Here is a 50,820-nt window from a genome sequence, read left to right on the forward strand (position 1 = left end):
ACAAACTAGCTATTAAACCAACGCGGATACGAAATACACACAAACTTATTTGTACTGTAGTAGATAAAAAAAAATACAATTGTTATAAATTTTTAACCTTAATATTTCCAAGTGTTATAAAACGCTTCAATGAGCTTTGGAGGTCACGATAAAATCATTTTTACATTACGATACGATACATTTAAATTATCTTTATCATCATTAGGCAATCGTCATTAACTGCTTTGAATAAGGTAAGGGATAGATTATGATAGACCAGTACAGAAAAGGTCGCAAGGTCACATGCGAAAGATGCGACGGTACCACTGGTTTTTAAATGGTTATTCCGGTGTACTAGTCGTCCTGGTCCAGTCCCAATTACCCCTCCACTCTAAATAGGGGATACGCATAATGCGTTTTACAGTGACAAAATAAGGATAGAACAGAATAGAACAGGATAAAGTGGAATATGACAATCCTTATTTGGAATAAATTTATAGATATATTCGATACAAGATTATATAGATGATAAAAAAGCGTAGAGTTAATGCTTGTTGATTTCCAGACAGTATATAATTGTATGTAACTAACATGACTTTATTTTTAGATGTTGAAAAAGGTGTAACTACTGAGTTTAATAAATCTACGGTAGCACCTTTTCGGAATGGAGATTCTTCCAACTTAACTTAATATAGTTTGTTAAATGACGATTCAAAAGTGCTTGTAAAAGCCTACTTGAATAAAGTATATTTTGATTTTGATAGGCCTCTTCAAGGAGGATCAAAGGCTCTTCGCCTTCCACGTTGCGTCGGCTCCCACCTTCTTCAGATCAACTGTCGTCTATGCGACCACTATGAGCTACGTTTATCATTCCATGATCTCAACAACAAGGACTCGTCTGCTCCAACTAAATGTGAAAAATCTATTGGCGTTGGGGGTAAAACCGGTTTAAATACCGTGACGTCAAATTGCATCACACTCAATACCGTTATTATCCCTCTCCGACGCCGCTGCTCTACTCCCCTGCGTGTGAGTGGGATAACAATATATGTCCAGTTCAGGTTCGGTTCAGCTAGTGTTACATAAAATCGTGTCAAAAAGATTGTCGACAGCAATCGTATCCCAATGTAAAAACGTCCTTAAATTCTCTGATCTCAATACTTATATAATATAGGATGCGTGTGGAACCTTGAACTTTTAAAGAAAGGTAAGTATTTGCTCTGACGTCCCTTTCAAATTTTTCGTCCATTTTTAGTCCAAATTTAGTTCGCTTCGGTCAAAACGTGACGCAGATTCATATCAAATGACGAGCTACTGGAAGATATCGTTCACTTTGATGTTTAAAAACACAATACAAACTCGTGTCCATTACCATCTTTACCACAGGGCACATGGGGCACGTGCCCAGTGCCCCCATCCTGAGAGGGCCCCAAAGAACCAACAATTTACCAAATTAAACCAAAAAATATCTAGCAAAAGGACCCCAAATTCATGGGTGCCCAAGGGCTTCCGTATAGCTCGAGACGGCTCTGCTCCTGTCTAAGTATGTGATCTTTACTTGGTAGTGGTAAGTCCGTCTGGCTACCGTCAAACAGCAATTAGAATTATAATTTGTATTAATGCGGCAATTTGAAGTGTGATTGGGTCAGTGTTAGAGCCAAGGAATATGACGTGGCACGTTGGTTTTGATGTAAGAGAGGGTTCCTCAAATTTTTTTAGAAGGATGGAGGTTTGACAATGTATAACTAAATAATGAGATGATCGCCTCCAGGCTGTTTATAACGAAAATATATTTATTGTTACTGTACGTGAAATCAATAGTTGTTAATAGGAAATAAAAAAAAATTGTAGATTTAAATGGTAGATTTTTGACTATCAATAAGCAAGTGTAACACTTCTATATTTAATAAAGATTTTTGACTTTGACTTGCCTTTGACTTACCAGAGAGACGACATCTCATTCCGGCATATCTCTCTTCCCGTAAGGAGAAAACGTTATGTCAAAACGATCACGTCACCCCTCCTACACGTCTAGAGGGTAAGAATACATCTAAACTTTACTCAAAGAAGCCAAATTTTAAAGGTTTCTCAAACGTGATATTTCTCCTTTAAATTTATTTATTGGTAAATGTAAAATATCATAACTAAACCACAGATTTGGGTTTATAATTCATCTCGTGCTCGGCGGTGAAGAAAAACATCGGGAGGAAACCTGCATGTGTCTAATTTCAACGAAATTCTGCCACATGTGTGTCCACCAACCCGCATTGGAGCAGCGTGGTGGAATATGCTCCAAGACCTTCTCCTCAAAGGGAGAGGATGCCTTAGCCCAGCAGTGGGAAATTTACTGACTGTTAATGGAATAAAAAACCACTGATCGTAACGAAAGATTGAATACCATCGTTTGAGCGACTTGGAAAATACGGTTTCAAAAGTATATAAGACTCAAGAACAGAGAGTTGTATTATATACCTTCCTGGTAAAAAAAATCGCCATTCATAATATTTATTATATTCCAACTAAATATTTACAAAGATTATTCATTTCCAAAAGGTTTTTTTTGGCTTTTCGTATTATGTGTTTGTTAGTTAATTTCCGCAATAATTAATTTGTCTTCAATCTTTGGTCGTAAAATCGACAACGCCGACTGACAGCGATGAAGTCATCATAATTGATTGACTCAAAGATATCAATAGATTATTTATAAAGATAAGAAAAGCCCGCGTGTGGGGGGGGGGACAAATTAGTTAACCTGTGGTACTCTTCTGTAAATTCATAACGATCAGCTGAGTAGTTAAGACGCGTAAGCGTAACACGTTAACAAACAATCACTCTCGGATTTATAATATTCTATTTATTATGGTAGCTGCTCATTTCGACTTCGTGCGAGCAAAATAAGGATTCAAATGTTCGTATTTCCAACTTACAAAGACTTTCATTCGAAGCTATCCCCCCTATTTAATACAAAGTTGAATTTTCCAAAAATCCTAGCAAATATGACACTTGGTGGTAGGGTAGTACAAGCCCGTCTGGGTAGGTACAACCCACTCATTAGATATTCTACCGCCAAACAGTATTGTTGTGTTCCGGTTTGAAGGGTGAGTGTGCCAGTGTAACTACAGGCATAAGGGACGTAACATCTTAGTTCCCAAGGTTGCATTGGTGATGTAAGGAATGGTTAATGTTTCTTACAACGCCATTGTCTATGGGCGGTGGTGACAACTTATCATCAGGTGGCAAATTTGCGCGTCCGCCTACCGATATCATAATATATATTTATATATTTATATATTCGTGTTCTTTGCCATTTTTTTTTCATGTCAATTCAAGTACAACACGACACAGGTTACTTGTCAAGGTCATGTAGGATGAAAACTTGCTATTTTTATTGTTAAAGTCACACGAGCATAAGATCCGCCTGAGATACCAATGATAATCCAACGGCGGGAAGATAATAGAAAAAAATAATTTAAGAAAAAAAGAAAGATTTTTAAATTTATCGAAGTACTAAATGTTATTTATAAGTAGAATGTTCCTTACCATCAGTTGACCCATTTGCTAATCTCATGTACGCCAGGTACGAGTGCCTGGAACCATCATGGTTGAATATCAAAAGGGCGCAAAATGTACGTACAACCCGGAGCGCCTATGGTTAACGCCGGTCCTGCTAATCTGCCAACTTATCTTAAATTTAAAACAAAGGCACGAAAATACACTACATAGTCTGGAGAACATCACATACACTACTCTGATCCCAGTCTAAGAAGCTAAAGCACTTGTGTTATAGAAAATCAGACGTAACGACAGTACCACAACAATCCAGACCCAAGACAACAAACAAAACTAATGAACTTTTTCTACATCGATTCGGCCAATCGAACCCGGGACCTCGGAGTGGCGTACCCATGAAAACCGGTGTACACACTACTCGACCACGGCAGTCGCCAAAATCATAATACGTTTGAAAAAAGAACTTTATTTCTGAAAACTTCGAACAGCCAAGTCATGTTGCCAGTTGTAAAATAACGGTTACGCTCGTAATTATGAATATGCCAAATCATTGTAGGATCTAATCATTTGTAAATAATATCCGGCTTCAAAATTTATTTATCGTCTGTCATAATAACTGTATTGAATGTAGCTGTTTTTATATGATCACGGTGATACAAGGCTCTCAGTAAAGCGCAATTTTTTTTTTACTATATTTTTTTTTTACATTTTACAGCCTATAAATTTCCCACTGCTGGGCTAAGGACTCTTCTCCCTTTGAGGAGAAGGTTTGGAGCATATTCCACCACGCTGCTCCAATGCGGGTTGGTGGAACTACCCGCATTGGAGCAGCATTTCCTTGAAATTAGACACATGCATGCAGACGATGTTTTCCTTCACCGCCGAGCACGAGATGAATTATAAACACAAAATAAGCACATGAAAATTCAGTGGTGTTTGCCTGGGTTTAACCCGAAATCATCGGTTAAGATGCACGCGTTCTGACCACTGGGCCATCTCGGCTACTATAAATTATTTAATTAAATTTCAAAATGTCAAACTAACATATTATTAGCTTGAACCGGTAAGTCTAACAGGATGAAATGTTGCATATAAACTCCTTATGGATGTATATAAGCATTAAAAGAGATTTTTTCAAAATTCATTTTCTTAAGGGGGTTAAGTGGAGGATGAAAAATTGTATGGAAGCTCGTCATTACTGATGTTAAATTTTTGGTAAACAGTATTTAGGTTTATATTGATGAGTTAAAGAAATATGCCAAAGATATTTTGAAAATTCATCACCTAAGGGTATGAAACTTGGATGAAATTTTTGAAAGATAAAAATAAGAAAATCGATATTTATGTTATTAAAGCGTTTTTGAAAATTAATCTCTCGAGAGGATGAAATTTGGGATGAAACTTCGTATCAAATTTCATCTTTTTTAACGTTCGAAATATACGATTTGATATTATTTTAGGCTTCTGATTATAAATTAAGGTGAACATTGCAGTGTTTTCATCAGAACATCTGGTACACGACTAGTAGTAAATTAATTCAGTAATTACAATATCTGAAGTCGCTTGAGGAGATTATTCATGTCATGACATCAGTGTACGACATTAAATGTGAAGCGTACAAACATCGTGTAGGTACGCCTTTATTACGTAACAATAATAACATACTTTGTTTATTAGAACAAATATCATAATTTATAATAATGACGATATATTTGCGTACCTCGATGAAACCTTCGCATTCGTTACAGACGCACGAGAAATATTTAATCCCATAAAAGATGGACTTATTTAGTAGATGTTTTTTCCATTCCGTCAAACATTGAATGCAAATTATACGACAATGTTTTCGGAGTAATCGCGAATTAATCGTTGTTGAAATCAGCCGTTTTTTAGTTATGAAATGATAGACAAATGCTGATGAATGAAATGATGGTAGGTGGTCCATTCTTTTTGCGGTTGTGTTCCTCGTTACAATTTTGTTTTTATTCGGAGCAGGGTCGGATTTAAAGGTCTGGACGCCTCGGGGCCACAAAGGAATTGAGGGCCTAGACCGACAGAGGGTGGCGACACTTATAATTTTTTTTTATGGCTATGGTTGGCGGACGAGCATATGGGCCACCTGATGGTAAGTGGTCACCACCGCCCTTATACATAGGCGCTGTAAGAAATATTAACCATTCCTTACATCACCTATGTGCCACCAACCTTGGAAACTATGATGTTATGTCGCCTGTGCCTGTGATTAAACTGGCTAACTCACCCTTCTAACCGGAACACAACAATACAGAGTACTGTTATTTGGCGGTAGAATATCTGATGAGTGAGTGGTACCTACCCAGACAGGCTTGCACAAAGCCTTACCAAGTAAATTATATTATGAATTAATTAGAAGATCTTAATTTCAATCAGTAAGCTATAATTGTATTTACTTGTATTGGTTTACTCCAGCCCTGATTCTGAGTTAAAGAATGAGAGAGCACTTGAGTTTACCCCCTACACCTATGCTCCTTACATTTGGTCTATATAATATTCGACGCGCAGTAAGTCTATCTTGAAAATGTTCCCCACGGCTGGAATCGATCAGGAATTAATAATTGTCTTCATATGTCAGACATACATTGTATGTTGGAAGGAATAATATTACCTAAACTCATTTGAAAAGTATTTAACAATAGACAAGAGTTAAATGGCAAATAATTCAACATTCGCCATTTAAATATCAATCATTTGGTTGATTCACAAATGACGCCATGTGACATAGTATTGTAAAATAAAGGCTACCTACACACAGTTTCTTAGTTATTTTAATTAATTAGTTAATATATACATATGTATAGGTATAAGCGAAATACCACTCACTGATAAATCACGAAGAAAAATCTCACGAAGAAACTTTAATATCCACAAGCTTGAAATTTGGCAGGTAAGTTCCTGATATGGTGTAGACATTCACTGAGAACGGATTTTATGAAACTTCGCCCCTAAAGGGGTGAAACGGGGCATGGAAGTTTGTACGAAAGTCCCATGTTTTTAAAGTAAGAGACTTGAAATTTAAAATTTTAAAATGTATGCTCAATGGATGGTGTGGTGGTCTAATAAAGTATCTTTAGAAATCCACCCCCTTTTGGGGTTAAAATGAGGATACTAGTAAATACATTATAGCCGATCCCTCGCAATTTTTGTTTTACAAGTCGGAAAGGAATAACTCTTATAACGGAATATCTCTAGAAGATATCACCAATTGTTCGCTGCGCTATAGCCTGGCTTCAACAACAAGATTAGTTATTTTATTATTATTGATTAGTTATTGGTAGTTATTTTACCCTCGAGGGGTAAATTGATAAAGTAGCGTATATCCTTCCCCACGACTCAAACTGTATTCACAGTAAAATTAATCTATATCGGTTCAGCATTTAAAGCGTAAAGAGGTAATAGACGTAGTTAATTTACTTTTATAAAATTAGTATAAAATATTAACCAACCTTCCTATCATCAATTTGCCACCCAAGTTATTATGTCCCTGAATGTAATAACACTGGTTTACTCAAGAAAAGAAGACAGAAAAGTGTTAGTTACAGTAGGTTACTTGACAATGCGCAAAATAAAGTGACAATTATTTTAATCAGTATATATTATGAGTTTAAAAATGGTTATTTATTTACAAAAGTTGAAAATAATATAATTAATTTATTCAAAAATCCTTAAATAAAAATGCATTTTTTTAAACATTTGTCACGTAACACAAAACACTCCTGATTGGTCGGGCTTATGATGACGTCACTTTCTTGTTAATCTCGTTTGCCTACTGTATGTGGATTACATGTGCCACAGATTACAATACAGGCAAGCGACGTCACCGACCCCGTTGCAGCGCCATATTGTCAAAGTAGCGTTTTCGAGCGCTATTTAAATATGGAATTTTTAATTTGATATTTTTCAACAAATATGTAAGTACTTACTAGAATTAAAAAATACAACTTTTACTGGGTTCCTTAACCTCTACTAAATAATATAAAATGGATTTCAAAAACCAGTCAAATAGCCTATTGTATGCAAGAAATCACGAGTGGTTAGGACGTGAAAGCGTTACAAACAAACAAACTGACATTCGCGTTTATAACATTAGTTAGGATGTCTTGATTGGCAATTTCTATATTCCAAGAAACCTATAAAAATCTAATTTCATAAAATAGACCCATTAATTCAGACATTGGTAATATTACAAAACGCGAATCATCGGCTCTCACCGATCATCAATATTCATAAATACTTTGTACATAAATAGGTCATTCACGTTTATAATCACGGCAATAAATTAAACGAAATTGCATCAATTTTGCATAAATATTTAGGCAACAATAACTCAAACATTATGCCATTTGTCTGTCCATAACAAATGATGATATTCATATCTTGACGCGCTTTGGAGGTAAGCAAACTCGTGTGCAGTGACTGCAAAAGGCGTTATGACCATTTTCGACCGCTTTTTGCTCGTTTATCTAATAAATACTTCGTTGCCTACCTCCTCGGTCCAGAGGATATATAAGGTCAAACATTCCACTATCCTGGATACATACACTAGGTTGGACCGATCAAAAGTTATTGGGCTATGTCAAAAAATTCTCAGTATCAGCTCGGAAATTATGTAAAGCCATTGATCCTGCTCCTGAACTCTTTCCTGTTCTGTTGACCTGCCATTCCTTCGGATTATGTGAGGGAGAAATAGAGAGTACATCTGAGTTCACGCACATATGTCCTACGTAGTTGACTCGTCTCTTTTGAGATCGGTCGCTAGGGAGATATATTTATTTAAGGATTTTTTTTTATGTTAGGTATGGTTAATATATTTTACAGCGCCTATGTCTATGGGCGGTGGAGACCACGTAGCATCAGGTGGCCCATATGCTTGTCCGCAAAGAAATGCTATAATAATAAAAAAAAACCTTAATTAATAATAATTATAAATTCGGTCAAGCCGTTCACGTCTGCCAGGCGTCACAGTTACATTTTTATTTATACTGTTTTGCTTACTATGAGATAATTAAAAAATATATATCCTCATTCGGCCAATCCTAGTCCACGTCTCAACATAGGCTGAACTCTGTTTTGGGTTCCACTCTAGGTTCCGTCTACTCCATCAACTTTCGATCCACCTGTGACCAGTCCACTGATACTTCAGTCTGCTAATTTTTCAAGGTACGTAAGTAACTCTGGTTCTTCTTATGATAATCCCATTCTTGTATTTAATATATTTATTCTACTGCCAAACAGATACATTTGGTATCGTTGTTTCGTAGCAATACTTAGTAACTGCTTTGAAGGGAGAGTGAGCCAGTAAGAACTACAGACACAAAAGGTATATTTTCATTGCCAAGGTTGGTTGCGCATTGGTGACATTTGAATTGGCCTTGGAATATAATGGTACAAGCTACGTGTCAAAATTCGGCGGCTTTAATACGCGTCCAAAAGACACAGCCGTCTTTTTATAAATATGGATATGAAATTTTATGTTCTATTTTCAATTGTTTTAAGGCTTAGTTAATTGACTTTTTAATTTAATTATTAATTAATTATAAAGGACATTTAATATCAAACATATTAAGCGATTAAAGAAACTGTATCGATCAACCTTTGCGAATTAATTTTTAAAAAAAAAAAAAACCGCGAGTTACGAAATAAATACAAATCTTTATTTAATTCAGTTTAAAATGTGTCGATATATTATTTATTATAAACAGACGATCTGTTTCATATGATCTGTAATTTATCGTTTTTTTATGATTTATCTAATATTGTTACTAGAAAACTTCCTTTTTTGGTTAAATATTTATTTGCCTAATAATTTAACGTCATTTTTTGTCTATTTTGTTTTTGAATATAATATTTTCAGGTCAAATGATGCAATCCAAACATGTCTACGTAGTATAGAATAAAGACGCTTCCCGCCGTCTGTACGCTTAGATCTTCTAAACTACAACACGGATTTTAATGAGATTTTATGGCAATGATCAGAGTAATTTAAGAGAAAAATGTGCATGTTTACTACACGCATATTAAAGTAGAGAAAAGCGGATAATTTCAACTTTCCTAGCGCGAAAAAATCAATAATTTTCTCCTTACGTTCGTCCTTCAATCTATAAGTTTTATATAAATGCTTATTGTACACGTATGAAGTCGTAGCCAGTAATACTATCATTCTGGAAGTGATTAGTGATGTATTCAAGGTGTAAAAGTGTATTTCACATCTTAATTACTGAAGCTATTTTCCTGACATTTTTCATTCACGTTGTGAAGTTTACAGGAGATGACATAGCATTTAATTTACACGTGCTCGAAGCTGGAAAAAGGAGCATATGTCTGGCTTGGAGCTCAAACTATAAACGTACCAAATTTAATCGAAATCGGTCCAGCAATTTAAGGGTGAAGAGGTAATTTTAATAGGATTATTTATGAAAGATAATCAAGAGCGTCGACTCGCGTAAGAATTCGTTGGTAGTTTTCACCGGATGTGAATATTTAACATTAAATTTAGGTTCAATTACTTCTTCGCTGGTTCAGTTCTGGTTTTAAACAACGATACAATCATTACGTTACAGTTTTAAGCCCGGATTGGATGAAATACAAAAAGGTAACTGAGTTTTACTGTCAAGAAAACCTTGCAATAAAAGCTCAGTGACTTTTGTTCGACCGATCACCATACAAGATGGCAATTAAAATTAATAATTTAAGTATCCAAATAGTATCGCACCACAGAAGAACTAATAAACGAGCCAACTTCTTTATCCCTGTGTGCGTGCTGTGTGCGACAGCTACACTTGACATATTATACTCAAAACGTCATATTACTTTACTAGTGTGCGAGTATTGGATATTATTTTTTTCGACGTATGTAACATATCCTGCCTGGAAGTCAATAAGTATTGACTCCACGCATTTTTATCAATTATATAATCTTGTGTCGAATAATATGCCTTCTTCACCAATGTATTTTTTACAAATGATTTGAATTTATGAAACGGCAAAGTTAAAAATGTCTACATCTCGTTGACACGAGCGTCACTTTATTAGAATATTTAACGTGGAGGGGCGCAATGTCTTGAATTAATAGTTCTTTACGCTGTTTTGATGCGTGATTGTTTTTTTGTCATCTAGTTAATTGGACTGACAAGTGAGCACCTGATGGTGAATCACGACTGCCGATATATATTAGTAATGTAGAAAATATTAATTATTCACTCATATCACCAATACGCCGGCAATTTTGGGATGTCATGTCCTTGTAGTTCAACTGTACATCTTTTGCTTATATTTTTTGGTATAGTTATCTATAGGGTCGCCTTCGTACAGGTGAAATAAGAATATTATTATTATTGTTAAAAAAATCCTTGAAACCTTTCGCAGCACCACCTGTTGAGACCAATCGAAATCCACCCAGTCACACACTCTAACCGTGACCTTGGAGAAGTTCGTCCGCCACCTCGAGCGCATAATGTGTGCGGGCGTCTCCACGACACAGCACCGCTGTGTACTGGACCGCCTGAGAGGCGTCCTCTCCCTGGGGTACTCTTAATGTTGCCTGACATCTGCCCCTTTGTAGGCAGTAGACGACAACAACCACCGGACTTAACTTTACCACCTGGACTAGACAATCACCCGAATACGACGACACCACTGGGCCAGTTAGACCCTGACCTCACAGGTCAAAGCAATTTATACGGCAGACGATGCTACTGTTGAGGATCTCCTCGGGTAAGGATGGCAATAATACCCGTATCCAACGTAGATATATATATTTTCTGTACGTGTGTATATACAGAGTTATTGGTAATTCGAGGTATTCCCGTTAGGAAGTGATAGGGGTAACTATTTGCAATAATTTTAACCCCCATGCAAAAGTGAGCCATTTTTGAATTATCACGTTTTTTTAGATTGTTTCAAAATAAGTCAAAAATGCAACTTCAAAAATTTGTTTAAAAATAAGTATCCACAAAAATCTATTTTTTTCTTCTGATTTATAAAAAAGAATAAACACTGGTTATTTGTCAATATAAGAGCAATAATTATCGGTCCAAATTTAAAAATGCGAGACGGTAAAAGATATTATTTCAATATTTTTTTTGTTTTTTTTCCTCAAAAATGACTTAGGCCACCAAAAAAAATCGTTATGAAACTTGTCCTGCAGATTATTTTAAAAACATAACCGTTTTATCAGCTCTCCAAAAATCAATAACAACTAGGAACTTTTTTCAAAACAACCGAAATAAAATGACCACAAAATACGCTGGCAGAAATTCGTATTCGAACATGCTATTTCACGATCGTGCCCCGCGATTAAATCCGAGTTTGTTATGGAATAGCTCTATTTAACTGAACCGATGATCATCGGTAATCATTGTATTTAATGGATGAAATATATAATAATTATTACATACAACGCATAATGTGTCTCGCCGCAAACTAGTCATCATCGGAAGGTATTTAATTTGGAGTTGGCCTGACACTGGGCCAACTCTGCTTGAAAAACAACTGGCCCATAACGATCTTTTTTATTCAGGCGTCCCTTTGATGTCATGACTGTGATAAAGATCTTTTAGATGTTGAATACTCAGAATGTTACTGAAATATTAGACTTTATAGCTATACATTTAAGCTTATATACTATTCAAACCACGAGAGGGCAAAAGCCAAATAACACAACATTTGACAGCGAATTGTCGCGATAGAATTGGTCCAGAGCAGAAGTATTGATTTGAACGTCGACGAAACTGTTATCGGAACTTTGAAAGTAAAATTAAACTGGATATAACTAGTTAGGTGTAGTAATGTTGTATTATAAATAAAGATATATTAATCATAAACTCTTATTAGTGCACAATATAGATGACCTATTACTGATTGGCATGTAATACGCAAATCTATACGTATTGTCGTGGTCGTGGAAGGTCTTGTATATAATAAATGCATGTATCGATTTTCTTTGTCAAATCATGAACGATCTACGCAAAGTGTAGCAATATTTAAATATAAAAAAATATAAAATGCTAATAGGACTAATTCATAAATATTTATAGTATAAATTAGGTATACCTGGATTTTAATCGTTTTGCCTGTGACTTTGCTTGTGGTCTTTGGTTATAATTTTTTATTTTGGAATGATTTTAGCTACACGATTTGACCAGTTCTTGAACGTATCTGCTTAGATCCCATTATTTTATATGCGTTTTAGTCCGTAGACTGACATATGGATATTACCACCAAACACATACACAGACAAATAATTATTATAATAATTAAAATTTAAACGGCATTAATTATTATAGGGTGAGTCAATGTCTTACCGCATGAATTTAAACGTCCGCCTAATAATAAAATTAAAAAAAAAGTTTTTTTTTTCTTTTGCCGAATTTAATATTAATACAACGTATAAATTTGTTTCTTTACCTGACTTCATAAGATTAAATTGAGTTAGTATATTAAGTAAAGATCGACGAGACATATATAATATTAAAATATATATATAACTGAAAAAATATAATTAATTTAAAAAAATAACTGACAATTCTCTGTTAATTTTAATTACATATATATAATTTTGTAACATTCAATGAATAAATTAATCATTCAATAATACAAGTATGGCAACACTAAATTATTTTTAATTTATTGTGTTGAAAGTTTTATGTCGAACTTTGAATATTTAAATTAATAATAGGATTTCTTAATACGTATCGTATTAAATGTATCAATTGATTAAAAATTTTAAAAGCATAAGTGCATTTAACATACGTAAATTCTAGAGTACATCTTTAAGTTAAGATTTATAGAATTTGTTTCACCTTTTGTTCCACCTATTGCGGGTTTATACACATGACTGTGGCATAATTTAATCCGACATTTTAGATATGAATTTTCTTATTTTACCTTCACCATAAAACAAGACACGCGTTTTAAAAACAAAATAAATATAAAATAAAAATTCGAACCAGTGTCCTTTTCTATTTTAGTTTTAAATATGTTTATTAGTTTAAAAGGTACATTAACAATGAACGTATTTCACACTCCATAAAAAAAACTTTAGACTTCGCACTATTCACTAATATGTATATGAATTAAAAATGTACACAACATTACAAATTTTGTCAAATATACTAATTTTATAATTATATACTTAATATAGGGAAAAAGAAAAAAATGCTCTTATTAATGAAGGCTTAAGTTTGTGGTAAGTTTTTTCTTTATAAACAAAACATTTCGTGAAACACGTCTATTTCATATGCGGTTTATAAAATATTGATTTACGAGACAATTCTGTTGCCAAATTTTAAAATTAAAAAAAAAATGTCAGTTGTGCAGTATGTCATTATTTTGCTTAAAAATTCATTTAATTTATTTGCTTTAAATATGCTGACACACAGATTATAATAACAATACTTTTTTTTTTAAATTTCCCAATGAATTATATTTCTTAACACACCAAGGTCACAAATATTCATCATGACCAATATCGTTTGTTAAAAATTAAATAATTTATTCGACTCATTAGCGTTTGATTTGTTAATTTTTACAAGTCCATGTAAGGTTGCTTTGAAAAGAGTGACAAATATTTATAATGTTTGTTGATAAATGTCAGATTTTTTGCGAAAAAAAAAATGTCTGGCTCAAATTACATTTTGACGGCCCACGCAGCGCTGGATTTACACTAGGGGCACGCGGGCCTCGTGTGGGAATTTTTCAGGGGCGAAAAATTAGGACGATGAGAAAGAAAATAATAATTTGCGTCGTCGAAAATGCTTTTCTAAACTTAAAAATATAATTAATTTTAAAAATGTATTAAATATTCTGCTATGTAATGTACTCATATATTTTTTTAATTCATGTCGAAATTTTGCATAAATTTTCGATAACGACGCCACAATTTTAGTGCCCAGGGGGGACGTTACGTTGAATGTGGTACTGGGCCCACGGTTCATTTACCTGAACATGATATATTTTTTTGTATTAACATTCATATACAAAAATAAATCCATCAAAACATCCGTAATAAAGATTCTTCTGCAACCGAAAATTGCAACGAAAAATCCCATTAAAATATTATTCACTATACATATATGTAATAAATATTACAGGGTTATACGGCATATACATACATGGGTACATAGCCTTAGCCTTCTGGGCCAAAAAAATATTTGACTATACGCCCGAACTCCTGACGTTCAGTATTTTTTTTGTGCTGACTAGGCAAAGATAATTCCGCAAATTTCACGTGCGAATCAAATATGATAGAAGTAATCAAAGACTACAATTTGACATATTCCTAACATCATTTATATAGTACGGATCTAATTACGAATCACGTATCTAATTAGTTATAACAAAGAGGGTACCGCTGGTCTTTTAGTGGGTATTTCGGTGTACTGGGACGCACTTGGCGTCCTGGGCACCGGCGAGTCTCACATAAGCCCCCCTACTCATCCACGTGGGGAAACGCGGAACGTGATCCAGTGAGATAAAAAAAAAAGGTAAAACGTCAAACAATAATACGTAGTATTGTTGTGTTCCGGTTTGAAGGTCAAATAAGCCAGTGTAACAGAAGGGACATAACATCCTAGCTCCGAAGCTGTAGGTGTTATTGCAATGTCCTTACAATGGTTAAAATTTCTTAACACCGATGTCTATGGGTACACCATAAAATGATCCTTTTGCTCGTCCAGAACAAGAGGCCTCTTGTACACATTTCTTGAATTTGATTCATTGGTCGATTCAAATAAAAAACAATTAAAAACATCAATAAACTTTATTTGTACATAATTTCTTATAATAAAAATAATACGGCCTTTCAACATTTAATGTCTGAACAAACATTAAAAAAAAACTATTAAATCGTCTTTGAAATAAACATAATATAATATATTTTTATTCTAACCTTACATATAACATTAAGATCTATATTTAAAACTTGTAATTCATTGCGTTTGTTGCTGACTGTACTATCAGTTGAGTCTTATACCAGCGCTGACAATAGTTCGTGTGGCTGTTCCAATTTTTAAGATAAGTAAGCCAGTGTAATTGTAGCTGACGTCAATGGCAAGATAAGTCAATTGACCTTGAATTGACGCGACATCATTGGTCGAGATCTAAATAATCTATGTATGTATGTATTTGAAACAAAGATGGCGCTTTGAATGAAGATGTTATCGGAACTTTGGAAGTAAAATTATAGTTAGTGGAATAGTGTTGTATTATAAATAAATATATATTAATCAAGAACTGGAATACGTATTTTTTTATTATAAATACCATATACATACCGTCATTGGAATATAAATTATAAATAAACGGCAAATATAGTTTATTTGAAGTCGTTTGACCAAAAAACAATATTTATTTAGAACTTAACTGTGGACATTGTAATAAATTTTGTTGGTTAGAATGGGCAGATACGTTAAAAATGTTTACAATCCTTTTAGTTCTTTGCTATCGCTATGAGAATCACTATCATTTCGACAAGATTGATTTTATTAAAGAACAATATCATGTAATCCACTTTTATAATAAGTTTATGTACTTAAACCTTCTTCGAAACTGGCCGTATCTTCTGGTATTTTGTTTACATTAGCAGCCTGTAAATTTACCACTGCTGGGCTAAGGCCTCCTCTCCCTTTAAGGAGAAGGTTTGGAACATATTCCACCACGCTGCTCCAATGCGGGTTGGTGGAATACACATGTGGCAGAATTTCGTTGAAATGAGACACATGTAGGTTTCCTCACGTTGTTTTCTTCACCGCCGAGCACGAGATGAATTATAAACACAAATTAAGCACATGAAAATTCAGCGGTGCTTGCCTGGGTTTGAACCCGAAATCATCGGTTAAGATGCATGCGTTCTAACCACTGGCCCTTTTTGGCTCTTCTGGTATAACTTTTATGTATAATGGTTTAGTAGACTCAGTTAAGACAAAGAATTACAAAAGCGTCACCGAAACTATCATTTTAAATATTGATTTAAATGCGAACGAACTTATCGATTCGTCGATCGACGTCGATTAAATTTTACTAATGATATACGCGTATTATATATCTCAGAAAAGTAGTGTATTTAAAAGTAAATTTCCCACAGCCGGGCAAAGACGTCCACACATTTCGAGAAAATTTTGAGCATAATCCATTAACTGATTGTCTGGACAATCTTGTCTCACGATGTTTTCCTTCAAGCTTAAGATGACAAAACAAAAATTAAATACAAATATATTTAACTGCTCGTCTGGATTTGAACCCGCATCTGGCTCTCAGCTAGTTTGTACATTATATGTAATAAATTATGTCATAGCAACATTATCCTCGGTCAGCTTCGCGTCGTACACCTCTTTGACCAGCTCAGCCAGCTCTCCCGCTCCGTAGCCGAGCAGCTGCCGTAGATCGCACACGAACTTGTAGACGAACCTGGAATTTCAAACTGATCTATATCATTAGGCTATTTGACAGTGCGGAAAATAAAGTGTCAATTATTGTAATCGGCATATATTATGAGTTTAAAAATGATTATTTATCAACGAAAGTTGAAAATAATAATTAATTTATTCAAAAATCCATAAATAAAAATGCATTTTTTTAAACATCTCACGTGACACAAAACGCTCCCGATTGGTCGGGCTTATGACGACGTCACTTACTTATTAACCTCGTTTGCCTACTGTATGTGGATTATATGTGCCACAGATTAAAATACAGGCAAGTGACGTCACCGACCCCCTTGCAGCGCCATATTGTTATAGTAGCGTTTCCGCGCGCTATTTAGATATTTATTTTTTATTTTGATACTTTTCAGCAAATATGTACTAGAATTAAAAAAAAAAAAAAACAACTTTTACTGGGTTCCTTAACCTCTACTAAATAATATAAAATGCATTTTAAAAACCAGTCAAATAGCCTATTGTAGCATATTTAGGAATAATGCATAAATTGAAACGTTAATAATTATCCATGGTATGATTTTGACGTGTGACGTACTTCCATTCTCGTGTGGCCGCAGCAACGTGTGTATGAGTGCGCCGCGCTTAAAAGTTAGCCAGTGTAACGAACTATTATCGTTCTCCTATCATACAAATAACATCACCCATTCGTTGGCTTGTGTACTTTAAGTGTATCAAGACCAAGGAAGCGCTCCCAAGAAGAAAGTGTCTTCAAAACTATGAGTCCGCATTTCGGAGATAAAATTTCTCGTTTTCCTCATCTTAATACAGTCCACTCATCTTTCGCACATACACTAGAGATATAAAGAGGTAACATTTGTTTGTTTGTATGTAGGGGGGTAAACTCCGGTACTAATGATATAATTCCAAAAAAAAAAACTAGTAGAGTTACATTATCCCTGAGTAATTTATATGTTACATTTATAAAGTACTCAGGAAGCTGGAGTGGATTGATAGTCTTTATATATATTAATCTTCTGTACGTTCATTGAACTCCAAAACGGCTGAATCGATTTTGATGTATTTTTTTGTGTGTGCGTTTTTTTTGCGTGTTTGAATCCCTGGATACTTTAAATTGAACTAGATGGCGCTGCGATCCGGATGCAGGTTATGAAAGAGGTCTGGAAGGGCTGCTGGTTGTGTGAACTCATATTTATAAACAGTATACCTCTTCCCAGCGACCTTGGCGATCATGTCCCCGTCGTAGTAGTACCGGAGCGCCCGCGACAGCTTCTCATAGTTCATCGCCGGCTTGTGCTTCCTCTTGCCCCAGAGACGCGCCACCCGCTCCGGTTCCAGCAACTTGAATTCACCTTCCGTACCTGAGATTTATTATAATTTGTGTTAGAATTGGTAAAACTAAAGAGCTCACTAGTTGGCGCCACTGTCTATGCCGCGATATTTTATAAATATAAATAAATATATATATTGGACAACATCACATAAATAACTCTGATCCCAATGTCAGTAGCTAACGCACTTGTGTTATGGAAAATCAGAAGTAACGACGGTACCGCATACACCCAGACCCAAGACAACATAGAATCCGGGAATCGAACCCGGGACCTCAGAGTGGCGTACCCATGAAAACCGGTGTACACACTAATCGACTACGGAGGTGTACGGATAGATAGGTGTACGGATAGATATTGTCATTCTGTTCGGTCGTATTATATTCACTCTCTCCTCTGTCAACTGTTGTACTGTGCTAGCTGACATATTACTCAATACAAGATAAAAAAGCGTGGACTTGGTATTTATTGATTTCTAGGCAGGATTTATAACAAAAATATTTTACTTCACTGGTATACTCTATAATTAAAATGGTGGAAAAGAGTGACTAATAAGTTTCTTGCCGGTTCAACTCTGTTTCAAGTCAACACTGTAACATAACGATTCAAAAGTGCTTTTATGAGCCTACTTGAATAGATAATATTAGGATTTTCATTTGATTTGTTGTTCAGCCAATTCAAAAATGTCGCCCCAGTGGCTCAAGCTTTTAATCCAGCTTATGTATATACAGCAACCCACATAGGAGCAGCGTGGTGTCATGGTATCCTACAAAACATCTCCCCAGAAAAGCTGTCTTTAGACAAGCAGAGAGACATATACAGGCTGATCCTTTTTCTTAACATTAGGGCTCACCGTGCCATCTTATGACGTCGAAGTATTCAGCGCTGGTCAGCAACTCCAGCAGGAACTGCCACAGTTGTATCTGACCATTGTTGCCGTTCCTGGACGTGACGTACGGGCATACGTCTTCGTCTGACGGTCGAATTATTAACTGTTGATAAAAAATTATAACTTTATATTACCAATTTGGTACTGTTGTAAAAACAAATATAATTTCATTATATGTTTTGTTGTCTGTACTTGTAAACGAATAATATTGTGCTTCAATACTGTATATTAAATAAAGAATTAATCGTTTTATTCCTAGCACCATAAATAATTTAAATCACAGGAGATAAAGAAACAATTTTTAATTGTTGGTAGTGCTTTGAGCAAGGCTTTCTGGGTACCATCCACGCATCAGATATTCTACCAAACACCAATACCTAGTACTGTGTTCCGGCTTGAAAGGTGAGTGAGCCAGTGTAATTACAAGGCACACAGGACGTAACATTTTAGTTCCCAAGTTTGGTAGCGAATTGGCGATGTAAGGAATACAGCTTTAATGTCTATGGACGGTGGTGACCACTTACCATTAGTTTCGCCATTTGCTTGTCCACCTACTATTATAAAAAAAAAACAAGTTTGACCTTGAATTGACGCGATATCGGGCGACATCTTCAGTAGTTTATTAATTTATTTGATTCGACACACCAACAATTAATCCTCAAACCCACCACAGATCATAAATACACGTCACTACACTATATATACACAATATATAATATTTTAAAGACTACAAATGACAAAAGCAATAGAAAAAAACCACTACAAAATAATAATCAAAATTATAAAATATTCACTAAGGAATATTTTTTTAAATTGCATTTAAATTATGGATCTAAAATCCAAGTGAAAAAGTACTATTTTGTCTATGACTATGAATTAATTATACGTAGATAATATGAGATTACCTGTTTCGGCTTTTTCTTGATAGCAGACTGTGGTACTTCTAGTACGTCCTTGACCGACGTCTGTTCGTCGTTCTGAACAACAGCTGTAAATAAATTATTATTATATACATGTAATTAAACCGTCGGAAAGGATTAACGACCGAGTTTCTCTCCGGTTCTTCTCTGTAGAATATATATTCTGCATATTGCATAAAAATATTTGTGTTGTGATAAAATGGCGATTCAAATGTGCTTGAAAGAAGTATCTTGGAATGGAATATGTATTGATTTAATTCAAATACAATGAGAGTCGAGATGGCCCGAGAGTCGAGATGGCCCAGTGGTTCGAAGGCGTGCATCTTAACCGATGATTTCGGGTTCAAACCCAGGCAAGCACTACTGAATTTCCATGTGCTTAATTTGTGTTTATAATTCTCGTGCTCGGCGGTGAAGGAAAACATCGTGAGGAAACCTGCATGTGTCTAATTTCAACGAAATTCTGCCACATGTGTATTCCGCCAACCCGCATTGGAATATGCTCCAAACCTTCTCCTCAAAGGAGAGGAGCAGCAGTGGGACATTTACGGGCTGCTAATGCTAAAAAAAAATAATGCTACATACATTACAAAAGCAGTATAGAGATGTAGAATTTTTCGTACTTTAATGAGAGTAGGCGTTTTGCATCAACCACACGCATGCAGCAGACGAAAATATCCGCTACTTAAATATACAAGGTGCCTGTGACGTCAACGTATTAAATGATACCCTAAATAATATAAGCCTTTTAAGACCAAAGACCGAAACATTAATTCCCAAAATTAAGAACCCAAAGTAATGGCAGGAGTTAAAGGCGGGGGGGGGGCATTGATCGTTTAAGGGGGACGTCGCGCGTTGGTGTTGTCGTGTGTCCTTCTTGGAGTTCAAGTTTGCTCCATACCAAATTTCGTGAAACTTGGTTCATTGGTTTGGCAGTGAAAGAGCGACAGACGGACAGACAGACAGAGTTACTTTCACATTTATAATATTAGTATAGATTATTAATCGTCGTTTCATTTAATGTGATGACGTCATATTTTGTATTACGAATTGAGTACCTTCTTCTACTTTGGAGTCGGTTAAAAATTAAGATGACGTTTCTGTCACGCGGATATGTAGTTTCATTTTAATATTAAATACATAGTATATTCCATCACATTCCAATGACACGAACTTACCTATAAATTTACATTTCCTTAGCAACTCGAAGTGTGTCCAGAATAAGTCCCCAGGGTCGGAAGGTACTTTTTCTCTGCAAACAAAATTACGTATAAAGGGTATGAGCCAAAATAAATTTAAAAACAATTAATCATCTGTATAAAAAGTATGAGCCACAATGTATTTTTTTTAAATCATATCTTTATTCAATATGTGAGCCAAAATAAAATTTATTTAAATACACTAAATTCAACGTATGAGCCAAGATGTAAGTATTTAACAATACATATTTCTCAACATTTATCTCATATCTATATGTTAAATTCAACATTTGTTTATTTAGTAATAATTTATTTCAAATAATTATTATTTTATTATTTTTACTTGGTGGTTGCTTTGTGCAAGCCCATCTGGGTAGGTAACACCCACTCCACACTGTGTTCCGGTTTGAAGCGTGCGTGAGCCAGTCTAACTACAGACACGAGGGACGTAACATCTTAGTTCCCAAGATTGGTGGCGCATTGGTGATGTAAGTGATGGTTAATATTTCTTACAACGCCATTGTCTATCGGCGGTGGTGACCACTTACCATCAGATGGCCCATTTGCACGTCCGCCTACCGATATCATAAAAAAAAAGTTATTTTGAATCTCTCAAGTTGACAATTCTGCTATTATTTACTATATAATGTAATTAAACTAAAACTCAATGTTACTATGTCATACCAAAATAATCAATGTTATTTTGGATATATTTACATAATATAGTTGTGAGATAAATAATCTTTAATATATTTTATACATTAAAATATAAGGTAATTAAATCTATATTGATATTATAAAGAGGTAAAATGTGTTTGTTTGTTTGTAGGGTATATTCTCTTATTATTGTATATTATGAAAACCATATATACTCTATTCCAACTATAACAGGAAAAAAGTCGAATAAACAACATTTGACAGCAAATTGACGCGATATCATTGGATTAGTCTATGATTTTCACTATGGATTTGCCTAAAAAGGACGTTTTGAACGTCGACGAAACTGTTATCGGTTAATTTTGGAAGTAAAATTAAAGCGGATGTAAGTAGTTAAGTGTAACAGTGTTGTATTATAAATAAAGATATATTAAGCATAAACTCTTACTAGTGGACAATATAGCTGAGTTATTAGCGAATCGCCTGAAATACGTAAATCTAAGGTTTGTTTATCTTTTTTCCTACTTCCATTGGAATAGAATATACATAGTTGAACCCTGAAAAAATTACAATTGTGCAAAGGCAGTCGAGTATAAAGACACTTACTTGAAATGCAAGTTCGAAAGACTGCAAAGTTCAGGGCCGGGAATCGCCCAATCAGACAAGCGTACTCCTCGAAGATTGAACTGACGAACCGCCCACTGGATCCATAGCTTCACATGTTGCACAGACCTGAGTGTAGGTAAGTATTCAAGTAGGCTTTTTACAAGAAATTCTGACTCATTTTACAAAATTGTATTAAATGTTGATTCGACTGAATAGAACCGGCAAGAAACTCAGTAATTACTCTTTTCAAATCTAGACACGCGGTAGCGTGTCAGCCAAGTTCTAGTAACAGAACTGGCGTGCAGCACCGTGTTTAATATTACACGAACCATTTGGAGCCACTTTTGACCTCCTCATAACTCAAAAACTATTTGACATAAATGTGTCAAATTTGGCTCATATATTGAGACTCGCGAGATACATATGTGTTCCAAATTTCATAAACGCATCTCAAATGGTTATATAGATATTAACGTCTAAAAATCGTCATTTTTATCACTGACTGACCTATAGATCAAAACTATAACCTACTTCCAGGTGACCTAGAAAGTTGAAATTTGGCATGCAGGTAGATAATTAGGCCAATATAAAGGAAAAAATCTGAAACTGGTAATTTTTTATCATTTTATTATAATTTTTCATTTTATTGGGTCTATAGGAACACTTATATACTTAGTTCCTGTAATAACTGTAATGTAATAATAAAAAAAATGATGTAAGAACCAGCAATCAAAACTTATAACAGCCGGTCTTAATGTAGATTTTAAGGTCTTCACGTGAATATATAACAAGTTGAATACCACCCTTAAGTTTTTTAAATCCAAATATTTCCGTTTTATTGCTTATTAGTATAGCCGACTTTGGTATTTATTACGTTATTAACTAGCATTTAGCGCACATCAATGGTGCAAAATCTATATATATGCTTTAAAAAAAAAAATAATAGGCATTTCGGTACACGCGACGTGACGCCGAAGCAGCGGGATAGAAGCGTTGCGATTAAACCTTAACGCGGACGTGTCTGAGCGAGTGGCAACCGCGCTCATAAGAATTATTTCAATGCCTTCCGATGGAAGCTGCCTAGTCTATTCGACTGCATATTTTTTGTTTGAGTTTACTAGTATACAACAATAAAATAGGTTTCGTGAGACTGTAGTAGAGTATGTATATCGTAACAGGAATGATTTAAGTTTGTACTCTAGCGCTACAAACGGGGTTCCTTATTGCTTGGAAGAACAGTATCGAGCGAGCATGCTGATGTCAGCAAAGGACTGGTGAATGGGTCCAATGGAAAAATAGAGAAAGTACATTGAGGACGTCGACAACAGCAATAGCGCACGTAAAATAACAATTCAATTTAAACATAATTTAATTTGCGAACTAGAAGCCAAACCAAGTTACAGATATTAAGTAATGTACATATATGTTCAAAGGAAACAATTCTCTATTTGCTTAGCATATTCTACTACTATACACAAATCACAAGGTAGATGGAGTACATCTTATCAATTTAGGTCCAAGTCAAATCAAGACACAAGAGAGCTCTATTGTAGAGTACAACCATCTGCGCACATTATACTACCCCTACTTGGGCAAATTAAGTATAAACAGAAAACGCGTAAAAAAGATCCGGACACTGAATGGGCAATTCACTCGAACATTTCAGAGGTACCTACAAGAAAAATAAGAACGTATCAAAAAAAAGACAATTATACCCCGTAAACATAAGAAAATAGAATAGCTTAACAAAAACCATTTGGTATTAAATTTGTTATTAATAAGTACCTACTAATAATTTATATACAAAAAGTAGTGATATCCCATCAAAAACATAAATGTAAAAATGAGAGCCAAGTTAAATATTATGATATATACCTTGGTTGTTGTCTTCAACGACAAAAGAAGTGAGATCTAAATTTGTGCCAAGTTAAATAGTCCTTTCTGAAATGTATTTATAACTACATAAAATATAATTTCTTCTTATAACTTGGGGTAATATATTGTTGCCTAAGGTCTGACTTGGCTAGTTCTTATATACAAATTATATTATAGCCTTCGGAAGTTTTAAGCCTCTTACAAATAAATTATAAACACAAATTAAGCACGCAAATATTCAATGGTACTTGTCTAGATATGAACTCGCAATATCTGGTTAAGATTCATGTTTTCTAGTGACTGGACCATCGCAGCTCTTAATGTACGTTAATACTAACTAAGCAATTTTGAGTTATAATTTGTTATTCTAAACACAAACTACAATTTGTGTTTATAAACATATAAGAACTAGCCAAGTCAGACCTTAGGCAACAATATATTACCCCAAGTTATAAGAAGAAATTATATTTTATGTAGTTATAAATACATTTCAGAAAGGACTATTTAACTTGGCACAAATTTAGATCTCACTTCTTTTGTCGTTGAAGACAACAACCAAGGTATATATCATAATATTTAACTTGGCTCTCATTTTTACATTTATGTTTTTGATGGGATATTAAGATTACATGTTATGTTAGTTAAACAGAATTACACACATATCCCAACGTAAAGATCATTACTGGGATTTTTTCGACTGGAAATACCGATAACTTTTACCGATAACGCAGTTAGTTAACCATCTTTGAGAATAACCGTCGTGTCCGAAATCGGTCAAGAGGACATTATTGTATCGTCTTGCAATACCGGATTATGTCACAATTATTGGAAATAGCAAAAACGCAGTATTCAAAATCGAAAACATTTATTCTGGCTCACCACTCAGCCGGATCATCCGGTATTCTGGCTCGGCTGTGATCGGTGCGAAAGTTAGCGTCCACCACCCATTTCACAGCAGCTGCGTGGGGCTGCTCCACTTCCGCCTGAGGCTCCGGAGCTTGAGGGACCAGCTCTTCCATATCTGTAACGACTCTTCACTTCATCATCCGGATACGTTCGACCACCATATGGATCATTGAGTGTCATGGCAGAGAAGACGGTAATTCTAATCTGCTCTGGTCTACTCAACTCTTTCTTGATTTATATTTTCTTTATGTATCTGGTATGTCTACTTAGCCAAGATGACCTAGTGGTTAGACGAGTGCATTTTAACCGATGATTGCTGTAAGGCATCACTGAATTTTCATATCCTTAATTTGTGTTTATAATTCATCTCGTACTCGGTGAAGGTAAACATCGTGAGGCAACCTGCATGTATCTAATTTCAATGAAATTCTGCCAGACATGTATCCAGCAATTCCCATTGGAGCAGCGTGGTGGAAGCTCAGACCCTTCTTCAAAGGGAGAGGACGTCTTTGCCCAGCAGTGTGACATTAACAGGCAGATACTATAAGTCAACTTACACTCTTCGTCTTGCGGGAGCTGCAAAAGTTCCTCATCAGGTTTAAGCACATCCATTATATTGATTTTCTTCTGGAAGGATCGTATTTGTATATTAACTTGGACGACACCAGAACCACGTATACATTGCTCGACTAGAGTTTTATGGTTCTCTAACTGAAAAAAAAAAAACAATATATATTTTTAAAAAATATGTTTGTGCTGTCTGACTATCGAGTCTATAAAGCTGAAATTTGGCAGATAAGTTTATTTTATAAAATAAGTATCCTCTAAGAATTTATTGGTATTTGTATGAATTAAAGCCGCACGAAGTCGGGACGGCTGAGGACGACGGAGGAGGAGGAAAGTAAAAGACTTGCTCGGTGCGAACAAATTAAACGATCACTAGACTGAAGAAAATTTAACTTTGACCTTGAATCGCCATTGTCCTTCGAGATCTGGAACGATCTATGATATTCATGAAAAATTGGAATTTCAAATGTCGGCGAAGTAAAATTAATGTGTTAATAAGTAGTTTATTAGAATATTTATGGAATTAAGCATGAAATATTGATGGGTGTGAGAGAACAGACTAACGATAGATGGATTATCTGATACGATCCAAAATAATTCAGGCAAAGAACCAACCACCTGACGTGTACCAGACTTGGGAATGAGTACACTGTCAAATTCCCAACTCCGGGCTGCTAAGAATTTCGAAGCAAAAATTCCAGATTTCGGATTATAAGCTGGTCTAGTACTAATGAGTCAATATTAAGGCAATTTATTCATACCATTTTAGCATCTTGCAGCCAGAATGTGTAGTCGGATAGATCAGTGTTGAGACGTCTCTCCAGCATCGATTTCAAGCGGGACAGCCTCGTCCTTATGTCCATTAGTTGAACTACCTCTATCAGCTCCTCTAAAATATTAAACAACGTAAATTTTAACATCTTTGTTAAAGTGGCTTTAGTTATTGATATTCAAAGTTAAAATCAGTGACTGAGCCAGTGTAATTACAGGCACAAGGGACATAACATCTTAGTTCCCAAGATTGGTGGCGCATTGGCGATGTAAGGAATGGTTAATGTTTCTTACAGCACCTAAGTCTATGGGCGGTGGTGGCTTAACATCATGGCTTATTTAATGATCGCCCAACTAAATCATTAAAAAAAAACTAAATCAATATACATAAAACTTATATTAGAAGATGCAGCACATCCCAGAAAAGGTTTTGGTATATAATATTATCAAAAAAACAACTCTATGTTTCACCTGCTTTAAATAATTCCGTTTGAATATAATTAAAACAGCATACCACTCGAATCCGTGCTCTGCATTGTGTCTTCGTCATCATGTGTGTCTGTGAAAACAGTCAATGGACCTTCAAGAATTTCCGTGCCGGTTTGCATGAGGCCTGTTCCAAATATCAATATAATTTTATTAATTTAGGAAACAAACAATTATAACAACACTTTAAAGGTAAAAAAAATATATGAAAAAATCAATTATGACAACTTACACTAACTATGACAACTTAAAATAAAAATAAAAATAACATATAGCTATTTAAACATATATATTAAACATGTACTAACTTAACTTATGTACGAACTTAATTTCAACTTTATAATTCTATGCGATCAGTGTATTAAATTCACAGAGTATAATATAATTATTGATTATGTAGTCCTGACCGATTTTGTCCACGGACAAGCTCAAGGAATTCCTGCCGACTAACCAGGACATATTAAAGTGCACTCTCATCAAATGGCTTTTAGCACTCTCCGATGTGTGGGAGTGTACACATTTTCAACTTCCAGACTTTGGCAATGACTTAGAAGTTTTTGATAAACAGAGCAATCACTTTTATCAGTCGGACCTGATTTGAAGCCAGTACCTCACAATATTTGGCTTTTTATCTAGCCCCTCGACGAATGAGTCTTATAGTTTCATTCATATTAAAGGAAACAGAGATGAGGTTTTTGTTTTATTCCCAATATATTATCCATGAACTCACTATTAGTATAATGACCTTTTGAAAATAAACATCTTTAAGTTTTTATAAATAAAAATAATATTGTTACAAGTCTGAGGATAAATCTAATTTTTAATGATTATTTTATTCTGATTGTTGGGGTGCTGGAAGGAATATTTTTTGAGGAATTAGCATGCACACAAAGCATATAATTTATTTCCTTGGTATATTTTTTTGTACTTTACAAATTTCCCAAGTTTAGGACTATTTTTACCGGTCTTAACTCAAACAATTATCGAAGGCAGAATGGCTAGTATTTTTAGTTATAGTACACCTCACATATACAATGAAAACAAAATAAATAATTCTACAAGACATTAGAAATCCATTTCAGATATATTTTTTTATGTTCGCACACTCTGCTGCCACAAACAAAATTTAAAAAAAATTGTTCCCTATATTTGCCCTATGTTCTTACTTATCCTACTGATATAATACACCAGTGCATATAACAATGTGTTCAATAATACTATATTATTTTCTTGAATGTGTAATATATGTATTCGATAATTAAGAATAAAATCAAAAAAAAAAAATTCAATGCACAAGATTGTTACAATCTCATCTAAGTAATTAAAAAGTAAGATAATTATTTAGAAGACAATATATACATTAAAACAAAACTTACAAATCCATACTTGTTGAATTTGACATATGCTGTGATATAATAGATAAAGATAGTAATATTTATAATTCAAAGTTAAGTTTGCATAATATTAATATTAAATATCGAAATATTCAAGAATATATAACTATATTGTTGCATTACGAATATCAGGTTCATAGCACTTACCTAGATCGGATTCTGTGACGTATTGCGGTATCACTGATAGAGGATCAGACGTCTCAACACATTCCGTATCCTCTGTGAAGCCATTTTCACTATTTTCCATCTTAATAGCTCGCACATTTAACAAATCATTAATATCTGTAACTTCCATTTTAGACAACAAACAAAATTAGCTTCGCCTACTGATTCGCTTTTAATACATATACTAATAGCGTTACAATCGTTATGAATTATGATAACAAGATAAAAAAAAAACAATTATGCAGCCGGATAACTTGTTTATAAAGTTAACATAAATATTATTTGAAAATTTTTAGGAAAAGGAAATTGATTAGAGCCACTTCCGCGTGCGCCAAAACGAGTTATCATAGACAATTGACGTTGACATTTCCTTTATTTAGTGTTGCTGCTTTCGAAAACAGTTTTTTTTTTTTATAAATGATACAATATAGTAAGCAATATTGTCATATACAGCTACCACATATCATAATAATAATATTAAAATAATTTTTCAATTTATTATCCGTTCCAAATAACAACTTCAGGAAACATTTGTTTTGGCTGTGATTATGTGTAATGTTAGAAAAACAATAGGATTATTTAAAAAATAAGCAAAATAATAGCTCAAATGCATAATTTGTTATAAATATATTTTATGTAATAAACACATTTTACTGTTTCATCTCATTTATTTAGCAAAAAAAATAATCTTGTAATTTTAACGAAGATTCAAAATCGCTTGTTAATGCCTACTTGAGTAGAATTAAATTTAATTTTGATTTTTGAGCTTACTATTACTAAAAAAGATAATCCTTGTATACATTAAGCGAATGTTTTGAATTTAAAAACAATGTAAAATTATATTGCGTTTTTAAAAATAGTTTTGCACCTTTTATAGCTATTGTTATTAAACTTTTTTAGGGCTAAAACAAGGGTGGTAGTTTGTAAGTACAACGATAATTGAAAGCAACTGATTACTATTATTAGAAGGGACGTTTTATTATAACAAAAAAAAATATTTTAGCGTGGACCGTGCGGACCTAGTCGTACATAATCATATTATGAATAAAGATTGGTTTGTTTGTAATAGATAATCCATCAATAACATTTAATTTTATTTCAGTTACAATAATATTCTTACAGTTAAAAACTGAAATAAATGCGGATAAATCCGCGGGCACAGCTAGGTCATTCCATTCGCTTTGCTTCACTGGTCGGAACTTAATTCCGAGCGCTCCATCAGCTTTTATAATATGCTTAGGTGGTACATATTATGTCAATAAAATAAAGTTTATTGTATATCTTTAAGTCTTTCCATTTATTTTTGCTTTAGAACACCTATGATACGTGTATAGACTGTTTGATTTAGTGTCGGTAGTTCATTTGATATTGAAGTTCCCACATCTAAGTCTGCGTACAGCATTTGATTTTGTACTGGCTAGAAAGAAAATTTGTTGTAAGTAATAGGAATAAAAATTAAAAAAAGCAACAATAAAAACATAATTATGTTTTCCTGACCGATTCCGGTATTCTACTATGTTTGAAAAAGTACTTCAAAATGTTGACTTTCCTACTAAAAAGCCACAAAAAATCAATTCGGCAAAATAAACACGCTTTCGTATCATTCACCATTCTCCTGCCCTTATCCCAATTTTACTTGGGGTCGGCGCAGCATGTCTTCTTCTTCCATACTTCTCTGTCGGACGTCATCTCACAAGTAACATTCTTTCTAACCATATCGTCTTTCACACAATCCATCTATCGTTTCTTGGGTCGTCCCCTACCTCTATATCCATCCACATCCATTCTCGAAACCTTTGTCACAATATGGTACAATTTCGTGCCATAAAATTAAATTAAATTTGAAATCATTTTTTTCCCGCGAAAACGGTATCAGTCATTTTGATGACGTCAGATTGTTAGAAGCATCAGTTGTCTACGTACGACCGGTACTTATTCAACGTTAACAGCTATAAATAATTGGTGTTTTTTAGGAAAATAATGAATTACAATCGCTATCGCTGGAGTGCAATGTACTAATAGCATTAAAAACTCCAGAAAAGTAATAACGATTTTAAATTAACATGGTTATTTTTATTACTAACAGTATTTAAAACGGGATATTTACTATGTTTTTATTTTTATTTGGAGGAGCTCGATATTTCGACATTATCTACGAATGTCTTGTTCACGAGACTAACGTTTGCGGCTAGATGATGATGTACTGTTAGTAATAAAAATAACCATGTTAATTTAAAATCTTATATAGAATACCGGTACGGGCCGGAGTGCGTAAAATTAGTAAAACATCTAGAACGCGCGCGGAAAAAGTGTGAGTGTTTGGAGGAAGCATTAAAGTTCCTCATAAAGTGTCGGGACGCAAATTTGATTCCAGTGTATGTACGCATAAAACCACGACCGGACATTCATGGTTCCGCGAGCATTCTGAGAAATGCAATTTTAAAGTTGTTGCGTAAAACTATACGAAACACCCGATTTGAAATCGATAAACGTCGGAGTGAGTTGTATCGTATACATCTTGAGTGCAGTGCGTCATTGGCAACGGAAGATTTTGATTTTTGTGACCGTATAACTTACCAACAGGCTAAACGTTTCCGTGAGTCGAGTGCGTTCAAGAAAGAGAGAAAATTCGAGCGACTAGTAAGACGGCAAAAACCAACTGGCTTTAACTCTAAAAACTCGAATGATACTCGTACAGTGATCAATTTGTCGAAGAAAGAGTTGACGCAAGGCGCTCGGGAGGTACTCGAAAAAGGTTTGAACTTTGCCCCTACTCCAAAATGCATTCCTTATGAAGACGTAATTCGTAGTGTTGAGGAAGTGATTCGGCGTAATATACCTACTTTTGAGGCATATTAAGACAGATGCCGCCCTTATATTACGTCAATCAAAACCCCCAAAACCTAATATTACGTCGGATCAATTGTCCGCTTTACGAGAACTACAGAAGGATGAAGACCTAATATTCCTTAGAGCGGATAAAGGGAATGCTACTGTGGTCGTCACTAAAACGCTGTAGTAACATCATTGACCAATCGCGCCTACGACCTTTGTGATGAAGACCACATACAACCTGAACTAGCACACGTTAAAAAGGTCCTACAGCAAAATGGATATAAAGTGGGAAACACAGCTACACGGGATCATAAGTTACTGCGGCAGTACAGGGTTGAAAGACTACCAGCATTTATGCCATATGTTAAAGGAGTGACAGATAAGATAGCTAGAGTCCTGAGCAAATATGCGGTGAAGACTATCTTCACTCCTTTTAAGAAGATAGGGCAAATGTTGCGTTCACCTAAAGATAGCTTTCCCTTGGAAAACCCCGGAGTTTACAAAATCGTTTATAGTTGTGGTAAATCCTATGTTGGACAGACGAAGCGTACGGTATCTTGTCGTATCAACGAACATATCAAGGCGCTATAAAACAATGATATCTTCTGGAAGCCGGGCCGAACCATTGGATCGAGTTTTATAATGCTCAAATACTCGCGACAGAACGCCATTACATACCCCGACTGGTACGAGAAGCCATTGAAATTACTAAATATAGTAATTTCAATAGGGAAAATGGGTTTCAACTGTCGAAAGTATGGAATCCAGTGATAAAGTTATGCAAACCCTTGAATAATAATATAAAAAATTCGCGAATCGGTACGGTGAGTTTCGTTTGCAAAACATTGGATCGAGTTTCGAGTGCAAATAAAACAAATAGTAAGGGTTAAAGTGACAGTGGTAGTGGTAACCAGTGTTTACGCAGCAAACGTACGAGAAAGGAGGTAGTCCTGATAAGTTGTTTGTTAAAGTGCCGAAACTCCGAGTACAGCCATCTCTATTGCTCTTAGAGTGAAGCTTTTTTTATGTGGACCATTGAAAGCAACCCATTCTACGTTTCGTTCAGTCATCAACTTACAGTACACACAGGTCGAACCTTTGGTCCAATTTACAAATACTTACATGTACATACGTATATACGTATTCTTCTTTTGAGATATTTCGTGAGCTTTTCCAACGTTTGATACCCAAATGCATTAAAAAACCACAAACAATTATTGCAATAAGTCCTGCAGACAAATATATAGCAATTTTACGAGATTTACTATCTGAAAATTTAAATTATTAATACATTGCAATATTATCTAATCACAGACATTATGATGATACCATAGACAATAACAGCTTTTAACTAAACATGGGAATTTTAACATTTACTTATTGATTTTTTAATAATAATAACAAAACTCTTTTGACAGGACTTATAATTTGCTACCCTTTATTACTATATGTATAAAAAAATATATATATCTTTGTATTTATTTTGACAGTTTTCAAATCTCAGCCGTAATTTACGTCCGTATTACGAAGTAGATTTTTGACAAATAATAAGCGTGAATATTTATTACTTTTATAAGTAATAATATTGGATCTGAATAGGGAGTATTATTTTTAGTCTGGTCAAATTATTTCAGTTTTTTCAATATAATTAACACTATTATAAGGGAAAAAGTAGGCAACTAAATAATAAATCTTGTTTTATCAGTAGTATTCTTAGTTTATCAGTGGTTATAAACAGGGCCGAGTAACCATTACAATAAAATTGCGTTATGGGTAGCATAAAAGTATTTTTGGAAGTTACAAAAGGGTCGGGACCAAGACGTGCATTGCCTAAGGTTGTCTAGGTGCAAGCAGTGTTCTGATGACCTCTTTCCAAAATTGACTTAATCATCGGCGAGGCACTGCCTGGATTAAGATGGACCCGAGACCCAATATGGTTAACCTAGCTCTGACTATAAACACTTCTCAACCTTACCGGTATTATCAGGATCTTGACATTTATTACTTATACAACGATCACTAGCACACGTTTTATTTGAACTGCATTCTGATTGATCAGATAATTGGTAACAATTTGGAGGCTTTCCAGTAAAGTTCGAATGACAGAAACATGAGACATCACTGCCAATATTTTTACACTCTGCATTTGGACCACATGAGGAGTTTATACATGGTTTCTTCATATTCGTCTTACGTTCATCTGAAAAATGTATTAAAGGTATAAAAAACAAGGCAACATTTCAAGTCCATGCTGTTGACTATTGAGGAGTTTATCTTGAGCCAATCCTGATAACCTAAATACCAGAAATATCAACTATACCTTAAATGTATAACGAACCTTAGGTACTATGATGTTATGTCCCTAGTGCCTGTAGTTGTGCTCTCGCCCTTAAAACCGGAACACAAGATTGCTTTTAAGTGATACGATATGTGATGAATTAGGGTAAGGGTGAGTAACCTATTTAGACGAACAAAACCCTACCACCAAGAAATTCTTATTATTACAATGATATGTAATTTTCATTAAACATCTGAGCAATTAATTCCACTATTATGTATGTATGTTATTTACTTAAATAATTTAAACATACCTCCATCTTCGTCATCTTGAATACTATGGACCTCAATAATTATTTCGCAAGACGACAGGCAGACGTGTCTAGCTGAATTAGAAACAAAGATATATACTAAACTATTTCTGGGTCAAATAAATAAAATCATCGTTTAGATTTATATAAATACTCTTTTGTCGCAAACTTAAAGAGAAATATAATCTTAGATAATCTCTATTAATAAACGATGTTTTTGTGTAAAAACTACTACGAAAATATATAGCACGTTTCGGAAAATATTTTAGTATATTATAGAAATAATAAAAAAAAACAGGTTTCAAGCCCGGGCAAGTATTTTTGAAATTGTATGTACTTATCTCGTGCTCGGCGGTTTACGACAACATCATTAGGAAACCTGCATGTGTCGAATTCAATGCTATTGTAGCCCACATTGGAGCAGCTTGGTGGATTTAGCTCCAATTTCTCAATGGGCTTGAGCCCAAAAGTAGGACATTAACTGCCTGTTACTTTACTATGTTTGCTTGAAATGGAGGGTATTTAATTTTTTATTATGAAAGTGCTTACTCTGGAGTGTAGTGGTAACTAAAAGTACCTCATAACAGTTTGAGTGTACCAACCAAAAACATTTTACTAAGCCGATTAACCATATATTAGCGCGTTCCTTCAATCTCACTCTCTAGCTCCAACAGTACCATCTATAGAAATTTAAATAAGGAAATTAAATAATTACTTACTATTATTTGGACCACGCGCAAGCTTCAATCCGAAAACAGGTTTTGTTACATTTCTGTTGTCTTCAAAGAATATTATGACGTAAAGAACAACTCCATCATACTCGGCCAGCAGGTTAAGAGTGAGGTGGAAGTTTGTGAGAAAATTTTCATCTAAGATAACAATATATATTTAATTATTTATTACACAATATTAATAAAGTTATTTGTATGTTTTTGGGTTGTCAGATTTAATATTTATAGTCTGTAAACGACTAAGGGCACGAAACACCAAGTCTCAAGATGGCGTCTAACTGATACAAAGGCGTCAAGCGAATTGTAATAGAGGAATGCATATGATTGTTGTCACTGGTAATTAATAAAAGAGTATTATATTGACATAATACAATATAATGTCGATATTTAAAATTGTAGATCTTGTCATGCTAACTTAAAAAGCATTGTCATCGGAATTTTACCAACATTTGATTTTGATAGGATAATAGAAAGAGCGTTATCCGACCGGTCCTCCTATACGGAGACGAGTGCTGGTCAGCACTATCTCGGTACATTTAGGAGCTTCACGTCAAGGAGATGAAAATGCTAAGATGGATGTACGAAACTCGCTCATCCTAGGTAGTGTCAGGATCCGTAACGTAGCGAAAAAGGGAGTCGTCTGAGATGATATGTCCATGTCAAGCGTCGACTTAAGAACTATGTCAGAAGAAAGTGCCTTAATGGCACTCAAAGAAGTGATGGCTGGATGTCGTGAAACAGGACACGAGAGCCAATGGACTTCCACAAGATGACGTTAAAGACCGTACAGAGCTTAATTGGAAGGCAAACCCTGGTAAAAGGTAGAAATAGGAAGTTATTATATTACAGCGGCAAGATTTGACCTGAACGAACTGATATATATTTTTTCTGTATGATGGCGGATGGGCATTTGAGCCAGCTTTTGGTAAATAAAATGTTGCAAGTTAATTAAAAATACTTACTTGAGTAAAATAGGGTGGCATTTTTGTAACTGGTTGTATTTCTCAGAGTGATTAATACAGTCATGGTGTCGCTTTCATTATATTCAATTATCTGGTTTCCAAATACTTTATGATAATTACTTCTTACACGACCTAAAAATAAGTCTTAGTCTATAGTCTTCTTAGGTCAGATTTAAGGGAAGGCAACCGGGGCTAATTCCCTGCCCAAAGACTTCCACAAGAGATTCAAATAAATCCGGCTAATTGACAATTTTAATATAATATGCTTAGTTATCAAGATATAGTCCAAATTATAATAATATTACCAACTGTTTAAAAACCTTACTGACAGAAATGGAAGTGATCGAATTAATTTGTAAAATAAGAATTAGGGGCCTCCACTCCTTTTAGTGCGTCAAGACCTTCAAATCCGGTCATACATAGACTATTCCAATTGAAGGTATAAAGATAAAAAAACCCTTATTATATATTCGCAGTACTAAATCAGTTATTGCTTAATTGAAATCATTGAAACTTTGTTTGGTTAAACATCCGGTAAACAAAGTTGAGCCGAGATGGCCCAGTGGTTAGAACACGTGCATCTTAACATATGATTTCGGGTTCAAACCCAGGCAGGCACCACTGAAATTTCATGTGCTTAATTTGTGTTTATAATTCATCTCGTGCTCGGCGGTGAAGGAAAACCTCGTGAGGAAACCTGCATGTGTCTAATTTCAACGAAATTCTGCCACATGTGTATTCCGCCAACCCGCATTGGAGCAGCGTGGTGGAATATGCTCCAAACCTTCTCCTCAAAGGGAGAGGAGGCCTTTATCCCAGCAGTGGGACATTTACGGGCTGCTAATGTAAAAAAAAAATGTAAAACAAAGTTTAACATTTTAATATTTTTCTGTCATCAAAAATTTGTCATTCGAAATTATAAGCATTTTCAGTCATTTTTGTGTTTTTAAAAGTATATATAAACTTACCATTATAGAATAGAATTACAGAGTATACCAAACAAATAATCCAAAAATCACCGATAAATTGCATTTTTTCTTTTTAATTTTATAATAGAACTAAGGTGCTAGTTTTAAAATATATTTATTGATGGCACTACGCTTAGAAGTAAAGCTATTTAAAGACAAACTCATAGTCACAATGGAAAACAATTGCGAAACTACAGAACTACGGATTTGGGATATTGATACTAATATAACACTTAGCGAATACACTTATCAAAATGGCGTATCACTGTAAGTCGGTTGTCAATTTTACGAGTGAAACACGCAGTCTATTTTAAAAGAATATTACTTAAGTTATTCACAAATTGAATGTGGCATGAGGAAAATGTTTATTAATATAAATTTAGTGTTATCTAGACCACAACAACGACTAAAGGTTGTATTACCACCGGGATAATTTACAGGTTTTCCGGGAAAAAATAAAGCGTATACTACATACTAGACAAGCTGTTCAAAATTACAATTGTGTCACAGAGGCGGAAAAAGGAAAAAAAGCGGGCGGGAAAGTTAGGTTAAGCGAGACGTAGGTATCACAATTTTTTATATTTTTTGGTTTATCTTTAGAGTTTTATAGTGAAATTATTTGATTCGATAATGAACATTATTGTAATGGTAATAAGAAGATTAGATAATCATTATAACAAGGTAAAAACATTTTGTATAGAACCAAGAAGAAAACAGAAGTCTATCAATATACTTACTTGAGAAAATTTATGCCGTCAGAAGAGATATATCTCTGAGATTTTTTTTTACAGTGAAATGTAGTTTAAAAATATTTCGTTAAATATATTTTTTTAACTTAACCAAATGAGTTATGTTCAATTGACTTTAATGTTGTGCGCAAAATCTTAGTACCGGAAAGCGCGTTTAGTGTTATCCATGTAATTCAATGGAGAAATAGTTAGCATATAATATCTCACTTTCCAGTCGGTCTCCAAAATATAAGTAATCGTCACAATGCTTGGCTTAGGCTTCCTTTCCTTTTGAGTAGATTTCATAATTTCATCATGCTTTTGTCACAATGTTTTTCTTCGTCTTTGAGCACTAGGTTTTGTTTTTGATATACCCATCGCGGACTGGCGAATGGGCCACCTGGTGGTAAGTGGTCACTACCATAGATAGGTATTGGTGCTATAAGAAATATTAACCATTCCTTACATCGCCAATGCGCCAACAATGCTGAGAACTAAGATGTTGTACCTGTAGTCTCAATGGTAAGTAAGTCAGTGAAGTTCAAACCGGAACACAACAATACCAACTATTGCTGTGTGGCGGTAGAATATGCAATGGGTGGTACGTAACCCTACCACTGAGAGACACACACTAAGAAGGTGAATAATAAACACAAATTAAACCTGAAATTGGAATTAATCGGATCATCCTCTACTTAGAAGCTTTTCAGTTTGTATTCTGGTGTAACTTACCAAATCCTAACTGAACTAATTCGGAACGGAGTTTCTTTATTTATTTGTTACGGCTTTATCTCTTAACCACTTATCATCATGAATCATGTAATTTTACATATACTTTGTCCCGGTTCTGGGTTACGGAGCGGAAACTAATTATTCGTTCAAAATTGGATCTAAGTTAATAAAACTTTGTCAAGCAATATAAACCAACAAACACACCTTCACATTGATAATAATATTATCAGCAATTATCTCAACGATGACACGACTACCCTCACAATTTCTTATAAAAATAGCAGGTAGACCGCCGGGCGCTCACTTAGATCCGGGCCTCCGTCGCGTACGCATCGGTCGTATTTCTTTATTACGTTAGCGTTAGGCTAATTTCTGCTTCTGGTTTTTAAAAATATATCCACTTGTGTTGCTTCTTTTGATTTTTTCATATTTATTTGGCAGTAAGGCTTTTTGTATACTTGTCTTGGTAGGTACCGCCCACTCATTACATATTCAAATTCCACCAAACAGCAATACTTTATAATGTTACGTTCCGTTTTGAGGGATGAGTGAGGCAGTATTACCTAAGACACGAGATTAATAACAAGTTATTTTCCGAGGAAGAACATTGACATCAGAATAATTTAGTCAATATAAAGGTTTTTCGGAGAATCAATTTTGCGAAATAAGTCGATAAAGAAACGGTCGAATGCATTTGTATTTATATGCATACAAAATTTATATGAATACAAACGCTGCCTTGACGGTATGATATGTATATGAGAGCCTTGGATAAAAAAACTTCCACGGTAATGTAAGTCAGTAAGTTCCGATATTCCACAAATTAATAAACTATGACTAAAAGATATTATTAAAATTGATTTTAATGTGTAATTTATGTAAGTAATGTTAAATTATTAACAACATATTTTTTCTGCTGTATGATAATCTATACAATATGTAGCAATCGTTTTGCCATTATCTGTCTGTAGACACGGTCGATCTCATTGCCTACATAAATAGAAAGAAATTAAAAAGTATACTGTCAAGTTGTCATAATCATTTGATGTGTCGTGTTGTCAAAATTGTAACAAATTTGTTGTAGACTTTCTATACAATATTTTTAACTTAAAATATTTGTAAAATAACAAGTATTCCTTTAAAAAATCATGTACTGTACATAAAGCGTGCGTTTATAAATTGCTTTACGCATACGAAGATATATTAGTGTTGTTTCATTTATTTAAAAAAATACAAAATATACAATCATGGATGGAACTTGGGTTCTGATCTTACTAGCTTTAGTGATGCTAGTTGGGTCTTATGTTGCCGGGAGTATACCCCTCAACGTGAGCATGTCAGAGGTGAGTTTTTACATATTAAAATAAGCACAATAAAGTACGTTATAATGAATAACAACAATAATAAAAATATCAACAGATGGTCGTAATAAAACATTATTATCTCAATGTTTTTTTACTTATAATTCAAATCCAAACGTTTAATTGGTTTCTGTCTTTACATTTTTGTAAGCGAATGCATATTTATTATAACACCACATATATATTTTTTTTGTTCATAGGGCTTGTACTATATAATGAATAACATGATTACATATTTAAATAATTATTTACGTAGTTATACAATGTTTAAAGAGAAGTCAACCTTGTGGATGTGGCCTGTTGATAAGTTCCATCCTGTTGTGGAATTACAATTTACACTGATTATCTATACTAATATTATAAGTGCGAAAGTAAATCTGTGTGTCTGTTGCAAAGGATGGCCTTAGGCTACTCTTTTATGTGTAACATCTGATGACCAACCCTAAAACGCAAGCAAAGCCATTAGCAACAACTAGTAAGACATTAATTTGTTGTTGAAAAATGGGGGGGCATATGTCAAATGCGTATGTATATTTTATGCATATATGATTTTTCATATACTTAACAGTTAAGAAATACAAACAACATTGTTTAGGTGAAAGTCTGCCACCAAAAAGCTGTAAGGCAGCTTACTAGAGTGTACATCCTTAAGACAAAAGGTCTTTGCCTAGTAGTGAGGGGGGGATTAATTATAACTATAAAATTGTCTAGAACACTGAAATTAGAAACATTGTATGTTCTATAACAAAAGCAACTGCTCGAAAGATTTTTATAATTTCAACTTTAAGTGGAGAAAATGGGTGAGGAAACTTTGTATGTATTTTGCATGTACAAAGTCAGTTACTTATATAATTAATTTGAGTCCCGTAGGATGATGAGGTTTTTTTTTTAATAGATTAATTGATGTATTGAGACTTTTCAATTGATAACACACAACAAGTTTCAGATTTATAAGAGTGTAAATACTAATGACTTTAAATAGACAGCTTAAAAGCTTTCTGATTGTGTAGGAAAATAACTAATTGTCTCTGGTAAACCTTTTGCAATATTTTTTGTCTGTGCACAGATTACACAATAATTACTATGATAAAGTATTATGAAATTGTTGCATAGCAATGCAATATATTTGTAAAGCTTATTGCTTCATATGATATTTGTAATTTATTTTAATCTTAAATTTATAGATATCGCCTTTGAAACCTGACTATATTGCTGCTCTTTTTTTTTTTTTTAATTGCTTTGCATACTCTCAATTTGGCTCTCACATAGTAATTTTAATTATACTAAAACCACTATAACTATCAAGAAAATTTTAAATTTAGAGTCAATCAACATAATTAACCTTGGGAACTGAAATATCAAGACCCTTGTGCCTGTAGACACTGGGTCACTTACCTTTCAAACCGGAACACAACTGTATTTTGTTGGTGGCACTAGCCAAAGTAAGCAATGGTTATCATTTCTATGGGTGATTGTGCACAGTTACCATTAGGTGTCTCATTTGCCAGTCCACATACCTATATGACATAAGAAAACCAATAAAAACACCGGGGTGTCAATTCTACTAAATATAATCTCAGCTGAATTGTGACTGGACAATTCTACTTACTAGTATCGTATCGGCCGAATCGCAACTGGATCGTTGCGTTTGTGGTATATTTAAACGGCTGAAAAGCAACGATTACATTCCTATACATTTGGGATAATGTAATATTTTCTTAGTAGATTTTACTCCAAGGTTAACGAAATAAACAATTTATTTTGCCATATGACATTATTCAGATTGATACATTGAGTGTCTATTCGTACAATTTTGAATTATTTCCAAACAAATCTATTGGCGTAATAATCATTCCTACACAATTCCCGCCATTTTTTTTCAAGGCCTCCGCCATTTTCTTCTATTTTAATTATGGAACAAAACTAGTTAGGTAGTGAGAAAAAATGTTTTTAGAACATGTTACAGAGAAGAACATAAATACCAAATACCTACCTACAGCCTGTAAATTTTCCAATACTGGGCAATTAATGCCTTTCCTCTTAAGAACTGTCACTGCTGGGTCGATTAGTATTTGGGATAAAATGGGATTCCTGAAAATACATACTAATGTCTTCTTTTTACAGGATAAATTGCTCAAAGTGACAGTATTCGGAGCTGGTCTGCTCGTCGGCACAGCGCTGGCTGTGATAATTCCAGAGGGGGTACGAGCCCTGTTCGCGGAGCGTACTGTACTCGTTACAAAAGATTACACACCGGAACCAAGTCGGCAGGATGACCTCCATTCTGTTATTGGGATATCACTAGTGTTGGGTACGTATGCGCATGTAAATAGTCTTTACGAAAGCCTTAAGATAGGCTCCTCTCACCAACTAAGTTCTATCACCAAACAGTAATATTTAGTATTGTTGGGTTCCTGTATCAAGAGTGAGCGAATCAGTGTAACTGCAGGTACAAGAGACAAAACATTTGCTTCCAAGGTTGGTTGCGCATTGGTGATATAAATATTGGTTCATATTACTTACAGCGCCAATGTTTATAATCAGTTGGGACCAATTACGAGTAGGTATCCAATTTGAAAGGCTGCCTACGTATTTTAAACAAATAAATATACTTGTAAAAATGGTCTTCATATAACTGCCCAGGTGCTCAAGTGGCTATCTTATACAGCTGCAGATCTCGAGCTATAAGTAAAAAGGTCGAGGTCTACTAAAGAGCATGTCGAGAAATAATCAGCTCGGGCTTTAAAAGGCAGAGTCTCGTGTTTCAGAAAGCATTTAAAAACGATGTTCCTGCCGCTGAATATTCGATTGTGTCTGTTTGCATTCCATCAAATTAGAAAGGATCAAAATATAGATAGTGCTTCTGAGCTAGCTCTAAACAAGTTATATTTAATAGTTTTATGTATAATAGGACTGCCAAGAATTTCGCGGGTGAATAAAAAATACTACAAACATAAAGATGCGTTAATTTTTAATAATGAGATTTATAGAAGTCATATTCGATGAGTAATACCTAACTTCTTGCATTGTTTATAAGCAACATTAAAATTATATAGTCTCGGAAAATGATTTGGGACCATGTCACAATTAACTTTAGCAGCGCGCGCTCATTGGTCAATTCGAATAGCGCGCACTTCGCCGACTATTTGTTACACACTTCCGTCCCTTTCTATAACACCAATCAAAATATGCTTCAAGTAGGCTTTTACAAGATCTTTTGAATCGTCGTTTTACAAACTATATTAAGTGAAGCCACCACCGGTTCGAAATGTAGATTCTACCGAGAAGAACCGGCAAGTAACTCAGTAGTTACTCTTTTTCAACATTTAAAATCCAAAGTTATGTTAGTTATATACAATTATATATGTATATAATACATCCTGCCTGGAATTCAACAAGGATTAGCTCCACGCTTTTTTACCATCTATATATCTCTCACAGATTGTCTCATCATCATAATCCCATAAAATCTGGTAAACGTTCCTGAAATTCAACAATTACTTCATCAGTGTCCTTCTTTGGTTGCTTGTAAACGCCAACTCGAATAAAATATACTTTATTCAAGTAGTCCTTTTACAGAATTGTATTAAACCTAAAGTTATATCTCGAGGTAATATTCGCCACATGAGGACCATATGCAGTCCACGGTTCGTACATTAGACAGCCCTGCTCTGTTTGATATGTAAATGAACAGGAAAATGTATACATTTATTGTATAATTTTCCTTTTCAATCTGGTTTTCGTTAGACGTGTTGTGTTTTCATTACTAATATAATAATATATGTTATTAGTATCTAAAAAAGGTATGTTATTAGTAATCATGACTTCTCCGTTAGTCCAATGGCCAATTTATACAACTACAGACTCTGAAGTCTTCAGTTCAAATAAAAACAGCGAAGTATTCAAAAAATAACTAATTAATTAATTCGTTCGTTTTATTTATTGTTTGTTTAAAATAGGTAGACAAACTGAATGATTGGCCTCTTCATTGTAAGTGCCACCAAGTGGTAACCCCTTACAGGCAACGTGCCAACATTCATGGGAACTATGATGCTAAGTTACACCTTGTGCCTGTAGTTACACTGGCTGACTCCCCTTATCGACACTCGACACACATTACTCAACAATGTATATATATAAGCATTGCTGATTGGCGGTAGACGATACGATGAGTGGTTGGTGATGATGAAAAAGACCCAGGGCTTCACAAGTCCCCACTACCAACTATTGTCGGTTCTTCTCGATTTTTTAATGACATATTTTGGCGGACATGCAAATAGACCACCTGATGTTAAATGTTCACCACCGCCCATAGACAATGGCGCTGTAAGAAATACTAACCAATCTTTACATCGCCAATGCACCATCAACCTTGGACCGACAAATATCCAGAACAGAACAGAATGATGTCGTAAGAATAGGGGCAATAGATATTCAAGGAAATACAAGCAATAAACATCAAGGCAAAAGATTAAGTTACGCAATCTACGTACAAAGAAAGGAAATGTATTAAAATGTAACATTACAATTATTCATTGTATCGGTTTGATTTAAACCAATATCTCTTTTAATTTCAGGTTTTGTCTTCATGTTAATAGTCGATCAAATGTCTTCAAAGTACAATGAGACAAGTAATCCCACTGAGAAGAATATCACCGCTACCGTTGGTCTGGTGGTACACGCCGCTGGTGAGTGTTGTTTGTACCATTTATTTATTAATTAGCTATGTCTGGCATGCTTTGAAATGTTGCTTTCAAAGCGTCAAAAGTTTCACCTCAAACCGTTGAAACGGACTTAAATACATTTCAATGGAAGGATGAGCACAGATATACAAACTTATATTGGCACTTTCTTTGCTATTTCCTAATAGCTTTGCTATATTATAATAAAACGCTGTTCCACTTAAGTAAATATAGTACATTAATTTTACTTATGAACTTCGACAAAATCTTCTTGAAATTCAAAATGCTATTTTTTCTCGTTTTATTTTTTTCTGTTTATCATCAGCTAGATCAAAAGTAAGTTTTTTTCTAATGGAAGTCTATTATTTTTAGCCGATGGTGTAGCCCTAGGCGCAGCCGCTACGACATCCCACGCGGACGTCGAGTTAATTGTGTTCCTAGCGATAATGTTGCACAAAGCACCCGCCGCCTTCGGTCTTGTCACGTTCTTGTTGCACGCCGGCTTGGAAAGGTAAGTTAGATAGATAGATTTTATTTCAAAGCCTTGCAAGCTTGTCTTCATGAGTACCACCCACTATCAGACTTTCTACCGCCAGTGATACTCAGTACTGTTCCGGTTGAAGGGTAAATGAGCCGTTATAACCACAGGCATAAGAATAATTTTACTTCGCAAGGTTAGTAGTGCATTAGCGATGTAAGGACTGGTTAATGTTTCTTACAGCGATAATGTCTAGGCGGTGGTGACCACGTACCATCAGGTAGCCTATTTGCATGTCCACCTATACTATACAAAAAAATTGTCACAAGCTTCCAATAAAATCTTAACAGTTATTCGTCTATTTTCTCCCTTAATTATAGGGAACTACGGGTTGCGCCTTATATAAATAAAATTTTCTGCTTTAGAAGAGACAGTCTGTAAATGACCCACTGTTGGGCCTCTTATCACGTCGATAGTCTAGTCTTAAAGCGGATGAAAAAAGTGCAGTTTCACCACTGTGCACTCTGGAATAAATTAGCTTTCTACCTGTGAAACAGTCTTCGAATCGGGTCATTAGTTCCGAACATACAGAAATTTTCTATTTAATAATATTATTATTAAGTAATGTTTTGTCCTAAACCCTTCTCTGATGTATGGGTTATGGTTGAAATGTTCTGGCAGGTGTTACAGAAAAAATTAAATCCCATCAAAAACATATGAGAATTAATTAATGAGAGCCAAGTCCAATATTATGATATATACCTTCAAAAGGTAAGAGAAAGGGAAGCCAGACAGACTGGCGCCGTAACGCGTTACGTAACGAAGCAGCTTACCTCCCATAAGAAGATATTACTTCAAAACTTCTCTATTATTAGTACAGATAGATTGTCAAACACAAGTCAAATTTGCAGACAAATTTGACGAAATTTTTCAAACGAGTATTTTTCCCGTTTCGTTTAGGAACCGCATAAGGAAACATCTTCTGATCTTCTCGTGTGCTGCGCCATTGCTCGCAGTCTTAACTTACTTCGGCATCGGCAACGAGAGCAAGCAGACGCTGAGTGACTTCAACGCGACTGGTAAGTTTGAAAACCAGCGAATATGACGAATGGTGATTACGATAAACAAACAAACTTTTTCCTATGAGGTCAACGGGTTTGGCTCTTTACAGCCGTCTGAGTAACCCACTCAAAATATATTCTAAAGCCAAACAGCAATACGTAGTAAATTATTATTACTTATTATTGTTTGGCTTGAAGGTTTGAAGGTTGAGTGAGCCAGTGTAACGGGCATAACATCTTAGTTCCCAAGGTTATTGGTGTTTTGATGATATATGGAGTGATTAATATTTCTCAGTATTAATTTCTATGGGCAGTGGTGATCACTTACCATCAGGTGGCTCATTTGCTAGTTCTATGCGAGATATAAAAAGGGGGAGGCTGTTCTGATTTGCTGTATCTATAGCTCTTTTTTAGTCTATTGGGTTGGTCCTGCGCCTGAACTCTCGGTTTTTGAGCTCACACAATTGATGACCGTTTTCCATTGCGAATGGTGAAAATCACCATTAAAACCAACCAACTAAACATTAGTTCAGAAGATAGCTATTGATTAGAATAACTGGTGAATGAATCTTGGCCCATTGAATACTCAGGGGTATTCATATCGTCTGTCTGTCTGAAACAATGAACCGATGTTAATGAAATATGCAATATCTCCCCCTCCCCCCAGAAAGGACAAGGGCAATTTTTTTATGCCTAAAACCCACGCCCCACTGACTATATATTAATAAATAACCCTTTATTTCAGGTATCGCGATGCTGTTTTCGGCGGGAACGTTTTTGTACGTAGCAACGGTGCACGTGTTGCCTGAACTCACGCATCCTCATTCGCACACCCATACACTGTTACCCCTCCAAGATGGCGTCCCCACTAAGAAAGGTTTCGGTGGACTGCAACTCTGCGAAGTTATAATATTAGCGATCGGTGCAATGTTGCCAGTACTTTTGACTATGGGACACGAACACTAGATGGTGAAGAATAAACTTTGAAAGATTTCTTATAGAAAAAAAATTAATTCGAATTTCGTATTCGGAACAAATGAGAATTTATTGTTGATTGTGCCCGAGACTTCTGTTGTCTATGGAAGCAATGTTTATAAAGTCCGGTAATAATGTTATTATTCTTCAAAGTGAGCCAAATTAAAAGTAATTAAGCTTGTGACTTTTGCACAAACTGACGTATCCGTTCGAGATACGAAAAAGTCTATTTGAACAAATTTAAAAAAGAATAATTCGTTTCTTAAATTATATGTCGATGATTAAAAAATCTTTAGACGGTGCATTCCAAATCTGTACAGATATTCTGTAAGAACAATATCGAATCATCAGCATTATGATTCTGTAAGAACTCACTTCGTATCTCACTCGTGAAATATTGACAAGTGACTTACGGTGATACTCCATTTTGATACGTGTATCCTATAAATTTTATATTCTGAGAGATTTGAGTGTACATAGCACGATCGTTTTATGTCCGAAAAAAATATATACTAAAATCATGTTATATTTAAATAATAGAACAGATATGACATCAAAATAATATAATGAGTTGGTTTTCGAATGAGTTCTTACAGCGGAATCAGCTGTCACGCACGTAAAGGCTTAAACATTGTGACGTCATATACGTTCGGACACGTAGACAGGTCATCGGTACTTCGTTGAAAAATTTTAGTTCTCATCTAATTTGGGGAGTTAAATAACTTTTCTGTTGAAAAATCTAAATATATGCACATGTGGAATTAGTTCCAAACTTACTTCTCAAAAGGTATTAGCCCAGCAGTGGGATATTTACCGGCTGTATTTGCTTTTTTTGGAACGAAGTTCTTTTACGCGGTTTAAAGTAGAGTGAACTGGCAAAAATCAAATCAAATAAATTTTATTCAAGTAAACTTCACAATGAAGCGTTTTTGAATCGTCAATATTAAAATACTACCACCGTTTCGGAAAGCAGCTTCCAGCGAGAAGAAACGGCAAGAAACTCGTGATGTCAATATCACGTAAGGACAAAGCGTTACGCTCCAGCCGACCTTTCCCTCTCTTTCTCATTATCTCCATCTCTTTCTATTATAAACGGTTTAATATACAAAAATTTAAACTTATTTTTTGATAATAACTTTTTTTACATTTCATTATTCTCAAACGCTTAATCACAAAATCTGAGAAACTATAACACTTGCAAACTCGAAATTTCTCAGCTAGGTTCCTTATGGTGTAGGGGATGTCCTCTATGAACAGATTTTACGAAACTCCACCAGTCCGATATGGACACTTCTAATGCCGTCAACATCTTCCCGCAACCCGCAAACTTCAGTCTCGTGAACAAGACATTCGTATATAATGTCGAAATATCGAGATCAACCAAATAAAAATAAAAAGCATGGTAAATATCCCGCATTAAATACTTGTTATATAAGCCTTTATCGAGCCACACGCCTTATTAATTAAAGATTCTTAAACTTGCAATTGAAATTTATTAATTGTTGAATAATATTTTAACAGTCAGATTCACTGTTCACAATAACATTGACAGACACGAAAGAGATGTTACAAATAAAATGACCGCTAGTATATTAAAGTAAGTGCCAAGTGGAAAATATTTAAATATAAAGCTTGTTTCAAATCTGAATAACTCCCATTTAAAACGTCAGTATTTTTAAATATGGCGGTCTCTAAATCTAATGTTCCATGTAATGTAAAGTATGCCTTAATTGCAACGATGGGCTTAAAATCTACTAGTAGTAGACCATCGTTTTGAGACCGGTAACAATCATTACATAGACACGAGGAGGAAAGGTAGACTAAAACCTAGCTTCCAACTTGGCAAAGTGAATATATCCTTCCTGGGGCAAGGTATTCGCTTCTATAATAAGCTTCCCCATTTTTTAACTTTGCCTATTAATAAATTTTGAGGTCTTGTCAAAAAAAATTGATACTTAAGACAATACAAGATTGTATTAAAGATAAAAAAGCGTGGACTAATATTTGTTGATTTCTAGGCAGGTATAACATATTCTGAAATTAAAACTGTGGAAAAGTTTCTTGTCGGTTCTTCTCGGTAGAATCTACTTTCCAACCGGTTCCAACCGGTTACATTTAATTCAGCACTGTATGATAGCATGACGATACAAAAGTGCTTTTATGAGCCTATTTGAATAAAGAATATCATTGTTTTAATAAAGTGAATGTCGCAGGTTTTAGTATAACCTGGGCTTGGGCTGGTCTTGGGCTGTTGTCCATCCCTACTCCTAAAAAATCTAACAGGGGATATATATTTAAGAAATGTAGTAATACCTTGGAACTAAATATGTTTGTTTAATTAAAGGCATGACATTGAAAACGTGACACGTTTGACTCAAAGTTATCTAAATAAAAATGGATTTTGATTGGTCGTCATTTCTCAATTGGATTTATCAGTCGACGTGTTCAAATAATAACGCTTTCTGATTGGTCGTTATTCTCCGTCTACGATTCGTCAGTCGACGTGTTTAATTGCTCATTGGTATTCGTTATACTTAAACAAGATTCCTATTTTAAGAATTTATTATGCGTAACATTATTTTTTAAATGGAATTTATTTGCTTTTTTAATTACAATTTTGTAGTAAGATATACTAATTATTTTTGAAATCTTATTAAAATTTGTGACGTGTTAATTTGATCTTTAGGATGACGTCAATGTATCTTCCTGGCTGACCAGGTCAGACTAGGTACGGCCAAAAGGTTAACTCGGGCATATCCTCACAGGTAGCATCAGCAATTTGATCAATTTGTTTTGACCTCGAAGGTCAAGGCCTCATAGGCCTAGAGGTACTGAGGAAGTACCTCTGAGCTCTATAGTTGTTCTCACTTCCGATGGTTTGCGTCGTCCTATCGTTCCTACTAATGGTCGTCATCCGTACCTGCATCAGGACAGTTGGTCGGTGATAGCAAGAGCTTGTCTTGTCTGTGGGAGGGGTATCCTAAACCTGCTGTTGCCAACCACCTAGTCGATGTCAATGTTTAGCTGTTTAGCTGTTCTGTTGACACCAGTTGACGACACCAGTAAAGCTCCTATCGCTGTCATTGTCGTAGATCAAATATTAAACATTCAGAGTCATTTGACATTTCTAGAGACATTACACTAGCACCTCTCGCGGCTAGCTCAAGGTCGGCAGCTCTTATTGAAATAGAGGCATAAAAAAATATGGTTTTTCTGTGAAATGAACAATAGGAGTCCAAAGTCTTGAAGTAGGCAGAGTTTATAATTTCCTTCTTCAATAAAGCCTAGTTAGGCTATTGGTCCTGCGCCTGAACTCTTACCGGTCCTATCGGATTGAGGATATGAAAGCAAGGGAATAGGCAGTACACCCCTGTGTGGCACACATTTGCAATAAGTTCTGAGCAATCATTCTCTTCCTTGAGGCTGCTGTAGCCTAGATCGATCATTGGGACGTTATTGATACGAAATTGTTGCTGAAGATTAGTTGAGCTCATTTAAGGGATGCGATTTATAGCCTACGTACTTTCGCTATTGTTTTTCGTGGTCTTACTAATGCTGAAAATCGCAGCCATCAATGACGAACTAAATGGATTTTCTGACGTGGTGCTAGTACAGCCAGAGTGAATTTTTGAGTCAAATGCACACCACATTTTGATACCAAATCCATCAATATTACACAAAAGGGCGTATGTTATCTACAACAACGACATCTGTTATGTATATCAAAAGATTATTGATATTGGCCCTTTTAGAACTAGGCTACAGAAATTGATTATAGCTCTTAATGTAGGATCAAATTTTACGTCACAAATTTTTAATATTTAAATTTAACTAAATTTATAACTTAATGGTCAATAATAGTATATTTGTTTTATAAATATATATATATATATAAATTAGATGTAAGTTTTTTTTTTTTATTACAGTATTTTATTTTATAGTAAATAGCATTAATTTCAAACTAAACAGGAAACTGGACGTCGTATGAAAGGTTTGTTTATGTTTCATTGGTGATTATCATTAAAGTGAAGATA

General features: G+C 34.7%; 3 protein-coding genes across 6 annotated transcripts; 1 reads left to right on the plus strand and 2 right to left on the minus strand.

The window, feature by feature from the left end:
* Positions 1–16,371: 16,371 nt before the first annotated feature.
* On the minus strand, positions 16,372–29,020 carry LOC125074998 (DNA-binding protein Ets97D). Of its 2 annotated transcripts, none has more exons than XM_047686525.1 (11): positions 28,668–29,020; positions 27,155–27,253; positions 26,631–26,758; positions 25,860–26,013; positions 25,276–25,417; positions 22,522–22,647; positions 21,238–21,311; positions 20,045–20,127; positions 19,104–19,242; positions 18,127–18,280; positions 16,372–16,929 (listed from the first exon to the last, which is right to left on the minus strand). In XM_047686525.1, exons 1-11 carry the CDS (start codon positions 28,813–28,815, stop codon positions 16,806–16,808), a joined length of 1,371 nt encoding a protein of 456 aa, XP_047542481.1. In that variant the 5' UTR covers positions 28,816–29,020; the 3' UTR covers positions 16,372–16,805. The 2 variants fall into 2 exon arrangements, with proteins under 2 accessions (XP_047542481.1, XP_047542482.1); XM_047686526.1 differs by having other exon boundaries at positions 16,372–16,942.
* Positions 29,021–29,566: 546 nt separating this feature from the next.
* Positions 29,567–38,374, minus strand: LOC125075019. Of its 3 annotated transcripts, none has more exons than XM_047686563.1 (7): positions 38,230–38,374; positions 35,802–35,933; positions 34,828–34,977; positions 34,112–34,183; positions 33,496–33,720; positions 32,643–32,788; positions 29,567–30,102 (listed from the first exon to the last, which is right to left on the minus strand). In XM_047686563.1, the coding sequence occupies exons 2-7, from the start codon at positions 35,863–35,865 to the stop codon at positions 29,983–29,985; spliced, it is 777 nt and encodes a 258-aa protein (XP_047542519.1). In that variant the 5' UTR covers positions 35,866–35,933; positions 38,230–38,374; the 3' UTR covers positions 29,567–29,982. The 3 variants fall into 3 exon arrangements, with proteins under 3 accessions (XP_047542519.1, XP_047542518.1, XP_047542517.1); XM_047686562.1 differs by lacking the exon at positions 38,230–38,374 and adding an exon at positions 36,770–37,077 and having other exon boundaries at positions 32,643–32,749; XM_047686561.1 differs by lacking the exon at positions 38,230–38,374 and adding an exon at positions 36,770–37,077.
* Positions 38,375–39,270: 896 nt separating this feature from the next.
* On the plus strand, positions 39,271–48,099 carry LOC125075010 (zinc transporter ZIP9). Its single transcript, XM_047686550.1, has 6 exons — positions 39,271–39,572; positions 41,715–41,901; positions 44,168–44,278; positions 44,645–44,783; positions 45,711–45,829; positions 46,557–48,099. The coding sequence occupies exons 1-6, from the start codon at positions 39,477–39,479 to the stop codon at positions 46,775–46,777; spliced, it is 873 nt and encodes a 290-aa protein (XP_047542506.1). The 5' UTR covers positions 39,271–39,476; the 3' UTR covers positions 46,778–48,099.
* The last annotated feature ends 2,721 nt before the right edge of the window (positions 48,100–50,820 follow it).

The sequence above is a fragment of the Vanessa atalanta genome, chromosome 29 (assembly GCF_905147765.1).
Source record: "Vanessa atalanta chromosome 29, ilVanAtal1.2, whole genome shotgun sequence".
Lineage (NCBI taxonomy): Eukaryota > Metazoa > Arthropoda > Insecta > Lepidoptera > Nymphalidae > Vanessa > Vanessa atalanta.

Bases quoted from the DNA above. Each gene is read 5' to 3' on its own strand.
- LOC125075010 (XM_047686550.1), top strand. From the start codon at position 39,477: ATGGATGGAACTTGGGTTCTGATCTTACTAGCTTTAGTGATGCTAGTT. The intron at 39,573-41,714 runs GTGAGTTTTTAC...TTCTTTTTACAG, and splicing joins TCAACGTGAGCATGTCAGAG to GATAAATTGCTCAAAGTGAC. The intron at 45,830-46,556 runs GTAAGTTTGAAA...CCTTTATTTCAG, and splicing joins GAGTGACTTCAACGCGACTG to GTATCGCGATGCTGTTTTCG.
- LOC125075019 (XM_047686561.1), bottom strand. From the start codon at position 36,833: ATGCAATTTATCGGTGATTTTTGGATTATTTGTTTGGTATACTCTGTA. The intron at 34,184-34,827 runs GTAAGTAATTAT...TTTCTAATTCAG, and splicing joins TGCGCGTGGTCCAAATAATA to CTAGACACGTCTGCCTGTCG. The intron at 30,103-32,642 runs GTAAGTATTTGT...TTTTCTTTCTAG, and splicing joins ACGTATATACGTATGTACAT to CCAGTACAAAATCAAATGCT.
- LOC125074998 (XM_047686525.1), bottom strand. From the start codon at position 28,815: ATGGAAGTTACAGATATTAATGATTTGTTAAATGTGCGAGCTATTAAG. The intron at 25,418-25,859 runs GTAAGTTGACTT...GAGTCGTTACAG, and splicing joins GCTCCCGCAAGACGAAGAGT to ATATGGAAGAGCTGGTCCCT. The intron at 21,312-22,521 runs GTAAGTGTCTTT...TTTTGTTTGCAG, and splicing joins CTTTCGAACTTGCATTTCAA to AGAAAAAGTACCTTCCGACC.